The 72,089-nt window shown below is 46.1% G+C and overlaps 2 protein-coding genes across 7 annotated transcripts; both read left to right on the top strand.

The window, feature by feature from the left end:
* Window positions 1–40,945: 40,945 nt before the first annotated feature.
* On the top strand, window positions 40,946–58,007 carry LOC120049946 (phenylalanine-4-hydroxylase-like). Its single transcript, XM_038996473.1, has 13 exons — window positions 40,946–41,172; window positions 42,377–42,493; window positions 47,996–48,179; window positions 49,399–49,487; window positions 50,072–50,139; window positions 50,616–50,812; window positions 50,915–51,050; window positions 51,338–51,407; window positions 55,162–55,218; window positions 55,328–55,423; window positions 56,307–56,440; window positions 56,585–56,700; window positions 57,119–58,007. The coding sequence occupies exons 1-13, from the start codon at window positions 41,113–41,115 to the stop codon at window positions 57,160–57,162; spliced, it is 1,368 nt and encodes a 455-aa protein (XP_038852401.1). The 5' UTR covers window positions 40,946–41,112; the 3' UTR covers window positions 57,163–58,007.
* Window positions 58,008–58,255: 248 nt separating this feature from the next.
* LOC120049945 (tyrosine 3-monooxygenase-like) lies at window positions 58,256–68,980 on the top strand. Of its 6 annotated transcripts, none has more exons than XM_038996470.1 (12): window positions 58,256–58,781; window positions 58,923–59,100; window positions 59,257–59,345; window positions 59,512–59,579; window positions 59,734–59,784; window positions 59,937–60,082; window positions 60,434–60,569; window positions 60,760–60,829; window positions 60,952–61,008; window positions 61,237–61,332; window positions 61,491–61,624; window positions 68,348–68,980. In XM_038996470.1, the coding sequence occupies exons 1-12, from the start codon at window positions 58,554–58,556 to the stop codon at window positions 68,505–68,507; spliced, it is 1,413 nt and encodes a 470-aa protein (XP_038852398.1). In that variant the 5' UTR covers window positions 58,256–58,553; the 3' UTR covers window positions 68,508–68,980. The 6 variants fall into 6 exon arrangements, with proteins under 6 accessions (XP_038852398.1, XP_038852397.1, XP_038852395.1 ...); XM_038996469.1 differs by having other exon boundaries at window positions 60,434–60,617; XM_038996467.1 differs by having other exon boundaries at window positions 58,256–59,100; window positions 59,512–59,543; window positions 60,434–60,617.
* The last annotated feature ends 3,109 nt before the right edge of the window (window positions 68,981–72,089 follow it).

Here is a 72,089-nt window from a genome sequence, read left to right as displayed (position 1 = left end):
CGTCTCTATAGAGCCAGGCTTTGATTTCCTCTGTTGTCTGTTGGCTGCCGTCTCTTTGTACCAGGGAAGATGTCCAGCCATGTTGTGGACAATCAGCCCCGTGGCGCTAGCTAAGGGGCACCAGTGTAGGCTGCTGCTGGACAGGGAGGGAGGCTGGGAAGGAGGCTGGGAAGGAGGCTGGGAGGAGGTTGGGAGGGTTGGGAGGGGGCTGTGAACGGCCCATATGGGACAGGCAGGAATCATTCCTCACCTCTGACAGGAGAGATGGGGGGAAGGACGGACCAGCGGTGTGATGTCCAGTCCTGCCTCTCCGCCACCACAGGAGATGAGGTCAAACCTGACCCTAACAGTGACCCTGGCCAGGGAGTTATCCTGCACTGTGGGCTGGGGCAGGACTGCCAGGTGTCTGAGGGGAAAGCTAGGGTAGTAGGGTTTGGGTTGGGGTTCAGGGATGTGTCTGGGTCTGGGTAGGGATGGAGGACATGGCCTGGCTGGGGCTCCGTGGTGGTCCAGTCAGGTGGGCAGAGTTGGGCCTTGTGAGGGAGGGGATGGTGTAGAGGGTGGTGAGGGGCTGGTGTGTTGGGGGGTCCTGTGGGGTGCAGGAGGCCAGAGCAGACAGGGACATGGAAGAGGAGCCGTGCTAGGAGAGAGGAGAGCCACCCTCTGAGTCCAGGTCACTCAGATTCGCTGTAAAAAGAAAAAAAGATATATGGAATAATTCTCCTTCCATTTGACATGATAGGAAAGCAAGCCTTGGCAACAATTCAAAATTCAAGTCTGTTACAGTAATTATGAATTTCTAAATTTATGAAACAACTAATTGGCCCATGGGGAATGCAACAGCTTTGAATACATTTCACTTCAATTGTCTCAAAGCAGCGTAGGTACAATACCACATAGAGGACTGCTCCGGCCACTACCCAGGTCTGTGCTTCGGCTGAACTGGCTGGATGGTGGGCGGCTAAACTCTGAGAGAGAACCCTCACAGACACTAGGGATTGGAGAAACTGAGGGGTCTATGTCCTCAGGACCAGAATTGGGCTCCTGGTCTGGCCTTGGAGGGCGGAAGGCCCCCACCCATCTCTTTAACACCATCCTCTGTATGGACGTGAGGTAGGGCTGAGGCTGGAGCAGGGTTGGATCCAGTCCCCTGCTGCCCAGAGTCAGTGACAGTGGAGGATGTTGGACTTGGGCAGACTGGGAGCTCAGGGGAGGCACTGCTGGGAGAGGGGAGGACTGGCACTGGAACACAGTGAACAACAACAGCTAAGCGCCTCCCTCTGGTGGTGCTGCAGTGCTGCAGGCTCCTGTTCCTGGAGTCTGCAATAGACCGGGATAACATTATTTAACTCAAGCAGATATGACCATACTTTATCACATTCAAATATAGGTTTTATAGAGTTCAAAAAAAATTCCTCTCCTGTTTTCAATTCAATACAGATTTTGATTAGTCTAATTTACGATGATACTGTCTTGTCAGAGACAGGGGTATGCAGGGGATACAAGCTTTTAACTTTTGGCATTGGGCATTGTTCAGTACTGATAAAGAATGGTGGTGAAGACTTAACATGTGGGGTCCTCAGAGAGGGTCATCTATAAATGGTATTCATCATCTTTTACAGCTCAGAGGCGTCTCTGCCAAAACCTGCCGGTGACATTTTCTTTCCCACTTTAGTGAGGCCCGGAGCAAACACCGTTTTCCCTGCTGTGTGGGTCAGTGCTCTAACAAAGACTGAAGAAACCCCACCCTGTTGGACCAGCTGCCCAATTCCCATCTTAATATTATATATTCAGAATGCTACCCAGTACTGGAGGCAGGGCTATTTATAAAAACTTGATTCATCATGATTTGTCATTCATTTGACGTTATTCCACCCACATATCGGTTAACTGATCCAAATCCTGCATCTTGTCCTCCTGTCCTGAGAGCAGCATTAGAATATGCTGATTAAGATGCCTGTATCCCCTAGAAGACATCTGCGATACCTCTACTCTGTCACACTCCTCTTCTCCTGCACCTGAATCTGAACTTCACACTACCTGGGAACGCTCTCCTCTCCCCTCAGCCACTCTCTCTCTCTTCTCCACACTCCTCTTTTCATCCCCCTCTCAGATCCCTTCCACAAACATCTCTAGCCGACACCACCCCGCTTCCTTCTCCCCTCTCTCTATTCTTCCTCTCTGCCTCTGCACACTCCTCTTTTCTCTGTGGGGCCGGGGGGGTGTGAGACAATGCGCTCTTGTTTCCTGGAGGTCTGTGTGACAGAGAGGAGTCAGCGGTAGCAGGGGAAATACAGAGAGCTGCACTGGAGGAGAGCACATTTCTGCACTATTCTCCTCTCACAATGCCCTGCACTTCCCATCTGCTACACACACACATAAAGTGTGTGTATGTGTGTGTCTGCCTGTATATGAATGACATGTGTCAGGGGCACACAACTAAACACACCCCCTCCCGTTAATACCGCACAGCGCGTTTCCCTCAGGGACCAGGGTCAGGGACGATTGTGTTGAAGCCGACCACCATATGGTAGAATAATTGGTTTTTGGAACCCGGTTCCAGAGCAGAGAAATACCCCAATCCCCCTGGTTCCCCCTTGGCTCCTCACACTCGTCTCAAAGCCGTGTGCTGCAGTGTGGCTATGGCCCTGGCGAGAGGGGAGGACAAATGCCTTCACATCAGAGGCAGGGCCCTGAAAGGAGCGGCAGGTATGCTGGCACAGCCTTTCATTGGCTAACACCCTAGCAGAGGACCACCAGGAGGGCGGCGCTATGGACACTTCCTCCCCAGAGCCGAAAGAGAGGGATTAGGCCTTAACAAAGTGGGCCGAGGGACGGATTAAGGACTAACGAAGGCCCAGGTGGTTACCTCCACTGCTCTAACACTGAGACCTAGTTCCCTAATGAGCAACGGTGTGGGGTCAACAGCAACAATGCCCTATGATACCACAGGATAACCGGTTTCTGAAGATAAGATAAACAATACATACTTTATTAATCACTGAGGGGGAATTCTGGGATTAATAAACTATTTCTTATCTTGTATGTTGTTGTTGTACAGTATATTGTATTGTCCAAGCAGCAGGAAGACTTTTGCTGTGGCTCACCTGCACATGAATGCGTCTTCAGGCCGCTACGGGCTTGTCTTTGTTGTGTCGGTTCCTGGCGAGGAGGACGTGGCCTGGGGTTTCTGGATAGGAAACGTGGGGGTCTGAGGTCTGCAGGACAGGCCTTCATATGAACTAGGAGATGAGGACACAGAGAAGGATGTCTATCACGGACAGTGTGGTCCTGAAAGGGACAACAAAAACATAGTGTGGGACAGGGAGAGAGAGAAAGATCAGATGTATCATGTTTTTGATCAATCAAATAAAATCCCAGTTTCCATATACTGTAAATAAAGCAACATAAAGTCATTCTCCACATGCAACATGACGGAGAATCACAGCATTAATTAAATGTGATCTCCAACGTATAGAGAATTCAAATAATGCATGTCATCTTCAGTGCCCCCTTGTGTCTGAAGAACAGATCTCAGGCTACATGCATTCTCAACACAGCAGGAGAAAAATTCAACCTCTCCTTGCCTTTTTTCAAAACCTTTCTTGACCACACACCCAGCCACCCACACACACACCCAGCCACCCACACACACACACTTCTGTGAGGATGAGAAAGATTCTTTGAGCACACAGGACATGGTCCTATTGCTATTTAAACAAGGGTCGTGCTGAGATAAAAGCAGGCGGGACGGTCAATATTAAACTTGTGGAGGGGTGTGGCTGCACACGCCATGCTACCCGCTGCACGCCAGCCAAGGGAAATTACTCAGCCCACAGACTCAATGCCGGGGACTAATTCACTCCCTCTCTGGCCTTTAGAAAACAAACACCCAAAGGTAATAAAATACCCACTGAGACACACACACACACACACACACACACACACACACACACACACACACACACACACACACACACACACACACACACACACACACACACACACACACACACACACACACACACACACACACACACACATACACACACACACGGAGAGAGGACATCTATTTGTCTTGGATTTCAACTACATCTGAGACACCTAAACAAAGTTCACCTCGTCTTTCACCTTCGCCAGTTCTATCCCTTAACCCTAAACACATATGCACATAAACACACAACCACAGACGCAGGCATGACTACGCACACACACGCACACACAGCATGCCAGGGAGTGTGTGGAGATGAGCTCTCAGCGGTGAGCCCTCAGTACCCCTCAGACACAGAGAGAGAGAGAGGCTGACTGTCTGACTCACACAGGGAGGATCAGCCTTAAATCCCTCCACCATCTACACTCATTCCCTCTCCTCTGATCTGAGGGTTTACACATTTGCATTCTTGTGAAGAAAAGAGGAATAAGTGAGGTAGAAGAACAAGAGAACAAAGGTCCAGGAGCACGCCCTCCTCCTCACTCCTCTTCCTCACTCCCTCCATCTCCCCCCACTCCCGCCCACTGAAGAGCTTTATGAGGTGAGAAGGGTGTCATCCAGCCCACAACCTGTCAGAGGGCAGGTCTCAACACGCCCTTTACAGCAGGACCCTGCCATTACAACCCCACAAACTCACGACTCACCTTCTAAGTCCTGCTTGAACTACCTCTCCTAGTAAACATGGTATTTTCTTTTTTTGGGGGGGTATACCTGACCCCTAAAGCTGTAGTTGTCCTGGTCTCTTTCATCGGTAACTGGTACACACAACATTACCACTTTCACACACCTGCACAACTAGATTGGTTTTACTCAACCATGATGAGGTTCACTCAGTATTGGTATTTCAAGCAGCCTCACACTCTGACACACCCGGACGGCCCACTCTGACACACCCACTCTGACACACCCTGACGGCCCACTCTGACACACCCACTCTGACACACCCTGACGGCCCACTCTGACACACCCACTCTGACACACCCTGACGGCCCACTCTGACACACCCTGACGGCCCACTCTGACACACCCTGACGGCCCACTCTGACACATGTTGATAAAACGTTTACTGGAGACAGGAGATCAAGTGGAGACATAGGACGAGGTGGATATTTGTATAATAAGGCCGTTTAATTACATGTAAAGATATCTTAGTACATCGTGCAGCACGGCTCCCTTCTGTCTGATTCGTATGGAATCGTCAGGAAAGAGAACGCTCTAAACAGTACATTCAGATTATATAGGCAACTAGCAAAGTAGGTTGATCTTGTCGTCTGGCCTTCCGATTGGTCGATCTGGGTCGTGGGTTGTCCTGTCCGGGTCTGATGTCGACATTCCATTGGCTCTTCCCACAGTCCTTTGTCTTGTGCTCCAACCTTGAGTTGTGTGTGTCTGTAATTGTCATGGGGGAGGGGAGTTGTGTGTGTGTCGATGGTTGTCGTCTAATGAGACCAGCATATGTCCAAGAGAAAGAGGGGGTGTGTGCATGTTGTGTCAAATATAGCTAATGTTGAGAAGTTGTTAAAACAAGTTACCAATATCTAATACAATTTCTTACAAATCCCCCTCTTCACGTCTTATAGACGTGAATAAACGAGTTAAAATTTGTCAGAAGACAAATTTTGATTCCCCCTATTCACGTCTCACAAGAGACGTGACATAAAAGTAAAAAGACAAAGCTATGGGATAAAATTTGTCAGAAGACAAATTTTGATTCCCCCTCTTCACGTCTCACAAGAGACGTGACATAAAAGTATCTTAGTCCTCAAAAAGATAGACAGGTCCAGCTTCCCCATCATCAAGCAATGGGAACATTTGGGCCCTTTCCTGACTAGTGTCTATGGCGGCAGTGATAACACGGCTAGCAAGCGTCCGCGCACATGGAATGCAACAGCATCCACAAAGTACAAGAATGTCTGCAAAAACGGAAATAGATACTAGGATAGAGGAAACCAGCGTCTTATATTTACTAAAGGCATCCATCCATGAGTCCCACATAGAAGTGTCCACTCCAGAATGCTGTTTCCTCTTACCATTAAGGGCACGAAGTCCCTCTAATGCTACAGTCAGACTCCCATCCGTAGCTGTGTTATTGGGAATGAAAGTACAACACTGCTCACCAAACATTTCACAAACCCCCCCCCGTTCAGCCAATAACATATCAACCGCGATTCTATTTTGAAATGCCATCAGGGATGTGGCTGCCAATTGTCCATGGACCGCCTCGAAGCCTTGTTGAGTCCAATTGCCCAGTTTCTGGACATTAAAATGAATGTAGTAAATTCTGTCCACATTTTTTTTTTTTTTTTTTTTTACACCACCAACAGACAGAAGATTCAAACCCAGCTGTCACTTGGTCCACCAGTTTATATTCATCTGGCACCCCCTAGGGACACCAATAGCATCAATGTAAGTTGAGTCGTAAATGAGCAAGGACCAAAAAGGAGACCACTCCAATAACTACATCTGGAGTGGCCAACCACACATCAGTAACCCAAAAAACGAGAATATGTTAAACCCTCAGGTCCATCCCTCTATACAACCTGTACCAGGTGGGCTCGTCGCCACCCGGGAACTTCAAACCTTCACAATAGGGAGGACAAACATCACTTTTTATTCATTCGACAACATCAACTACAGCAAACCAGGGGTCCTCCTCTGTCAAGCCCACTCTCCTGCGGAAGCTTGTTTTCGTATCAGCCTCTCCAACTGGAGCATCAAGCAACAGCATCATACCAGAGGCCCCTTACACATCTGTAACAGACTTCTTCAAACAAGGTATGATACAGGCAACACAGAAATGAAAAACAACAACTAGTGTCAGAAATCCAGTAATCATCATTGCAGTGTACTTACCAAAACAACCACCCAGCCAGGGGAACAGTCCACTCTCCTCCACACCTGCAAGACCCTCCATCTCCACTGATAACCTCGCCAACCCACTCAGAGCTTTTGAAATGCTCCCATCCGGACTAGTATTGTTAGGAACAAACGTGCAACACTGTTCTACAATCTTTTTACATACACCTTCCTGGTTGGCCAGACTTATGTCCAGTGTTAGTCTATTGTGTCTACTGGTTTTAGAGGTAGCATCCAATTGTTCAGCCATCCCTGTAAGTGCTGTGTGGGTGTGTTTAACAAATCATCATTAATTATAGTAGATATAATTGATCCAGACATTTTGTTTAGCATCAACAATAGCTGGGCCAATGATGGGCATCAGATGCCACAGGCCATCATTCCTGTTTAATGTCTGGAATTCGTGGGGGACCCCTATTGGGACCCCAACAGGTTGGTGTGAATGTTATCTGTACCCTCGGACCAAGGAGCGTCACGTTTCTGCCGTCTCCTGGGTTGGTACCGAGTCTCTGTGTCATGTGCAACTCCCAGAAGTTGGTTAGCTATAACCTCAATAATAGGCAATGGTGGTATCAGACTGGCCAAAACACATGTGCAACGACAATTTCCTTTCAAAAATGGGGTCAACCGCCTGGCAGGTCCACACATCCACCATACATCAGCAACACCTCTAGTTAATAGTGGCATTAGTGATGCAGGTAGTAGTAGGGAGCCTCCCATAGTCTATACCTCTACCTGTACCAGTGATACAGCTGTTATATCCCCCATGTGCCTTAACTCCCCACGGTACCTTCTGGGGAGGGACTTCTGGGAACACAAGACTCAGAGTTTTACACAGAGTTGAATTAGACTTGAACTTTCCAATATGCACATCCAACCTTCCCCATTACTTAGGACAAATGGGTGAGCAGCCAGAATAGGTCTGGCATGTCCACATACGACACAGTCCTTTCTATTAAGTGTTTTGTAGGCCAACCACATATTCTCCCTTTCCTCATAACCAGTTTCCGTCCCCAAATGTTCACTATCTGAGATGTCTTTTATATTTATTATCTGTACCGGATTGGAGAGCTTAGGTGGTGGTGTGGGACTTGGTCTTGAAGTGGTGGAGGAGGCCGGCTGAACCCTGGTCCTTTGGAACTGGTGGTGGTTCTGGCAGCACTGCGATGGTAACATCCCCATCGTATCCTATTCAGACAGCTCAGGACTACAAGCAGTCCTGTAAAACCCCACCCTCTCCCAGAGAACACATCATCAGCCAGAGATCAAACAACACTTTCACTTCTATGAACGTACACAGTGTTGAGAGGTCGGGGTCAGGGATTCTTCATTAAGGAGTTGATCCCCGAGCTCTATTAGCAACGGTTCTTCTCCTTAACTCTGTGATCATTCGGCAGTGTCAGTGTGTCTCACCCTCCAAGTGCGATATGCCCCCAGGTCGAGTGATTCACCTTCTCCCTTAATTCACCTGCAATGCATAAAATCTTGGACATACAGGTTTGGTTAACAAACAGTTTCTCATTTGTTCTTTCTGATTATATATTTAACTTCTATGCCTATTTTTTAGCTAGAAATTTTTAATTTTAAATAAGTTTATTATCCAATAGGCCCCATCCTATCCTAGACCACAATGTACCCTCCCCCGTTTGATACCTGGCTCTGGCCAGGTATCAACCTTACCTACTCTAAATAATGACTTAGTACATCATATTATAGGAACGTCCCTTTTATTCGCCGCATATCCAATTCTCCCTTGGGCGTACATTCATATCTATTCTTTTCCAATTCTCTGTCAAGTGACTTATCTACTTTGAAATGTATCTGTGCTGCTTATATATGTTAAACCCTTTCTCTCCTATCTTATTTCACAGCCTACCTTGCTCATTTCCTGGTCCACCCTCTTCACTCTGCTCTCAAACCTTCAAGGTCTCAACAGTGCGGGGTAGACCCCTCTGTCTGCCCTTTTTTAATAATAGTCAATAACAACTATGTGTTCCTTTGCAATATTAACTAAGTGTCTCACTGTTTTGACTTTTTCTGAAATCATGGATTTAAAAATAACAACATGTCTTATAGTGTCAATCTCTAAAGTCCTTACATAACCTTAATAAACCTATCTCTATCTTCTAATGGCCAATACAAATGCTTACGTTATGGTCAAGAGTTATAAACTCTATTATAATCAATTTACCTCAAAACTAGTATCCCAAATGACACAAATTCATTATTCTCACTACATTTCCCCGTGAGTGATCAAGTCACCGGAAAATGCAACGAAAACAGAAAATAGGTCAAAAGGTTACACCTACATTCGTGTTCCATACCATATCCAGACATACCAAAAGAACCCTTTATCTTCTCAAAGTCCCTTACCTAAATAAAACTCAGAAAGTAAAACTCCTATTCCAATATGAGTGTATTCTTTTAAGATATCTTGTCTCTGGGAACACGGAAACCCTTATCCTAAACATTTACTGCAAAAAACAAAATTATGTCACCAGCACTCAACCAGGCTCCCCGTCGGCTGGGAGACCGTTGAGTGCTGCAATACTGCCATCTTCTGTCCATTCACTGCACAGCTCTCCACCCACTCTTATTCAACCTTCTCAATTTGAGCCATATTAGTTTCTTATTTTAACTGTTGTTTTACAAATTTTGATTTTTTTTTTTTTTTTTGATCTGTTATTACCTAGTTAGACTAGAGTGTCCGTGACATACATCCATGGGGATCCGGTTATAGTTATTCTATTAACCATGTGAAAGTGCCCAGGGACACCCCAAATATCAGTAGGAATATCACAAATAAGGGGCCAGATATCCCTAGTCTTGCCCAGGGAGGGAGAAATGTCCCTCTAACTGGGCGAGGTTTCTTTTTGCAGGGGAGGCGGAGTTTGATACCGCATCCCCTGAGTCAGGAATGTCTTAATTTAAAATCGAATTTAGCTGTTTAAATCAGCTCTGACTTCTGTCAGTGTTCTAGAAGGAATTGGAGCTGGAGTGCAATGTGTGAGGTGGTGCCAAGGTGCGCCTGATTTACCTTTGACCTGAACTGAGTGTGAAGTAACCTCCTTCACTTCGTACAGTTCAGTCCACCTGGGTTCCAGCCACTTTCTCTTGTGGACTTTTACCCCACCCAGTCACCAATTTTTACCTTCAGTGATGGCGGATCTCCCGTCAGCTCCCCCATTTGGACCTTGTGAATCTGTTTGGAGAGAGCTGCAGAAAGTTCCGTCAATTATCAGACATTACAATTTGTTATACATCAAGGGCGGGCATATGACCTCCCTCCCTTGGTGGACCAAGCATAATTCTTCCAACCATTATCTCATGAGGAGAGAGATGGGTGCCTGCACCTGGAGAGGCTCTCATGGCCAGCAACGCCAGGGGCAGGGCTTCAACCCAAATCAACTTCAAACCTGCACATACATTTGATTGGCACGTTCCACGAGACTTTTGAGATTGTGGCCTGTACACTAACCCAAACTTGTGCACAATACCCAATCTTTCCTTCACCTGTCTCAGGTGTTGGTTACTGAAATGGGACCCGTTTGTCGGATCGGATTTGCCTTGGAACTCCATACCTTGGTATGAGTTCGGTTTGCAGCCACTTAATGACCGATTTTGCATCCTCCCTTGCTGTTGGTATTGCCTCAACCCATTTAGAGAACCTGTCTACCATAACTAACAGGTACCTTTTTCCATTTGTCACATTGTCTTGCCCCATATCTGTGTAATCTATGCTGATGTCCTGAAAACAAGCATTTGGGACTGGGTATGAACCCATGGGCGTTTGATATGGTTTCTTTGGATTGTGGCTACCACAAATGCTACACTCGTCACAAAACAAATCTGTCATGTCTTTCATGTGGGGGTACCACCAGATGTGGGACACCTTCTGTAAAGTCTTCAGTTTGCTTTCGTGTGTGGGCCCATGAGCTTCTCGTATTAGTTCTGGACAGAGGTTTGCAGGGGCCACTAGTCTGCCATCATGGCATCTCCACAGTTCATCAAGTCCTTTGGTGGCCCCTTTCTGTCCCCATACTGAGTATTCATAGTGTCCTGCTGAAAACTGGAGTTCTTTTATGTGTTGCCCTGTGAGCTCAGTCCGAGCTGGTTGGATCTGAAGTATCATTTGTCTCGGGGTGTATCCACCAGCTTTCTTGGCTGCTTTGTCAGCTGCACCATTTCCCTCGCTGACTCTGTTTTTCAGTTGTTGATGTCCTTTATGGTGAAGTTGCGTCTAACCCATTGTGTTCCATCAGTATGGACTGCTCCATGAGCATACGCTGAGTCGGTGTAGATGTTTACAGTCTTTCCTTCAGCTCTTTCCAGAGCTTGTGTCAAACCTATGATTTCAGCTAACTGGGCTGATGCAGGTTGTGTGATAATGGCAGATTCCAAAGTCACATGTGATCTATCCGGGAGCTGCTGCACCACTGCGTATGCTGCTATGTTCCCTTCCTCTCCTCTATAGCAGCATCCATCTGTGTATAACCATAGGTCCGGGTTGGTGAGTGGTTCGTTCCCCAGGTCAAGTCTCAGTTTCAGTTCTTGTGCAGCTCTTTCTGCACAGGAGTGGGGTAGACCTTCTTCAGCATTGAGTGCGTCTTCCATGTTTTTGTCAGTGTTGACAAATGTGATGTGTGATTGTGTGCATTTATTCTGGATTTTCGTTTTTCTTTCAGCGCTGAACGTGAATTCTTTGCTCATCAGATATGCTGCAACTCCATGGTGGGTGTGGATTTCTAATGGATGGCACATTACCAAGTGGGCTGTTTTTCAATAGCTTTTGCCACTGCAGCTACATACCTGGAGTATATGGTTTGTCCTAGTTCAATGTGGTCCAGTTTGTAGGAGTGATACATCAACACTCTACTCTCCCCCTCTTAGTCTAGGGGCGTATCCTCGTCCCCTATTGGCCAGAAACTGGCTTTGGGCCGGGGTTATTGGGTGCAGACACTGTCGCACCATGTGCCCAGCTTGTTTACAATTATGACAGCTTCCATAAGATCCAGAGTACCTCTGGGGCTGTCCCCATGTGGGTGAATAGTTTGATTGTGGTAGTGGGTAGTAGGGTTGTAGAGGTGGTTCCGACGAAGGGTATGGCTGAAGCGGGTAGGCATACGGCAGTTGGAATGGCTGCTCCTGGGGTGGGTGTATAGATGGTCCCTGCTGGGTGAAGATGGGTAGTTGTTGTTGCTGTATCATTCGGGAAACAGTTTTTTCAATAATTTGTGAGATTTCTTGTTGGTCTTCAGCCACCATCTGTTTCTTGGGTTTCTCTCCTTTCTGGGCCTCTTTCAATTGTAGTTTCAAAAGTTGTACCTGTAGGGACTGGATTTGTGTTTCAGCCCCTCCCTTATCCTTATTGTATTGGGTGATGTGGTGATGCACATGGGAGTTGAACTGAGCCTGGGGAAGTGCCATTAACCCCACAGTGCCCCTGAGATGGGTTGGGGCCGATGGGGCTGCTGTGGTGGTAGGTGGGGCGTCATTATTGTTGGGCCTGCCCTCTTTGGTGTCAGATGGGGCTTCAGTGCCCACCCCCATCCTGTCAGGTTTCCTGTAAGGGAGTGCTCTTCTAATTTCTTCAATTGCCCAAATTCCTATTTTCAGCTCAGCCTCTGCTCTTTCCCTATGCTTTGTTCCTTCCTTCTTAAATAAGTGACTCTTATTCTTTTCAATTTCACTTTCTATCCCTTCTTTTACTGCTTCCCCTAATTCTTTCTCCATAGTGAGGAGTTGCCCTTTTGATGGGGCCGTACCAGTAAGGTAACCTTCTTGCGTCCATTTTAGCCTCACTTTTTCCCAGATCTTTTTAATGGCTTTATATTCTATTCTCCCCCCTGCTCTGTCTTCCATTCTCTGATCTAAGTATTCATTGAATTTGTGTTTGGGGACGATGGTCGTGGCCATTTTGTCGTTAAGCTATGTCTGGGTCTATTAATATCTTTGTATACTTTTAGCCCGTCACTGATCGAAACCAGCGAAGTGTCCTTGGCTCTACCACCGACCAATCTCGTGTCTGACCCGCGTGCACAAAGAATTTTATTACCGTGTATTCGATGAATTATTTTTCGTTTTCCAACAATATTTCAGCTATATCCTTTTGGAACAAATACTAATATATTCACGCGCTCCTGATATAATTGGAATGACAATTTTAGGTACTTATATTCAAAAATTATTATTGCTTTTTGCTTATTCAATTAATTAAATACTTTGGCAAAATATTTCAGAACTGTCCTTTTGGTACAATATACTAATGAATTCAAGCGCTCCTTATATAATTGGAATGACAATTATAGGATCTTTTATTCGAAAGTTGTTATTGCTTTTAACTTTTTTCGATTAATTTGAACTTTTTCGATTAATTAAATACTTTGCCAAAACATTTCAGAAATTTCCTTTTGGGACAATATACTAGTATATTCTAGCGCTTCTAAAATAATTGTCAAATTAATTCTAACCCTTAAGGATTTACCAACAGCACGAGAGGGAAAAATCAGGTCAACTATATCAGCAGAAAAATAGCTGCTTCACAGCAGCTCACACATTCTGACTCGGCAGTCACTTTAACACAGCCTCAACTTAGCATATGGCTAATTAGTAGCAATCGGTCTCGTGGAACGTTCAATCCCCCACATTGCGCCAACACAACTTACACATACAATATCACATTAGATTCACGGTAACACCTAGCTAAATAGCTATTCTAAATTATGGATTCTTCACGGTAACCCCTAGCTGATCGACTGTCAGGTATGGCCCGACTGTGTGAATCCTTATAAAGCTTATTCTTCACTGTACACCTACTCGATCAGCATACCGAGTAGTGCCAGACTATGTGAACAAGTCTTTGAATTATTATTATTATTTTTTTTTATGGGTCCTCACGGTAACACTTAGCTGATTGCCAATCTAACTATTGCCCGACTATCTGGATCTCATAATTATGGATTCTTCACGGTAACCCCTAGCTGATCGACTGTCAGGTATGGCCCGACTGTGTGAATCCTTTTAAAGCTTATTCTTCACTGTACACCTACTCGATCAGCATACCGAGTAGTGCCAGACTATGTGAACAAGTCTTTGACCTATTAATACTTAGATATCTTTACACAATGCCTTAGATTCTAAACAATTCCACATAAATTTAGCAACAATTCACACTCACCACAGTACTTCTGATCATTGAATTTAGATATTGGCTATAATACAATATACAGATTTTGATTAAACAGGCATCTGCTCACCTTTTAGTTTAGAGCTCTTTTGATCAGTTTCCTGGGTGAGTTGAATCGCGATTCTCCTTCAAAACAGGTCACCTCTCCTTCTGGAATCTTTCTCCCACGCGTCTCCTGTCTGATCAATTTTCTATGGACCGAAATCAAAGGTGTCTAATAACCATCCTCTGCTTACCAAGTTTCTGTTGATAAAACGTTTACTGGAGACAGGAGATCAAGTGGAGACATAGGACGAGGTGGATATTTGTATAATAAGGCCGTTTAATTACATGTAAAGATATCTTAGTACATCGTGCAGCACGGCTCCCTTCTGTCTGATTCGTATGGAATCGTCAGGAAAGAGAACGCTCTAAACAGTACATTCAGATTATATAGGCAACTAGCAAAGTAGGTTGATCTTGTCGTCTGGCCTTCCGATTGGTCGATCTGGGTCGTGGGTTGTCCTGTCCGGGTCTGATGTCGACATTCCATTGGCTCTTCCCACAGTCCTTTGTCTTGTGCTCCAACCTTGAGTTGTGTGTGTCTGTAATTGTCATGGGGGAGGGGAGTTGTGTGTGTGTCGATGGTTGTCGTCTAATGAGACCAGCATATGTCCAAGAGAAAGAGGGGGTGTGTGCATGTTGTGTCAAATATAGCTAATGTTGAGAAGTTGTTAAAACAAGTTACCAATATCTAATACAATTTCTTACACACACCCACTCTGACACACCCTGACGGCCCACTCTGACACACCCTGACGGCCCACTCTGACACACCCACTCTGACACACCCTGACGGCCCACTCTGACACACCCTGACGGCCCACTCTGACACACCCACTCTGACGGCCCACTCTGACACACCCTGACGGCCCACTCTGACACACCCACTCTGACGGCCCACTCTGACACACCCTGACAGCCCACTCTGACACACCCACTCTGACACACCCACTCTGACACACCCACTCTGACGGCCCACTCTGACACACCCTGACGGCCCACTCTGACACACTCTGACACACCCACTCTGACGGCCCACTCTGACGGCCCACTCTGACACACCCACTCTGACACACCCTGACGGCCCACTCTGACACACCCTGACGGCCCACCCCATTCTGGTTAATCTTCTTAGAGCAACAGAGTAGAGCCTATGACTGCACCTAGGAGTCCTCTGGGCTCCTGCAGGGCCCCAGGAAACAGCCTGACCTCCTGGCGTCAGGCAACCCACACGCCGGCCTCACACAGAACAGCCAGCCCAAAGCCAGCCCTGGCTAATGTCATTACGGGCCTGTTTGTGGTCAACAGCTCCCTGATGGGGATGTACAAGCACTGGATGATGAATGTAGGAAGTCTATTAGTCAGAGTCCCAGATGGCCTGCAGAGGAGAGGCCGGCGTGCGCTCTCGACCCCCTCCAAACACACACACGCTAACACACAAGCTCACACTCAAACACACTTAATTGCACTGCCTCTGAGTGAACCCACTGACAGGGAGACGACTCGAGGCGAAACAGAAGTGTGTTTCTATGCTGTATGTGTCTGTCTAGAGGATGAACAGAGAATTCCTCACAGAGAGCCTGGCGTATAAGAAAGCCAGGCTTAGGCTCTAACAAGGTTAAACCCATGAAAAAGAGTGACTTTTTAAATCATGGAGATTTGTGTTTCTGCGGGGTGTAATTAGCTTTGCTCTGGTAGAGGAGAAGTTTGGGGTTGGGGGAGGTTTGTGGGGGGCAGAGGGGGGATGACAGTGGAGCGCATTGTGGAGTCCAGCGGATTCAGCGGAGTAAATCTGATTATCAGCTCGTGTCAGAAGCCAGGCTCAGATGCAGCTTAGCATTCAGAGCAACTGTCTACTTTCACTGAGAGACAATGACCCTGCTTTGCTTCTCAGGCCCCTGCAGTAGTCCTAGTGGCCCCGCCAACTCTAACCCCACATCCACCATCCATGCCCGGCACAACAGGCCCACTACCCCAACACAACAACACGACAGGCCCACTACCCCAACACAACATGCCCACTACCCCAACACAGCAACACGACAGGCCCACTACCCCAACACAACATGCCCAGTACTCCAACACAACAACACGACAGGCCCCCTACCCCAACACAACAACACGACAGGCCCACTACCCCAACACAACATGCCCACTACTCCAACACAACAACACGACAGGCCCCCTACCCCAACACAACAACACGACAGGCCCACTACCCAAACACAACAACACGACAGGCCCACTACCCCAACACAACAACATGACAGGCCCACTACCCCAACACAACAACACGCCAGGTCCACTACCCCAACACAACAGGCCCACTACCCCAACACAACAACACAACAGGCCCACTACCCCAACACAACAGGTCCACTACCGCAACACAACAACATGACAGGCCCACTACCCCAACGCAACCGGCCCACCACTACCCCAACACAACAACATGACAGGCCCACTACCCCAGCACAACAGGCCCACTACCCCAACACAACAACATGACAGGTCCACTACCCCAACACAACAACATGACAGGCCCACTACCCCAACACAACAACATGACAGGCCCACTACTCCAACACAACAGCTCCACTAACCCAACACAACAACATGACAGGCCCACTACTCCAACACAACAGCTCCACTACCCCAACACAACAACATGACAGGCCCACTACTCCAACACAACAGGACCACTACCCCAACACAACAACATGACAGGCCCACTACCCCAACATGACAGGCCCACTACCCCAACACAACAACATGACAGGCCCACTACCCCAACACAACAACATGACAGGTCCACTACCCAAACACAACAACACAACATGCCCACTACCCCAACACAACAACACGACAGGCCCACTACCCCAACACAACATGCCCACTACCCCAACACAACAACACGACAGGCCCACTACCCCAACACAACATGCCCACTACCCCAACACAACAACACGACAGGCCCACTACCCCAACACAACAACACGACAGGCCCACTACCCAAACACAACAACACGACAGGCCCGCTACCCCAACACAACAACATGACAGGCCCACTACCCCAACACAACAACATGACAGGCCCACTACCCCAACAAAACAACATGACAGGCCCACTACCCCAACACAACAACACACCAGGTCCACTACCCCAACACAACAACACGACAGGCCCACTACCCCAACACAACATGCCCACTACTCCAACACAACAACACGACAGGCCCCCTACCCCAACACAACAACACGACAGGCCCACTACCCAAACACAACAACACGACAGGCCCACTACCCCAACACAACAACACGCCAGGTCCACTACCCCAACACAACAGGCCCACTACCCCAACACAACAACACGACAGGCCCACTACCCCAACACAACAGGTCCACTACCCCAACACAACAACATGACAGGCCCACTACCTCAACGCAACCGGCCCACCACTACCCCAACAAAACAACATGACAGGCCCACTACCACAACACAACAGGCCCACTACCCCAACACAACAACATGACAGGCCCACTACCCCAACACAACATGCCCACTACCCCAACACAACAACACGACAGGCCCACTACCCCAACACAACATGCCCACTACTCCAACACAACAACATGACAGGCCCCCTACCCCAACACAACAACACGACAGGCCCACTACCCCAACACAACATGCCCACTACTCCAACACAACAACACGACAGGCCCCCTACCCCAACACAACAACACGACAGGCCCACTACCCAAACACAACAACACGACAGGCCCACTACCCCAACACAACAACATGACAGGCCCACTACCCCAACACAACAACACGCCAGGTCCACTACCCCAACACAACAGGCCCACTACCCCAACACAACAACACGACAGGCCCACTACTCCAACACAACAGGACCACTACCCCAACACAACAACATGACAGGCCCACTACCCCAACATGACAGGCCCACTACCCCAACACAACAACATGACAGGCCCACTACCCCAACACAACAACATGACAGGTCCACTACCCAAACACAACAACACAACATGCCCACTACCCCAACACAACAACACGACAGGCCCACTACCCCAACACAACATGCCCACTACCCCAACACAACAACACGACAGGCCCACTACCCCAACACAACATGCCCACTACCCCAACACAACAACACAACAGGCCCACTACCCCAACACAACAACACGACAGGCCCACTACCCAAACACAACAACACGACAGGCCCGCTACCCCAACACAACAACATGACAGGCCCACTACCACAACACAACAACATGACAGGCCCACTACCCCAACAAAACAACATGACAGGCCTACTACCCCAACACAACAACACACCAGGTCCACTACCCCAACACAACAACACGACAGGCCCACTACCCCAACACAACATGCCCACTACTCCAACACAACAACACGACAGGCCCCCTACCCCAACACAACAACACGACAGGCCCACTACCCAAACACAACAACACGACAGGCCCACTACCCCAACACAACAACACGCCAGGTCCACTACCCCAACACAACAGGCCCACTACCCCAACACAACAACACGACAGGCCCACTACCCCAACACAACAACACGACAGGCCCACTACCCAAACACAACAACACGACAGGCCCGCTACCCCAACACAACAACATGACAGGCCCACTACCCCAACACAACAACATGACAGGCCCACTACCCCAACAAAACAACATGACAGGCCTACTACCCCAACACAACAACACACCAGGTCCACTACCCCAACACAACAACACGACAGGCCCACTACCCCAACACAACATGCCCACTACTCCAACACAACAACACGACAGGCCCACTACCCCAACACAACAACACGACAGGCCCACTACCCTAACACAACAGGCCCACTACCCCAACACAACAACACGACAGGCCCACTACCCCAACACAACAGGTCCACTACCCCAACACAACAACATGACAGGCCCACTACCTCAACGCAACCGGCCCACCACTACCCCAACACAACAACATGACAGGCCCACTACCCCAGCACAACAGGCCCACTACCCCAACACAACAACACGACAGGCCCACTACCCAAACACAACAGGCCCACTACCCCAACACAACAACACGACAGGCCCACTACCCAAACACAACAGGCCCACTACCTCAACACAACAACATGACAGGCCCACTACCCCAGCACAACAGGCCCACTACCCCAACACAACAACATGACAGGCCCACTACCCCAACACAACATGCCCACTACCCCAACACAACAACACGACAGGCCCACTACCCCAACACAACAACACGACAGGCCCACTACCCCAACACAACATGCCCACTACTCCAACACAACAACACGACAGGCCCCCTACCCCAACACAACAACACGACAGGCCCACTACCCAAACACAACAACACGACAGGCCCACTACCCCAACACAACAACATGACAGGCCCACTACCCCAACACAACAACACGCCAGGTCCACTACCCCAACACAACAGGCCCACTACCCCAACACAACAACACGACAGGCCCACTACCCCAACACAACAGGTCCACTACCCCAACACATTTACATTACATTTACATTTAAGTCATTTAGCAGACGCTCTTATCCAGAGCGACTTACAAATTGGTGCATTCACCTTATGATATCCAGTGGAACAACCACTTTACAATAGTGCATCTAAATCTTTTAAGGGGGGGGGGGGGGGTTAGAAGGATTACTTTATCCTATCCTAGGTATTCCTTAAAGAGGTGGGGTTTCAGGTGTCTCCGGAAGGTGGTGATTGACTCCGCTGACCTGGCGTCGTGAGGGAGTTTGTTCCACCATTGGGGTGCCAGAGCAGCGAACAGTTTTGACTGGGCTGAGCGGGAACTGTACTTCCTCAGAGGTAGGGAGGCGAGCAGGCCAGAGGTGGATGAACGCAGTGCCCTTGTTTGGGTGTAGGGCCTGATCAGAGCCTGAAGGTACGGAGGTGCCGTACCCCTCACAGCTCCGTAGGCAAGCACCATGGTCTTGTAGCGGATGCGAGCTTCAACTGGAAGCCAGTGGAGAGAGCGGAGGAGCGGGGTGACGTGAGAGAACTTGGGAAGGTTGAACACCAGACGGGCTGCGGTGTTCTGGATGAGTTGTAGGGGTTTAATGGCACAGGCAGGGAGCCCAGCCAACAGCGAGTTGCAGTAATCCAGACGGGAGATGACAAGTGCCTGGATTAGGACCTGCGCCGCTTCCTGTGTGAGGCAGGGTCGTACTCTGCGAATGTTGTAGAGCATGAACCTACAGGAACGGGTCACCGCCTTGATGTTAGTTGAGAACGACAGGGTGTTGTCCAGGATCACGCCAAGGTTCTTAGCACTCTGGGAGGAGGACACAATGGAGTTGACCCCAACACAACAACATGACAGGCCCACTACCCCAACGCAACCGGCCCACCACTACCCCAACACAACAACATGACAGGCCCACTACCCCAACACAACAGGCCCACTACCCCAACACAACAACATGACAGGTCCACTACCCCAACACAACAACATGACAGGCCCACTACCCCAACACAACAACATGACAGGCCCACTACTCCAACACAACAGCTCCACTAACCCAACACAACAACATGACAGGCCCACTACTCCAACACAACAGCTCCACTACCCCAACACAACAACATGACAGGCCCACTACTCCAACACAACAGGACCACTACCCCAACACAACAACATGACAGGCCCACTACCCCAACATGACAGGCCCACTACCCCAACACAACAACATGACAGGCCCACTACCCCAGCACAACAACATGACAGGTCCACTACCCAAACACAACAACACAACATGCCCACTACCCCAACACAACAACACGACAGGCCCACTACCCCAACACAACATGCCCACTACCCCAACACAACAACACGACAGGCCCACTACCCCAACACAACAACACGACAGGCCCACTACCCCAACACAACAACACGACAGGCCCACTACCCCAACACAACAACACGACAGGCCCACTACCCAAACACAACAACACGACAGGCCCGCTACCCCAACACAACAACATGACAGGCCCACTACACCAACACAACAACACGACAGGCCCACTACCCAAACACAACAACACGACAGGCCCGCTACCCCAACACAACAACACGCCAGGTCCACTACCCCAACACAACAACACGACAGGCCCACTACCCCAACACAACAACACGACAGGCCCACTACCCAAACACAACAACACGACAGGCCCGCTACCCCAACACAACAACATGACAGGCCCACTACCCCAACACAACAACATGACAGGCCCACTACCCCAACAAAACAACATGACAGGCCCACTACCCCAACACAACAACACACCAGGTCCACTACCCCAACACAACAACACGACAGGCCCACTACCCCAACACAACATGCCCACTACTCCAACACAACAACACGACAGGCCCCCTACCCCAACACAACAACACGACAGGCCCACTACCCAAACACAACAACACGACAGGCCCACTACCCCAACACAACAACACGCCAGGTCCACTACCCCAACACAACAGGCCCACTACCCCAACACAACAACACGACAGGTCCACTACCCCAACACAACAACATGACAGGCCCACTACCTCAACGCAACCGGCCCACCACTACCCCAACACAACAACATGACAGGCCCACTACCCCAACACAACAGGCCCACTACCCCAACACAACAACATGACAGGCCCACTACCCCAACACAACAACATGACAGGCCCACTACTCCAACACAACAGGTCCACTACCCCAACACAACAACATGACAGGCCCACTACCCCAACACAACAACATGACAGGCCCACTACTCCAACACAACAGGCCCACTACCCCAACACAACAACATGACAGGCCCACTACCCCAACATGACAGGCCCACTACCCCAACACAACAACATGACAGGCCCACTACCCCAACACAACAACATGACAGGTCCACTACCCAAACACAACAACACAACATGCCCACTACCCCAACACAACAACACGACAGGCCCACTACCCCAACACAACATGCCCACTACCCCAACACAACAACACGACAGGCCCACTACCCCAACACAACAACACGACAGGCCCACTACCCAAACACAACAACACGACAGGCCCGCTAGCCCAACACAACAACATGACAGGCCCACTACCCCAACACAACAACATGACAGGCCCACTACCCCAACACAACAACATGACAGGTCCACTACCCCAACACAACATGCCCACTACTCCAACAAAACAACACGACAGGTCCACTACCCCAACACAACATGACAGGCCCACTACCCCAACACAACAACATGACAGGCTCACTACTCCAACACAACAGGTCCACTACCCCAACACAACAACATGACAGGCCCACTACTCCAACACAACAACACGACAGGCCCACTACCCCAACACAACAACACGACAGGCCCACTACCCAAACACAACAACACGACAGGCCCGCTACCCCAACACAACAACATGACAGGCCCACTACACCAACACAACAACACGACAGGCCCACTACCCAAACACAACAACACGACAGGCCCGCTACCCCAACACAACAACACGCCAGGTCCACTACCCCAACACAACAACACGACAGGCCCACTACCCCAACACAACAACACGACAGGCCCACTACCCAAACACAACAACACGACAGGCCCGCTACCCCAACACAACAACATGACAGGCCCACTACCCCAACACAACAACATGACAGGCCCACTACCCCAACAAAACAACATGACAGGCCCACTACCCCAACACAACAACACACCAGGTCCACTACCCCAACACAACAACACGACAGGCCCACTACCCCAACACAACATGCCCACTACTCCAACACAACAACACGACAGGCCCCCTACCCCAACACAACAACACGACAGGCCCACTACCCAAACACAACAACACGACAGGCCCACTACCCCAACACAACAACACGCCAGGTCCACTACCCCAACACAACAGGCCCACTACCCCAACACAACAACACGACAGGTCCACTACCCCAACACAACAACATGACAGGCCCACTACCTCAACGCAACCGGCCCACCACTACCCCAACACAACAACATGACAGGCCCACTACCCCAACACAACAGGCCCACTACCCCAACACAACAACATGACAGGCCCACTACCCCAACACAACAACATGACAGGCCCACTACTCCAACACAACAGGTCCACTACCCCAACACAACAACATGACAGGCCCACTACCCCAACACAACAACATGACAGGCCCACTACTCCAACACAACAGGCCCACTACCCCAACACAACAACATGACAGGCCCACTACCCCAACATGACAGGCCCACTACCCCAACACAACAACATGACAGGCCCACTACCCCAACACAACAACATGACAGGTCCACTACCCAAACACAACAACACAACATGCCCACTACCCCAACACAACAACACGACAGGCCCACTACCCCAACACAACATGCCCACTACCCCAACACAACAACACGACAGGCCCACTACCCCAACACAACAACACGACAGGCCCACTACCCAAACACAACAACACGACAGGCCCGCTAGCCCAACACAACAACATGACAGGCCCACTACCCCAACACAACAACATGACAGGCCCACTACCCCAACACAACAACATGACAGGTCCACTACCCCAACACAACATGCCCACTACTCCAACAAAACAACACGACAGGTCCACTACCCCAACACAACATGACAGGCCCACTACCCCAACACAACAACATGACAGGCTCACTACTCCAACACAACAGGTCCACTACCCCAACACAACAACATGACAGGCCCACTACTCCAACACAACAGGCCCACTACCCCAACACAACAACATGACAGGCCCACTACCCCAACATGACAGGCCCACTACCCCAACACAACAACATGACAGGCCCACTACCCCAACACAACAACATGACAGGTCCACTACCCAAACACAACAACACAACATGCCCACTACCCCAACAACACGACAGGCCCACTACCCCAACACAACATGCCCACTACCCCAACACAACAACACGACAGGCCCACTACCCCAACACAACAACACGACAGGCCCACTACCCAAACACAACAACACGACAGGCCCGCTACCCCAACACAACAACATGACAGGCCCACTACCCCAACACAACAACATGACAGGCCCACTACCCCAACAAAACAACATGACAGGTCCACTACCCCAACACAACATGCCCACTACCCCAACACAACAACATGACAGGTAAACTACCCCAACACAACAACATGACAGGCCCACTACTCCAACACAACAGGTCCACTACCCCAACACAACAACATGACAGGCCCACTACTCCAACACAACAGGCCCACTACCCCAACACAACAACATGACAGGCCCACTACCCCAACATGACAGGCCCACTACCCCAACACAACAACATGACAGGCCCACTACCCCAACACAACAACATGACAGGTCCACTACCCAAACACAACAACACAACATGCCCACTACCCCAACACAACATGCCCACTACCCCAACACAACAACACGACAGGCCCACTACCCCAACACAACAACACGACAGGCCCACTACCCAAACACAACAACACGACAGGCCCGCTACCCCAACACAACAACATGACAGGCCCACTACCCCAACACAACAACATGACAGGCCCACTACCCCAACAAAACAACATGACAGGCCCACTACCCCACCACAACAACACGCCAGGTCCACTACCCCAACACAACATGCCCACTACTCCAACACAACAACACGACAGGCCCCCTACCCCAACACAACAACACGACAGGCCCACTACCCAAACACAACAACACGACAGGCCCACTACCCCAACACAACAACATGACAGGCCCACTACCCCAACACAACAACACGCCAGGTCCACTACCCCAACACAACAGGCCCGCTACCCCAACACAACAACATAACAGGCCCACTACCCCAACACAACAACATGACAGGCCCACTACCCCAACAAAACAACATGACAGGCCCACTACCCCAACACAACAACACGCCAGGTCCACTACCCCAACACAACATGCCCACTACTCCAACACAACAACACGACAGGCCCCCTACCCCAACACAACAGGCCCACTACCCCAACACAACAACATGACAGGTCCACTACCCCAACACAACAACATGACAGGCCCACTACCCCAACACAACAACATGACAGGCCCACTACTCCAACACAACAGGTCCACTACCCCAACACAACAACATGACAGGCCCACTACTCCAACACAACAGGCCCACTACCCCAACACAACAACATGACAGGCCCACTACCCCAACATGACAGGCCCACTACCCCAACACAACAACATGACAGGCCCACTACCCCAACACAACAACATGACAGGTCCACTACCCCAACACAACAACATGACAGGCCCACTACTCCAACACAACAGGCCCACTACCCCAACATAACATGACAGGCCCACTACCCCAACACAACATGACAGGCCCACTACCCCAACACAACATGACAGGCCCACTACCCCAACACAACATGACAGGCCCACTACCCCAACACAACATGACAGGCCCACTACCCCAACAAAACATGACAGGCCCACTACCCCAACACAACAACACGACAGGCCCACTACCCAAACACAACAGTACAAAGCGGGCATGGGGGGGCACAACAGTGTTTAATAGATCTGGTAGAATAGAACAATAAAGAACAATGGCCATGTCAGCTTTGACATAATGATCAGTGTTAGTCCAACGGTGTGGTCACTGGTTACACTGATTCAGCAGCACCAGGCCCTGGTATGCAGAGAGGGCAATACTACTGCAACCACTGGCAGAGCCTGAGACAACAGAACACTATACAAGACAGATCCTGGAACTGTTAAACTGACAGCTAACTCCTTCTGTAAACACTCATGTGTATAAATAACCTATTCTAGAACCAGTGCTCTTGTTTGACCACCTGTGGTTGGTTTGTGTCCCTGTGCATTCTGCAGCCTACTGTCTCAGTACTCCCCGTGTCCTGGGTGACAGTCGTGGGAGGTGGGAAGCATCGTGTCCTGGGTGACAGTAGTGGGAGATCGGAAGCATCGTGTCCTGGGTGACAGTAGTGGGAGGTCGGAAGCATCGTGCCCTGGGTGACAGTAGTGGGAGGTCGGAAGCATCGTGTCCTAGGTGACAGTAGTGGGAGGTCGGAAGCATCGTGCCCTGGGTGACAGTAGTGGGAGGTCGGAAGCATCGTGTCCTGGGTGACAGTAGTGGGAGGTGGGAAGCATCGTGTCCTGGGTGACAGTAGTGGGAGGTTGGAGGCATCGTGTCCTGGGTGACAGTAGTGGGAGGTCGGAAGCATCGTGTCCTGGGTGACAGTAGTGGGAGATCGGAAGCATCGTGTCCTGGGTGACAGTAGTGGGAGATCGGAAGCATCGTGTCCTGGGTGACAGTAGTGGGAGATCGGAAGCATCGTGTCCTGGGTGACAGTAGTGGGAGATCGGAAGCATCGTGTCCTGGGTGACAGTAGTGGGAGATCGGAAGCATCGTGTCCTGGGTGACAGTAGTGAGAGATCGGAAGCATCGTGTCCTGGGTGGCAGTAGTGGGAGATCGGAAGCATCGTGTCCTGGGTGACAGTAGTGGGAGATTGGAAGCATCGTGTCCTGGGTGACAGTAGTGGGAGATCGGAAGCATTGTGTCCTGGGTGACAGTAGTGGGAGATCGGAAGCATCGTATCCTGGGTGACAGTAGTGGGAGATCGGAAGCATCGTGTCCTGGGTGACAGTAGTGGGAGATCAGAAGCATCGTGTCCTGGGTGACAGTAGTGGGAGATCAGAAGCATCGTGTCCTGGGTGACAGTAGTGGGAGATCGGAAGCATCGTGTCCTGGGTGACAGTAGTGGGAGATCGGAAGCATTGTGTCCTGGGTGACAGTAATGGGAGATCAGAAGCATCGTGTCCTGGGTGACAGTAGTGGGAGATCGGAAGCATCGTGTCCTGGGTGACAGTAGTGGGAGATTGGAAGCATCGTGTCCTGGGTGACAGTAGTGGGAGATTGGAAGCATCGTGTCCTGGGTGACAGTAGTGGGAGATCGGAAGCATCGTGTCCTGGGTGACAGTAGTGGGAGGTCGGAAGCATCGTGTCCAGGGTGACAGTAGTGGGAGGTCGGAAGCATCGTGTCCTGGGTGACAGTAATGGGAGATCAGAAGCATCGTGTCCTGGGTGACAGTAGTGGGAGATCAGAAGCATCGTGTCCTGGGTGACAGTAGTGGGAGATCAGAAGCATCGGCGGAGTGGCAGACCACTGGTTCAACAGCCTCTCATCTGCTTGGCCTGTCCAATGGGCCTGTTTGGATTGGGACGGCCCATAAAGTTCAGTGTGGAGTTGAACTGTCACCGTCAGACAGGAGCTGTTGACTGTTACTCGTTACACCCCGATGATTTATCAGGTATTTCCAGTGCATAGAGAGGAGAGATAATGAGAGCAGGGTGATGCCGGGCTGATAAACTTGGTGAATACAGAAGTGCTGAAGGCAGTTGAAGATGTAAATGAGGCTGTAAGGACCAGCGAACGTCTTTGTCCCTCCTTTTCACTTGTTTGTTTAACCAGAGGCCAAGACAGGAAGCCAGCCCACACAACTCTGCTGTCCCCATGGCAACCCCACTGTTAATTGTGGCACAACTACTCACAGAGCTCTTTAGAGAGAAGGGGAGAGGTGGGGACAAGCATGTGTGTGTGTTTGGGAGAGTTTGTGTGTGGGTTTGCGGGTTTGTTTGCGGCTGTGTATTATGCATGCCAGTGTGTATGTGTAAATGTTTGCGGTCTTTTATGTGTAATGTAACAGTGTTTGTTCACCTTATACATATTGTGGTTGTATTACTCTACATATCTGTACATGTGCTGTGTATAGCTAGAGCTGTATTTTGACTCTCACTGTGTAGTGGTAGAGTCCTCGATCCCACAAGATGGCCTTACTGACAAAGGACAGAAAACAATGTGCCTGGGAAACAGACAGGACAACAGACATCAGCCAATAAAGTAAATTGAATTGAATTGATAGAGAGAGACAGAGAGACAGAGAGACAGAGACACAGAGACAGAGACACAGAGACAGAGAGACAGAGAGACAGAGACACAGAGACAGACAGAGAGAGAGACACAGAGACAGAGACAGAGAGAGAGAGACAGAGAGACAGAGAGACAGAGACAGAGACACAGAGACAGAGAGACAGAGAGACAGAGACAGAGACAGAGAGACAGAGACACAGAGACAGAGACAGAGACAGAGACACAGAGACAGAGACACAGAGACAGAGAGACAGAGAGACAGAGAGACAGAGAGACAGAGACACAGAGACAGAGACACAGAGACAGAGACACAGAGACAGAGAGAGAGAGCTCCATAGACATCCCTGTGAAACCCCTCCTGGTGCATCAATCGCCCCTCTGTCTCTATAATGAGCTGGTCTGTACCACTATTCCACTACTCAAGGCTCCAGCAGTGGGGCTCTACTGTAGCACAGACTGGACACTTCATCATAGTGATAGCCAATTGGAATGTCTCCATTCAAACACATCCTTGCACTATCTGTTCAGTTATCAAACTGCTTTTGGTTTGACACTTTTTGGTCCATGTGTGACTTAACAGCCCTTCTTTTACCAGCTCGGCTCCATGGGATGGACAGCACAGTGTCTGGGTGTGTCCATCAGTCTGACCCATGGGGCACTATGTTAAGCTCATCAATCACCAAGAGACGTGCACACATCACCATCAAAAACCCAGCCGCAGTCCCCAGTGGAGCTCATCCATCTCTCTTTGCAGTGGGTGGCAGCTCCCAGAGCCCCTGAGTCAGCTCAAGGCCTGGACCACTCCAGGGTGTGAGAGGGGAGATCGTCCCAGGTCTCACCCCTCATTCATGGGCCGTAACCCCGCACCAGAGTGGGTGACGGGGCACAAGGGCTTCAGAAGGAGGAGTACAATGGAACTTGCCTTGTGAGAGGACTGCTCTGACCCCCAGCCCCCCTTTGAGAGCCGTGTGGTGGACCTTCCTGACCTGTGCCAGCTTGTGCCAGTCTGCTCTCAAGATGGGAAATGAAATGCTAAATTAACCAACCGATGCTTTGATGCAGCAAGTGGCTACAGGGCAGCATCGGGTCTGCCCATCAACAAGACCTGGAGCTACAGGGCAGCATCGGGTCTGCCCATCAACAAGACCTGGAGCTACAGGGCAGCGTCGGGTCTGCCCATCAACAAGACCTGAAACTACAGGGCAGCGTCGGGTCTGCCCATCAACAAGACCTGGAGTTACAGGGCAGCATCGGGTCTGCCCATCAACAAGACCTGGAGCTACAGGGCAGCGTCGGGTCTGCCCATCAACAAGACCTGGAGCTACAGGGCAGCGTCGGGTCTGCCCATCAACAAGACCTGGAGTGACAAGTTACCTTTGTACGTATGAGCCTCTCCTGCTCTGTACAACAATGAACATCACCTCTACAGATGATTACAGACATTATGTCGGACAATATGTTTTAAATAAGTCCACTTATTAGAAAAACACACCACAATATGCTCAGCCATTAATGGCGGCCCATCTGAATAACTACCAGGAGATGGACAAGGACCAATTTCCCCATAAATTGTGAATGTCTTAGTTAGGACAGAATGACCTTGTTGTCACTAATTACACATTGAATGTGGATGTTTAGTGTTTTACCCAGACTCCTTTTGCACAGCTACCAAATATGTCCTATTTCACCAGACTGCCAGACCAGTGCTGTGATGAATAAGGACCAGAACTCATTCCCAGTCATGAACTGTGCTGCTGGGAGAGGCCCTGAGCCCTGAGCCTGCTACTAAACATGAGAGTTGAGCCAGAGGGCCAGAGGGCACACAGATGATAATTACATGTCATATTAATGGTGTAAAACTACACCCCACTAACCACTAACAAGCGTGTTCAGGGTAGTCTGGCCACAAGCATATTTTTTTATACCCTGTTTCCTCCCTGAATTAGGTCCTTTGGCTCATCTCTGCAACTCCTCAATGGGCTCAGGAGAGGCGATTGTGAAGGTGGAGTCATGCGTCCCCTGAAACACGATCGTCTGGCCGAAAACTTCTTATCACACTGCTCGCTTAACCCAGATGTCAGCCGCACCAATGTGTCGGAGGAAACACCGTTCAACTGACGACCGAAGTCAGCTTGCAGGCGCCCGGCTCTGTCATAAGGAGTCGCCAGAGCACGAAGAGACAAGGAAAGCCCCACCGGTCACACCCTCCCCTACCCTGGATGGCCCTGGGCCTATGGGACTCCAGGTCACGGCTGTTTGTGACACAGCCTGGGATCAAACCCTAAGCTGTAGTGGCGCCTCAGCACTGCGGTGCAGTGGTTTTGACCGCTGCGTCACCCAGCACCCCCTCCTAATTTACTTGTTGATGCCATTTCATCATCATTGACCCGTCATCACAAAACACATAATCCCGGTGAGGGTTGTCTAAAGTGATTGGCGTTCCCTTTTCCTTGTCTAATTCAGATGATGAGATTAGGTAGATTACCGGCAGATGGAGTTTCCACAAGTTTGTGTCTCAAGGACGGCCCACCCCCCCTCCTCTCCACCGACATCAGGCCCTTCCTGCCAGGGGGGCGCTGTTTACCGTTGCATGGCCGCAGCGTGGGCTGCCAGGCTCCTGGCCTCAGAGGGCAGGAAATGCAGACTTGCTGGTCCAGGGGCAGTGACAGGGGAAATATGTTGGGAGCTTATCAATAACGAGTAGGTGGAAAAGGGGAGATCAAATTACCAATTAAGGGCTAATCGCCAAAGTGGTGGCTGGTCTCTCTCCCTCTACCCTCGCTGTCTCCTCTCTACCCTCTTTCTCCCATCCCACTTTCCCTTGTCCTCTCAGATTTTCGTGGCCATCTGCCTGTGTTTCTCAGGGGATCCCTTTCTCTCCTGAGTACTAGACGGGATGTTTTATTAATTCACTTTCACCTGATTACACCCTCTCTGTGAGCCAGCGTACATTAATAGGCATTTCATCAACGTTTAATCAAGGCTGCAGCAAAGCGAACCGAGAACCAGGGATCAGAGCATCCTGGTCAGAGCATCCTGTTGAGGTCAGCAATAAAGGGCCAATACAGGGACATATGATTGCATTAGGGAGCACGCACACACATAACAAGCCTCATGAGAACTGATACTACAGACAGAGACGCAAAATAATATTGTAAATACACGCCGCAGCAATTGAGCAACGTTGCACACTCAATTCAGCAATGTCGCACACTCCAACAAAGGACTACCATAGCAACACAAAGGACTACCATAGAAACACAAAGGACTACCATAGAAACACAAAGGACAAGAACAACACACTAAGCGCGCACCGGAGGAACCACAGGTGTCGGAATACAATGAGAGCATTATACGACGCAAGATGGAACCGCGGACGAGGAGATCGGGTTCAGAAGACAATCATGCACACGGCAAACCTATTACGGCCACACAAAAGAGCAGGGTTAGCTCCCCAGCATGGACCGGACCAGGTTAAAATTAAAGACAAAACCAGAGAGCAGCCAGATCCAAAAGAGAAAGCCCAGGGTCAGCTATAATGAGAGCTGAATGTGATCATCCAACCGGTCCTGTTTAATGGGGTTCATCCCTGCAAGGTCTGTGTCCTGCCTCTGGTGTGTGTACACGTTTGGTTGTGGGTCAGGGGGCTGCAAGGGATCCGTGACCCCGAAATGACCTCTGGGAGTCAGAGGGGACCCCCACTGGCAGGACAGAGCTCTCTTTATACTTTAATCTGGTAGCACAGAGGATCAATATGGCTACCATCGGCGCTGGTGATTGTGTGAGCAGGAGTTAGCGTTCCAGCCATTTTCGGCTGCTCACCAGGTGGCTGGCGCACGGAAACAAAGCCAGCATCCCTCTGCCACCCCAGTCACAATGACCTCTAGGACGGTGGCACACCACCGGCTAACCTACTTAACATTCATTAGTGTCAAAGAGGTGAACAGATGCTCAGGTCTTACAGCTCTTCTCTCTCATGTTCTCACCATGGGACTCATTGAACGAAGTTTGATGCGTTTTTCATTTGGGATATGGGAGCGGTCCGGCTTCAGTCCATTCTGCTGTTGATTAAGAGGAGGGCTGGGAGGCCAGACTCACCCTGTCCTGGTGGAGTGCTGAGCAGGAGCCATGATGCCAGGTGGTGATGTTGACTGAACATCTGGACCGGGCCAGGAGCCTGGTAGGATGGTTATTCTGGTCCTGCTGTTCTCTGTCCAGTCTGTTCCCCCAGCAAGGCTCTGGCCCTCGCTCGTTCTCAATGACCCACATGTCCCCTGAACTAATCTCTCCGACCTCTTTATTAAACTGTACATTACATTCCCTCTCTGTCGCCCCACCGAGTGAGAGGACAATGTGACACCTACAGGTCAATTCATATGGCTCATACTACAAAATATGCTCTTTCTCCTTGACGTTGATATAGCTACCTCACTCTTGCAGCGACTGAATAGACATGGGGAGGAAGAGAATGAAATACCTTCCTGTGGGAGACTGAAACTGTGTTTTCATTCGTGGATTATTGCTGTTAATAATGAGCACCTTGTTAAACCAGTCTAAGTCACTGGTGCAGGCTATTCCCCAAGTACAAACAGATGAATGTAATACAATACTAACGAACGCAGAGTTCCTTTTCGTCATAACTTTGAGGCACATTTACACACAAAAACACCTTTCATGTTCTCTTATATGTCCTTCACATTTGGGTCAGGCGGACCCCGTGATCCTCCAAAGCCATGAATGAAGATTGTCCCCAACCAAACCAAACCAAACCACACAACACACAACACACAACACACACACACACACACAGAGGCCAGACCAGAAAATACAAACAGCTGGACAGAGGGCTTTTCAGCTCAAATACAGAGAATAGAAATGGATCACGTTCTGGGCTGCTATAACGCTAGAGCATACATCTCCTAGCCATAATTACATTACAAGGGATATATCAATTATATCCCCTGAATATATAAATTCCCCAAATCAGACCTCATTAGTGTGAATGTGTGTGCCTGTGTTTGTTCTAAACAGAGACCTATCAATCAAAGCTTATTATCCAGAGTGTCCATCTTCAGTTGGATGTTTTTTAACTTAGAATTTGTTTTGAGGGGACACTTTGTAAAAAAAAAAACAGTAGTGACATATTAACAAACCCCAAACCAGAGAGTAATGGTAACCGTTGTCCCTAGTAACAAGAGGCAACACCGTAACACACACTGACACACACAAGCTTTCTTTAAGGTTGTTTGATATCTTTGACAGCCTGTCTGAATTTTATGTCTAGTAGAAGCTCTTTTCAAGCTGATGAAAAGCTGAAAATGTAACACAAGTTCTTGTAAAGCTCTTTTCCTTTACAGTCCATTAACTTTGTAAAAGTTTACGTATTAGACAAAAGTATTTTCCCATATGAACTCAATAAGGAAATTAGTTGTTTCGGACAGACTAAAGCTTCATGGGTGTATCTCAGCTCCTGACCCTGCCTATACAGGTCCCTTCGTAAAGCACACTCTCCCCTTGGCTCCCTCCGTTCTGCCCAACAGGGGTCTCTGCAATGCACCTTGGGTAATCCAGATGTCACAATGCCAGTTGCTAAGACACTGCTTGGAAATGCATTGTAAAGGGAAGCACAGCCTGGGATAAGTCACTGGCAGTCTGTTTCGTGCTGTGATGTCTCAACACTTTTTTACGATAATGGGTCATTTTCTTTGATATAGCTTATATCATTATTATAGTTATATCACCCTTATATTATGCTTGTCTGCATGCCCCGAATTGAACTGCCGTATTTTCTTCTAAATGACACACCGCAACTGATCTGACGTCAGATCCATACCAAGATTGATACTCCATTGCAATCCACAGGTTAAGTGTTGAACTAATGGGGTAACACTTCATTTTGAGGGTCTGCCTGTATACTGGATGAACCATTACAACCCTATACCTGCTGTTACACCATTATTACCACTTTGTCATGTACTGTTCTGTTCCTAAACCCCTTATTATAAGAACCTGAAAGCACATAGAGATGCTAAACAACACGCCTTATGAATTGACTTAATCTAATGGTTTTTTAAAATGAGGTAATTAAGAAATAAGAAATATATGGCCAATATACCACGGCTAAGGGCAACGCGGTATATTGGCCATATATCACAAACCCCGGAGGTGCCTTATTGCTATTATAAACTGGTTACCAACGTAATAAGAGCAGCAAAAATAACTGTTTTGTCATACCCGTGGTATACGGCCTGATATACCACGGCTGTCAGTCAATCAGCCTTCAGGGCTCGAACCACCCAGTTTATAATAATGTTCATAACCTGTTTAGAATCAGATGTCAAATAAAGAGTTGCTAAGGCAATAGCATCCCCAGCACATTCACTCACAAAACATGCATATACACACATTACACGCGCAAACACACAAAGCTGACAAAGCCCAATGAAAATACCAATACAAGCACATTTGCGCTGATCTAAGGGGGAGAGACCTGCCCACTCTGTGCTGCCCATTGTTGGCAGCAGGGCTGTGAATCAAAGGGGGGCTATGACCTGGGCTGGCTCTGCCCAGCAGGACTGAGGGGAACCCTGCTACCCGGGCTCACTCCAACCCCTGGTCCCCGCTCAGCCTGGGGCACCGCACTGGGCCCCCCCTCCGGTACCAACGTTTCTTTCCTCATCTCATCAATCTGTCAGCTTAGCCCTGTGACACACTGCACAATATGGTCCCCGTATTCCTCCATTAGTGCCCTCTCTCTCAATATGGCCCCAGCATTTCTATATTAATGACCTCTCTCCCACTGGGCAAGGCCCCTGTTCTGCCTAGTAACAACCAACAATACTATCCACAGCCATGCACATCCTCCTCATAGACTGGGTCACTATTCACTAGAGTCTATATTCATCAATACACAAAGCTGTATGCAATAACACCCATAATGTTCTGGGTCAAAATGACATATTCAAAAACTATTCTGTGAGTGTCCCCATCAAGGAAACAGCTGGTGCATGCACGTGCAAAACTGGCACACTGGCACAAAGTAGGCCTATAAGAAAGAGTGGTATTCAAGAAACCCAAAATGCTGGTCAACAGGCCCTCACCTATTCAGTACAAGTTGGACACATGTGTATGGGGGTAACAATCAGGGAGAGAGGGAGATAAAAAGAGAGAAAAGAGAAGAGAGAGAGAGCGTGTCTCTCTTTGGAGAGCCATGCCACTCGATTGGACTCACTTTAGAAACAGACTATTCAATTCATTTCCAAGTAAGAAAAGGAGACTCCAAATTATACATGGAATCTCTTCAATGGTGATTCTCTTAAATAGCAAAAAGGGGGTAGGCTGGGGACTGTATAAATTTGACATATACAAGGTAGCAGGGCATAGTGATTGTTGCTTCCCCAAAAACTGTTTTTTCTTTCAGAAAACCCTTTCCTTGCTGAATAGGCACCTATTAGTGACTCCATTTTAGGCACAGGGCTCTTCAATGGCTCCTCACTGTGCGTCTTTATCATAGTCAGGCCCTGAATGCAGGCAGCCCCCCCTCCTCCACCCCGAGCCCAGCTCCTCAGACTGTATAGATAGGTGCTGGAGGTGTGGTGGTGGCTGAGGTGGAGCGAGGTGGGGGTGAAGTGGGGTGTGCTGGGGTACTCTCGCACCCTGTTTTAAGCTCCAGGTGTGGTGGGTTAAGCACAGCGCTCTGAAGCCACTAAAGAGGACTCCATTGTACAGGCGCACACTTTCTTCGCCAGCGTTCTACATGCATTAGCTGATCTCCATAATGCTACCCCCCCCCCCCCCCCCCCCCCCCCGCCTCAAAACAAGTCAGGCCTCCGGCGAATCGCTGCACACCACCTTCAAGCCCCTGTATTGTTGCTGGATTATTCTGGAGTTGGACGAAAGAAAGAGAGGAAAAGAGAGGGATGTCTGTACTTTATCTCCAGGGGAGACGGAGAGTAACGAATGAGCTTCGTTAGAGAAGTGAGTTACTACGCCGAGGGCCACACAAACACCTGCAAGAAGACAGGCACGCGCAGAGGCCAGGGCAAGGTGGTCCCGTTGTTAATCTAACTGTGCTACCGGCCCTCTTCCAAAACGCCAGTATACCCCAACCTCATGTCAATCCCTCAATGTATTGTAGCCTCCACAACAATACTGTAATATTCTACCGTACATCACAATCCCTATCCACCCTTCAGTCCTCTAAAAATACTGTCCAGGACTAGTCCATCAGAATGTCCCCTGGGCCAAGATACCAACAGTCTTTGAAAGGTTTAATAATTGTCATTGTTTGTGTATGTGTGTGTACCTGTGTGTACATGCATCTGTGTAAAAAACTGCTTTTCAAGAGGGGAGTTATAGAGTTTATGCTGATGTGTGTGTGTGTGTGTGTGTGTGTGTGTGTGTGTGTGTGTGTGTGTGTGTGTGTGTGTGTGTGTGTGTGTGTGTGTGTGTGTGGTTGAGAATACAGAGAGTGAAGTTGAGAGAGAGGGGCTGTATGATGAATATGGGGGCATTGTTCAGCCATGCTTACCTCCACGGGCAACCATCTGCTCCCTGTCAATGCGTCACCTGCTCGTCTGGGCCGTCTCCACGGAAACCGGGGGAGGGGGATTAGGAGAGGTTATGCCTTTGAAGGGAGGGGCCACAGCGACAAGCGAAGAGGAGGAGGTTGCCTGGGGAGACCAGAGGAAGGGTTACTCAGAGAATGGCGTCCTCTGGTGGAGGAAACTCTATGTCAGCGCATCACAATGTTGAATACAGGTCGAAAAGTGTTCCTGGGCGGTTCATGTGGTCAGGAAAAAACTCTTGGCCCTATAAATAACCTCTGAGCTATTCTTGTGGAATGCTAATGCCAAAATGTAAACTCGCCGAAGTTTGTGTGGAGCTCATTTTAAGGCTTTCATTGACGTCATGCAACAGCCAGGAAAGCTGACCAATGTAGTGAACATGACTGTAGTGGCTGATTAGCTGCTGTGAAGTGATGTCCTGTCTGTGTGGGCAGCACAGTGAGACTGGTATATTGTGTGACAGAGAGCAGGAGGATGTCGGTCCATCACAGGGATCTAATTAAGGCACGCAGGTACAAACGCTGTGCAGTCTGCCTATGATCACCACCATGTAAATACAGGCCTCAGAGCAGCTTGAAAGGCGTGTGTGGGAGTTCACAATGGACCTGATGAATGCATCAGCCAGCGGCTGGAGGCAGGAAGTATTGAAACCATCAATGAACACAGGAGCAAACAACACTGGGCTTTAAGTTAAACTCTATCACCCCATCAGCTTCACTGGCAAGTTACCACACATTAAGTTACATTAATAGGTTCCCTCATTAACTTGGAATGAAATAACATGCTATTTAGCAGATAATGAACAATGAACAAACCAAAGAAACTCAGTCTCCTGGCTGGGTCGTTCACCTACACAGACAGACAAACCTTGAGACAAACAAACATGGGTGACCCTTATACTTTCATGTCTCTGGTGATATCATGGAGCTCAGATTGGAGGGATATTTCTGTAAATAATACTTTGTATATAAAGGCAGAGAAAGGATGGGTGGTGATACTGAGAGGGGTATAGAACAAAGGGGCTGGGGGGAGTGAGAGAGGGGGGTCTGGCTTCACAGTGCACACACTCACTGCTGAGGAGGAGCAGCCTGCCACACATGGACGCTCACCTGGAGCCGTTCTCCTCAGACCCACAGAGAGAGAGAGGAACACAGCCCTGGGGGACAGGAGAAAGTCTGAGTGACAGGTGAAAGTGACCAAGTCGTGGGGAGGAAACAACTATTGTGTTTGGTCAAGAGGGCCGGAGAGCCGGAGCAGAGAGAGCCGGAGCAGAGAGATAGGGCCTGCTCAGCCGCCCGCGTCCCTCCTAAAGACGAGATCGTCAGCCAGCCTCCACACCCAGGGGCCTTTAATGGACAGAGGGGTCGGTTTAACGCACTCTCTTTACCGCATCAATAACCCCCCCCCCCTCACACACCCACACCTCCCCTTGGGTCACCAACTGCCAGGTTAGAGACATAACCAAACCCCTCTCCACCAGTACCCTTTTATGTTGTGGAAACAAACCCTACGGCTAAAACGTATCTCATCAGTTAGGCCAGTTCTATTTGAGGTCAGTTCTACTTGGACTGGTGACAGACAGACTTCCTCTTTCAGTCTAAATAAAATCTCCACTATTGAGATTTATATCTGCCTCTCTTCCTGTGACTCCAACAACTTTCGATGGTATCATGGTAGTTTCAAAATACAAACACTGCACTACCCCGACACTGACACTGACATTTCAGAATCAGATATTGTATGAAGTCAGAGAGACAACTGAATGGTGTCCAGAAAAACACTGCACAAGTCCACCAAACACTTCAACCAAGATTCTACAGTAAAGTAGACCACGGTCTCCCATCACATGGAGTAATTATACCTCTCTATCCACCCTTCTCCCAATGGGTCTACCTACACTGGGCCTGCGTCCTCTCTGTGCTGGCCTGGGTGAGATGTGCTGTGATCCTGGGAGAGTTGCTGTCAGGGCCACGTGTAGCAGGGAGGTGGCCGGGGGTGACTTTCCTGGGTGTAAAATTCAATTATGCAGCGGGTGAGCGTGTCTGAGCGTGTCTGTTGAGAAGCGGTGGGCGCACGGCTGCCCGTTCCCAGCGTGCGGCGAGGGGGTTAAGTGCCACAGAAAGACCTCCATTATCTGAGTGAGAACAGCCCATGTGGCTGGCCGCATGGCCCCCATTCCCCTTTCACTCTCTTTACAACAGCCCTGCTGAAAGCCTCAAAGTTGAATTCTTTATCCCCCCCTCCCCCCTTCAATCTCTCTCCCTCTCTCTCACTCAGTTCAAAAAGAGTTTTGCACAATGCCAGTGGAAGCCCAGAGTAGATTCTTCAGCACCCCTGTGGACACTGGACTGGGGCTGGGAGACAGTGCACATGTGGACCCGATTCACAGGACTGCCGTCAATCAGGCCATAAATCAACAACATCTTTCATTCTCTCATGAAGACACAATTAAGCCTCACAACTCTATAATGCCCCCCTGTCATCTGTCTTGTCCCAACCCAGCTTCCTAGTCTAGTCTCTACAATCACACAGACTCTGCAGTTATTCAGACGAACACCACAACAACATAATTGAATCCGAGGTCTGTGTTGCATAATAATAGGGCAGATAATGACTCACAAAAGGTCTAAGAAACTCACAACAGCTGGAATACATGTGGGAAACATTCAGGGAATGGGTCCTGAGACAGGCTAAATGTTCATTCCTCACTATTTTTCACATGAAGCACACAACTGACAAAATGCCCCAGAACACATTTGACCCAAGGAGTACTTAGTGAGAACAGATGCTCTGTGTGAGACAGAGAGAAGAGGACTGAGGCTCTATGGAACAGGCCGTTGTCCGCACACACTCGGCCACTTCACATGAAGAACGAGCAATTGTCTCCATCACCGTTAATGACGCAGTGAGTCCCCGATTTGATGTACAGTGTGAAGAACACATTGAGGAAGCGGACAGGCACATTAATGAGGTTTAATGACACCGTTATTACAGCATTGACTATCTGTGCAGCTATGCAATGGAATCCAACAGCAGTCATTGGCATGTAATGAGACAAGTGTGTAGTCACTGATATACAGTGAGATGACATATGTGCAGTCTGAAGAAATGAATGCTCTTATACAGAGGTCAAGTCGAGGTCAGACCCTCTACTTGCATACATTTATCATCATGTCACTATCCAGAATGACCATGAGTGTGTTCTCATTGTTAATAGCACATTGTTGAATTGTGAGGAGTAGGCCTATTCTATCAAATGCTTGTTTGTGGTCTCTTTTAACAAGGAGAGGTAGGTAGGCCTACCTTCCTTTTTGTAGAGGAGAATTCTGTGGTATATTATTGATAGGCCAACATGTCTAGGCCTATTGCCCTACTGTGTTCGTTGAACACCAGCAGAAAGGTTGGAGCTGTATGACAATTTATTTAAATAGCTGTTTTAACGTTTTAAATTAGAGTAATGTGAAATACTTACTGCTTATTCACCAGTTGACAGGTATGTTGCCCTGGCATGTGACACAAACAAATACAGTATTCCTATATGGCTTAGTCCTTTAAGACACTCGGGGTCAAATTGTTTTTATTTTGAAAAGTAATTTACAACTCTCCGTTTGTTTTTATAGAGAGGGACTTCATGTAGGCAGGCCGCTGAAGTGGCGCTGTTTTGAACATCAGCTACAACCTGTTTTAGCCGGTTGTTCGGCGCCACCTTGTGGCTTTTAGGAGCACCATCACATCACTGGATGCTGATAAGAGGGGCCAAGCAAGCAAAACCGACCCCAAAACATTCATAACACAAAATACCTAAAAAACTGCAACAAACTTTTGATCGATACAAGTTGCGTCGCTTACTGTCATAACATAGCCTTATATGAGTAGCAGCTACACGACTTTATTATTTTAGGGTCATTATAGTGGTCTAATGGCTCATTATGAGCATGCGTCACAGTATAGGAATGCATTGACCATCCTCTTCATCAATATACCTAAGTCATATTCATCTGTTACATCACAGGGAATTCCTGTGGGTGGAGGCTTGGCAGGTAGTGATGGTTATGAAACGTTGATTCTGAACATTTACTCAGCCACCTCTACCCCAGCACTAGACAATAAGAACCAGATGTGCCAATATAGCAGTTTCATAACTTCATGGCTCCATAGGGCTCTACTCGTCGCGCGACAGGGATACAAACCATAAGGGGGTGTGGTGTCACGTGGGACAACATGAATGGCTGAAGTTGAACTTGAGCTGCTCAAACAGTTTCGACCAAAGCCCACACATTCAGCATCAGTAGTTTCATACCTGCACAACGACAAGACTGGAGGATGGACACAGCATACAAAAAAATTAACGGGGACTATCCCACACCTGACAATGGCAAAGAGGTAAGCCATTTTAAACATACAATCTAGTGTAAACAATAATATTAAATGTTTAATAACATACATTTATGAACTTGTTTTTCACTAATAATATAATGGTGATGACAATTTATGTTATAATGTTGAATGAGTAATATACATTTATTAAACTTATTGACTTCTAATACTAGAATGATGATAACTGATGGTTTTAAGATTCTATTTATTTAATATAGCCATATCATTGTTATTGTGCAGTAAATTCCATGTCACGAGATAGGGAAGGGAACAGGTATATTTGGCATTGGACAAACCCCTTTTAAAACGTGCTATTGTATAAAGTCACAGTGTCATTTGGTGAAACGGCTATTAGAATGGCAGCTATGTTGTTCACTGTGGATGGAATATTCTAGTCAGCAGAATGGCAACACAGACTCGACTATTGTAAACATCTCATGGTCATTGTGAATAATGTTAAAAGGTCAGTGACTATGAATCCATGCAGGAATGCGTGTAATAAATATATGTATAGATTTTTTAATCTGATCTAGAAAAGCGGTGCACAGTTTAACATCAGCTTTTGCTTGAGAGGTAATGATAAAATGTTTAGTGTTTGTTAATTCATCACAATAATGGACTGTAGAAATTCTAAATGGATAGAATCCCAATAAACAGCGAAGTTCAAAGGAATTGTGGACGTCGAAGTATTTGTGCTGAGTAGAGATAAATAGTCGATTTGGATGAGATGGTGTCAGGAGTCATTACTACAAAGGTCAGAGGGGAAAGGTTAAAGGTGTGAAAGCTTTGCGCTTTAAGAGGTAAGTCTTTTAGAATATGCTAAATAACCTGGGTTCTATAACCACAGCCCACACACAAACACCAAACATGATTTTTCATTGCGAGTGATACTTTCATTCATAGATTAAATTAACACAATCCTAATGATATAATGCATATTTGTTCAACTGTTTGATCTACCTGGGTTCCAATCAGGTTTGTGGGTCAGATTGTGGAGGCTCAGTCATTAGGGAGTGGGCAACGTATTTGCGGTTCGGCTAATCAGAGAGCGAAAGAGTGAGAGGGCATAAAGGAAGAGAAATAGCCGTGTAGTTGAGGTAATGCCAAGGGTCACCACGCTACAGAAGGTTGCCCCCTGGAATGTGTGCAGTGTTAATGTCCAGCCCTGGGGGTCATAAGTCAAATTGCTGTGAGTCTTGTCTTGTTGCAGAGGAAAGGCTCCATGTACCTGGAGGAAGAGACCAGTGCCAAGGCGGGGGTGCTGTCCTGCTTCTTCTCCCTGAAGGAGGAGGTTGGGGCGCTGGCCAAAGCCCTCCGACTGTTTGAGGTAAACCACTCAACATAACTGTGAACATGAATGTACACAGTACAAGCAATCTTACATGTGCAGTAATGTACTGTAGTCACACACATGCAAAGTAATGTTCAATCTTTATTCTGAAATGCTCTGATGTGTTTGTCCAATGAGTCATGGGTCAAGGACAAATAAGAAGTCAAAAACCTGGAAAGCTAAAAAAAAAAGCTGTTAAAGCTGAAAGCAGTAGTAGCTGAAATAGCAGTGAAAGCTGAAAGCAGTAATAGCTGAAATAGCAGTGAAAGCTGAAAGCAGTAGTAGCTGAAATAGCAGTGAAAGCTGAAAGAAGTAATAGCTGTAAAAGCTGAAATATGTAAAAGCTGAAATATGTACAAGCTGAAATAGCTTTATTATTATTTATTTTTTATTTAACCTTTATTTAACTTTAAAAGCTAGATGCTGAAATAGTTTCTGTAGGTGAGAAAGAGAGATGGGTATGAGGCAGTACAGTACAAGCACAACAAAGTAAACGATCACGTGTTTTTATCCATTTCATACCATGCGTACCAAATATGAATAAAACAGATGGAAAAAGACTAATTCACAGTATCTTCAGAGAATCAACTCCACAGCTGTGTTCTGGACCAGGAAAACTGCTTAGTCACTCCTTCAGGAGGACAGTTATTTTTTACATTGGATTCATTTAGCAGACACTCTAATCCAGAGCATTTTACAGTAGCGAGGGAATACATTTTCATACATGTTTTCATATTGGTTTCCTGTGGGAATCGAACCCACAACCCTGACGTTGCAAGCACCATGCTCTACCAATGAGCTACACGGGACCATTTATCACTAGCAACTTTAGGGAGGTAACGATCATGCCCATAAAAATCAGAGCGACTCTAGAAGATTAGACCGAAGTTTACTAGCTGCCATTTGTCAGTCCAAGGGATCAATTTAAAGAGACAGCCATGGCTTCATACTGAGTTAGCCAGACCTTCCCTCTTTTCCCTTCTCTTCCTCCATGTAAGAATTTACAAGGTACGCAACCAAACACGCTTCATAAGACAGCATGTTTCCAGTTAGCTCCAGATGTTAGAGGTTACTGACCATCCTCCTGCATCCTGGTACTTGCCTCAGTGAAGGACCTGTGTCTGGCTGAATACAGTGCATAGGTTCCCCCAGTAGGAGTATATCATAACCTAGGGTCTGCTGTGTTTTAATGTGTACAGCTCTGTGTCCGATTGGAACAGGCTCTCTCATACATATAGACCAGTTTGTTAAATCTCTATGCAGGCTCCTGCGACAGAGGCCAAGGTAATGGAAAATAATGCTCCACCATTGGATACTACCAGTAAATGCACTGTACGGTAACTACTGCACCGCCATGAAGTATGAATAATGGACATTTCCCTGGGGCAGAATTTACATGAACATTTAACTAGCCAAATGTTAGTGGAGTTTCCAGCAGGGTGTGAAGGAGTTGGAGGACTACCCCAAGATTTTTACATGATGTATCATTAAAGTCCTAGTCTTTAGGTTGGTGCAGTATGTTCCCTCTACCTCTGGGCAAAGAGTGTTTGTCAACATTGTTTCCTTGTTATTTCAGAATCAAAATGATACCATTGCATCATTATGGATAGCTGTCTTAACACATACATGTTGAACATTGTTGTGTCATTTTAACCCAAGACCTTTCAACCAGGGTTCAAGGTTTGGTTTATTTGAAATATTTTGAGTTTGTTGACAACTCAATCAAATATTAACCCAAATGTGGCTGTTGATCTGACATCTTTGTCCAATGTGCTGGTTGCCCAACGTATTAGTAGCCAACGTTGTTAATGTAGGTGACTGAATTTAGAGTTGAGGGGATGTAAGCCCTATTCTTTAAGCTGTGTAGATTTACGGCTCTATGGTAACTGTTAGTGTGATGCCATCTTTTATCTTAGATATCTACGGGAGCAGCTGTGTACACAATCTTTCCAGGCCGCTCTTTGATCCACAACGCAGGCCGAGGTTTCTGTTTTTGAAATAGTCAGAACAGACTGGAAGACACCCATCAGGCTCCTAAATGGTCACCAGTTATGGCTACTCCGTTCATTTAACCATGTTGTGTTGTGCCACCAGCAACAGTTGACCCTGTATCAAGGTGCATTCTTTTTTTATTTTGTGTTGACTTAAGTGACTATGTACTTCGTAGCACGCAGTCAGGGCTGTTTGGCAGCACATCCATTGTTTAACCTTCGACGATGAAGTGCTATCGAAGTTTGATGTCCTAGTAGTCGAAACAGAATTGGATTGTCTTGTGCCTCACTTGTAGGGGAGAGCGGGGTAAGTTGTGTCAAAGGGTTAGTTGAGCCACCCCTTGTTTCTAAGAAACCATACACATAATTATTCATCTGACCAAATATTTAGGAAGAGGTCATCATTTCATGGAGTCTGTGAAGGAAGAAACCACATGGAAAAAGTGGTAAGTAGGTTCGGTCCACAAAACAGAAAATAAATTAGTTGAGTGTGTTATACGTTTCAAGATGCTTGTATTGAAACCAAAGTAGATGGTTTTATACATCAGTTGGAGTCTCTATAAGCTTCACATGAGGTTCTAAACCTAGCTTGAAATGTCATCCTTGTAGCTATGTTGGCTAACATAGACAAAATGTTTGCCTTGGAGTAAGTTGAGAAAATGGACATAGGATAAGTAGAGCCAATAGTTACCATTCTCCATACAAATGATTCATTTTGGTCAGTTTTATGCATAATATGCCTGCAATGGGTCATGCATATGAACTCAATAAAAATGCAATATCTTGTTACAGAGCAGACATCCTCATGTCCCGTGTATACAAATGTAAAACAATCAGGGGTCTAGCCCCCTTGAGGTTCTTGAGAGAGCAGCCGAGGGAGTGAGAGAGGGGAAGAAGTCCATTCAATCAGCACCAACGGATGGGAAAAAAATAGACTGAATGACACTGAAGAGGTACATTGACAAAAAAGAAAACTAACAGGTACCTGTGTGAAAGAGAGGCTATGAGAGAGTAGCAGAGGCACACGAGGTCTTATCTGATTGACATGGAGGCTGAGCTTGCTAAACATATCAAGAATTTCGCAGACCAGTTTCATGGGCTTAGTCGCCTCAAAAGAACTTGCCTACGAAATTGGTACATCGAAACAACATCCCTGTCCCAGACAACTGGTCAAGAAATGGAAGGGTCAGTGATTTTGTACAGAGAGATCTATATCTGAAAGTAGGCATACATTTAAATATACAATATACCACATCCCCATTCCATGAATTAAACTTTGACCTTCCATCCCCATCACCCACTGTCACAGGACACCGTCACTCAACTTACCCTGTCCCTATTCTCAACTCACCCTGTCCCTATTCTCAACTCACCCTGTCCGTATTTTCAACCTACCCTGTCCCTATTCTCAAATGACCCTGTCCGTATTCTCAACCTACCCTGTCCCTATTCTCAACTCACCCTGTCCCTATTTTCAACTCACCCTGTCCCTATTCTCAAATCACCCTGTCCCTATTTTCAACCTACCCTGTCCCTATTCTCAACTCACCCTGTCCCTATTCTCAACTCACCCTGTCCCTATTTTCAAGCTACCCTGTCCCTATTCTCAAATTACCCTGTCCCTATTCTCAACCTACCCTGTCCCTATTCTCAACTCACTCTGTCCCTATTTTCAACCTACCCTGTCCCTATTCTCAACTCACCCTGTCCCTATTTTCAACCTACCCTGTCCCTATTCTCAACTCACCCTGTCCCTATTCTCAACCTACCCTGTCCCTATTCTCAACTCACCCTGTCCCTATTCTCAACTCACCCTGTCCCTATTCTCAACCTACACTGTCCCTATTCTCAAATTACCCTGTCCCTATTCTCAACCTACCCTATCCCTATTCTCAACTCACCCTGTCCCTATTCTCAACTCACCCTGTCCCTATTCTCAACCTACACTGTCCCTATTCTCAAATTACCCTGTCCCTATTCTCAACCTACCCTATCCCTATTCTCAACTCACCCTGTCCCTATTTTCAACCTACCCTGTCCCTATTCTCAATTTACCCAGGGTAAGTTGTGCCAAGAGACCACTTTGGGGGGGGCAAGCTATGTTTTCAAAACTGTTATGAATTCTGATTATTTCCAGGGATACACACCATCCTGAAATATATGTAGACATCTTTGTTAGAAAGAATACTATATTCCCTTGATGTCGTGATGCTGAATGTAAATAACAGCTCAACTTACCCCACTCTCCCCTACAGATTAAAAATGGAGTAAAACTAAAAATCTTAATGCGTGTTTGTGGAGATCAATAAGTATCTTCCACGTGCTGTGCTCCAAATGTAAACATCAGCAGCTCCTCTGGACCTATGAGCTCTCTTTCCCCATATCCACCCCCATCTCCCTGTAAAACCCCAAAAGTCCCCACCATCAGACCCAGTTTTAGTCCAATCACTTTCCAGCATCCATACCCTCCTTTTCTATAAAAACAGGCCACGTTACCCTTAAAACCATCAACACAGCCCTCCCTCTCCCCAGGACTGACCAGACTCCACTGTACTCAGCAACATCAGTTAGCATCAGCAACCCCTGGGGGGAGGGGTGTGGAGCGTTGTTTTGTAACTAAAAGCTGTTGGATGTTGAAACAACAGCAGATCCATATGGTCTCCAAAGAGCCCCAGTCTGGAGAATGGGATCCAGATGGAGAAGGAGAGAGAGAAAGAGAGAGAAGAGTGAGGGGGAATGGGACTGTGTGCCGCCTGGCCCCGCCTCTCTACCGGGCCTATGGCAGTAAGAGATTGTTCTACTCCCTCTCCACAGCTATAAAACCAAACCAAATGTTTTAAATAATTAACCAATATAGATTTGCATGTTTCCCAGGATGTCCCAAAAAGTACAATTGATATTGAAATGCATAGATATGTATATGCACACATCGAATCTCATCTAAAATGAACTAAATCTGGAAATTATTCTCTGGTGTTAAGTGGCTATTTTAGAAAATGCAAAAAGTTGACAGAATGATTTCAAAGATGTGATGGCATTGATAAAAATGCTGCATGTTGTTGTGCAAGCCCTTTCAATGCTACCACAGCTCACATCCTGGCTCTAGTCGGTTCTATAACATACAGCCCACAGTTAATTATCTGGGTGATTGTTTAGTGGTGTACTGTTCTGTCCTAAGGGCATGGTCGACTCCACAAAGCCTGTCAAATGACCACTGTTTGGATGTGCACTTGGCGCCCTCTAGCGGTATGCTAAGTCCACATACAGTATTTCCAGTGCTGGATCGTCATGAGTTGAACCACAGGATTTTAAAGTAGTTTTTCAAAAATGTAACCTAACTTTTATTGTCAATAATACAAGAATGCTTTTAAAGTAAATATACAAAAACACACAAAAACAAAGTAACTAAAGAAATAAAGTACAAGATCCAATTCCAGGATTGAACCATCCAGCTGTCACACAGGATTTACAAAGCTACATGGCTTCTCCTCTGTCTCTGACTCAACAGGAGAAGGGCATCAACCTGATGCACATCGAGTCTCGCCCGTCGCGACTGAACAACCAGGAGTTTGAGTTCTTCATCAGCGTGGACACCAGCTACTCCAAATCCCTGGACGAGGTCATCGACGGCCTGCGCACCGAGATCAGTGGCCACGTGCACGAGCTCTCACGCAACAAACAGAAGGACACAGGTGTGTATATCAGGGTTGGGGTTAATTCCAATTCTCGGCAACGCTTTTTAATTAGGAAAAATTGGAATTGGAATACAGAATTACTTTTTGAATTGACTAGAGTTTAAATGGAATTCACCCTAATCCTGGTGTGTATGAGTGTGTGTATATAGACATATATTATCAATGAATAATCAGTCTAGATATGCATATAACATATTACAAACCATGACTGAAAGTTTTAAAAACCATGACTGATTAAAATCATGGCTATTAAATCATTATTTTAAGTGTACTTAACAATAATTATATGATGATATATTTGTGTCTAGGAGGGAGAAGGGGGAAGTAGACAAAGCCTGTGTGTGTGTGTGTGTGTGTCACATGATCTGAACTCTGGGTGGCGCTTTAGCAGGCCACCAGCCAGACTGTCTAATGATGTGATGAGCGTCGCCGCGGAGACGGATGGCCTGTCCCTCACATCCAGCCTCCTTTATTAGTTGTTTCCACAATGACATTAGTTTAGTTACTGGGCACCAACTGGCCTGGCTGCAAACAGAGGAGCCCAGTGTCACCGACTGTCACAGAACAGACTGCCTCTATCACAGACCCAGAGGAGGGAATCCCAAACAGGGTCATCGCTCATCCCGGACAGACAGACAGGGCCACCACCAAGCCCCCTCTGCCTAGCCCTATGATCTACTGGACAGGGCGACAGGTTAATGTGTCATTGGAGGATATTAGAGATATTTATGGTCTGAGATGGAGACAGGCTGTTTTGAGAGGAGTCTGGTGGGGTCCCATTGTTCCCCTAGCCTCAGGCTGGACCACACGGCCTCAATTTAGATTAATGGTCGACGTCCAGTACTTCTAACTGTCATAAATGAGCCAATGGGTGACCTCCTCTGGTGCTCTGTTCACTGTCAACATGGTTACTGTGTAGTGTTCTATCCCAATACAAACGCACCCTGCAGGCAAAACCCCCACAAAGCCATCCACATCAATATTAATTTGGGCTTCACTTGTTTTAATCAATTTACATTTTGGAATTGGACATTGAACACAAGGCAGATATACTACAGACAATTGTAAATATGACTAAATTGTAGTTTTCTACATCTCAAGAAGTTATGCACCACTGTTTCGACTGGTTTTACTCTGGTCTGTTTTGGCCATGTGTATATAGCTATTTGTCACATTCACCTGAACTGGGTAATGAGGAGATTCCCCCGTCCTACAGTTCCATGGTTCCCCAATGACATCCAGGACTTGGATCGCTTTGCCAACCAGATTCTGAGCTACGGATCTGAGCTGGATTCTGATCACCCTGTAAGGATCAACCATTCATTACTGTCTGTTTACATCCTACACACTGTGTACTGGGTGTCTGCTTTGTATTGTATGTGTGTCTGCATTGTTGGGAAGGGCCCGTAAGTTAACATTTCACTGTTAGTCCACACCTGTTGTTATACGAAGCATGTGACAACTACAATTGAATTTGATTTATGCGAGTGTGTGTACATACGTATGTACATGTGTGTATGCATGTGCACCCACACGTGTGTTTTATGAAAGACTCAAGTCGTGATGACAGTCCCCACTCTGCTATCTATTCTAATGGAAACTCTCTAGGGCCCCAAATTGATGTCATTGCTTTAATTGAGCCCCTATAATTATAGATAATTGCTCCCTTTTGCCACCGCCTTTAAAGTGAAATGTATTCCTCATGAGCAGCATACATTCTACAAAGGCCTCATTTGAATATGTGTTTCCAGCCAGGGCTCTCAGCAGAGTGGGAGAGTATGATGCTGTCAAAGAGTCCAAGTAGTCCTAGCTAAGGATTTACACACTATATACAGGGCCAGGCAGTGATCATAAATAAGATCTAACATTGATTACTTCTTTCACTACAGGGCTTCACAGACCCAGTGTACAGAACCAGGAGGAAGGAGTTTGCCGACATTGCCTACAACTACAGACAGTAACTATCCATCCAGACTAGAATACTTTTTCTCTTGGGTCCCTCTCTTTTACACAACAGCAGAGGTGAAGAGAGCTTCTAGAACCTACTAGAAGTGATCTATGTCCCTCTCCTCCAGCTTCATTTCAGTCTCCGCTTTGCCTCTTATTGAAAATGACCACAAACAAAAGGGGACAAATTACAGAGGAGGCAGTGGTGGATTTGAAGCCTCTAGCTTTGTTCGCATAATTGAGACTTCATTATTCCCAGGAACTACAAAGAGCGCCAGCCCCAATGAAAACGCCCTCACAGGAAGCTTACATTTACATAGCAGTGGGACCTTGGTAGAATAATGAAGTGAATCCACTCACTGATCCCCCCCCCCCCACCCACCCACCCATCCATCCTCCCTCACCAAATAGGGACTGTGTGTCTGTGTACAGAAGAACATATTATACACAAGTGTGTGTTAACAACAGTGTGTATCTCTGTTTCAGTGGCCAGGTCATTCCCAAGGTGGAGTACACAGCGGAGGAGAAGGCCACATGGAGCACAGTGTTCAATGAGCTGAAGACTCTGTACCCCACGCACGCCTGCCGCGAGCACAACCGTGTGTTCCCCCTGCTGGAGCAGTACTGCGGCTACAGGCAGGACAACATCCCCCAGCTGGAGGACATCTCACGCTACCTGCAGTGTAAGACAACAGATCGTGGCTAAGTGCCCCACTTCCTATGCTTCTATCAGCGTCCCACATACACTGACATGATACCCTCCCCTCCTCTCCTCTCTGTTTTAGCATGCACAGGTTTTCGGCTGCGCCCAGTGGCTGGCCTGCTCTCCTCTCGGGATTTCCTGGCTGGTCTGGCCTTCCGAGTCTTCCACTCTACACAGTACATCCGTCACCAATCCAAGCCCATGTACACACCTGAGCCGTGAGTGTCACCCTCATCATTTTAAGGAGAAAAAAACATCAAAAACATAACATTGCCATGGTATGTTTTAGGGACCGTCCGATTTCCGTCATTTTCGCCCATTTCCACACATATAGAATCGGTTGGTACTCGGTTTGCAAATTACAGCCGGGCACCCTGTTAAGTACTTTCGGCCGGCAAACGCCACTGTTGTGTCCGTGCCTTTATATAGGTGTCACATCCCACCTTGGGACCAGTTGTACATAGTTGAATATGTTCTACAGTCATTGACTTACATCTCTCCACAGGGATATCTGCCATGAACTCCTGGGCCATGTTCCTCTGTTTGCTGACCCCACCTTTGCCCAATTCTCACAGGTAAAGAACACAAGAGGACATTAACTTTCTTTAACCCCTGCTGGTATCATAACTTCAGAGAACTATCCATTGTTGGCGTGAAAAAGGTTACCACTTTAAAGATCAGCTTCAAACACAGTCATGCTAGTCATAATGTTGAGGAGGATTGAGGAGAATGCCATGCAACTGTACTGCATGTGTCAGTTTTTCTCTAATATTGGTTTTGCTCCTGTAGAACGCTTTCATCTGTGTTACAGCACAATATCCTGAAGCAGATACAGTTGAAGTCGGAAGTTTACATACACTTAGGTTGGAGTCATTAAAACTCGTTCTTCAACCACTCCACAAATTTCTTGTAAACAAACTATAGTTTTGGCAAGTCGGTTAGGACATCTACTTTGTGCATGACACAAGTAATTTTTACAACAGTTGTTTACAGATAGATTATTTCACTGGATCACAATTCCAGGGGGTTAGAAGTTTACATACACTAAAATGACTGTGGCTTTAAACAGCTTGGAAAATTCCAGAAAATGATGTCATGGCTTTAGAAGCTTCTGGTAGGCTAATTGACATAATTTGAGTCAATTGGAGGTGTACCTGTGGATGTATTTCAAGGCCTACCTTCAAACGCAGTGCCTCTTTGCTTGACATCATGGGAACATCAAAAGATACCGCCCCAAGACCCCAGAAAAAAATTGTAGACTTCCACAAGTCTGGTTCATCATTAAGAGCAAATTCCAAACGCCTGAAGGTACCACATTCATCTGTACAAACAATAGTACGCAAGTATAAACACCATAGGACCACGCAGCCGCCATACCGCTCAGGAAGGAGACGCGTTCTGTCTCCTAGAGATGAACGTACTTTAGTGCGAAAAGTGCGAATCAATCCCAGAACAACAGCAAAGGACCTTGTGAAGATGCAGGAGGAAACAGGTACAAAAGCATCTATATCCACAGTAAAACGAGTCCTATATCGACATAACCTGAAAGGCTGCTCAGCAAGGAAGAAGCCACTGCTCCAAAACCGCCATAAAAAAGCCAGACTACGGTTTGCAACTGCACATGGGGACAAAGATCATACTTTTTGGAGAAATGTCTTCTGGTCTGATGAAACAAAAATAGAACTGTTTGGCCATAATAACCATCGTTATGTTTGGAGGAAAAAGGGGGATGCTTGCAAGCCTGAAGAACACCATCCCAACCGTGAAGCACGTGGGGTGGCAGCTTCATGTTGTGGGGGTGCTTTGCTGCAGGAGGGACTGGTGCACTTCACAAAATAGATGGCATCATGAGGCAGGACAATTATGTGGATATAGTGAAGCAACATCTCAAGACATCAGTCAGGAAGTTAAAGCTTGGTCGCAAATGGGTCTCCCAAATGGACAATGACCCCAAGCATACTTCCAAAGTTGTGGCAAAATGGCTTAAGGACAACAAAGTCAAGGTATTGGAGTGGCCATCACAAAGCCCTGACCTAAATCCTATAGAGAATTTGTGGGCAAAACTGAAAAAGCGTGTGCGAGCAAGGAGGCCTACAAACCTGACTCAGTTACACCAGCTCTGTCAGTAGAAATGGGCCAAAATTCACCCAACTTGTTGTGGGAAGCTTGTGGAAGGCTACCAGAAGCATTTGACCCTTTTCTCAATAGGGGGTGCTGTTTTCACTTTGTAAAAATTTCGTTCCCAAATTAAACTGCCTCGTACTCAATTCTTGCTCGTACAATATGCATATTATTATTACTATTGGATAGAAAACACTCTCTAGTTTCTAAAACCGTTTGAATTATATCTGTGAGTAAAACAGAACTCAAGTTGGAGCAAACTTCCTGTGAGGAAGTGAGAAATCTGAAATCAGGCAGGCTGTTCTAGGGTCAGTTTATTAATTTGTATGTCTTCTATTGGTCGACATGCACTGCATACGCCTTCCCCTAGATGTCAGCAAATAGTGAGAATTGGAATGGAGTTGCTAGGCAGATCTGAGGCCATATAAAGGGTCTTGGAACGTGGGGTGCACTCTTTTCAACATTCGCCATGACGCAAGACAGACCTCAGGATGGCGTTCTGGAAAGCTCTCGTTATAGGCCTTAGATATATCCGGCTCTGATTTTATTCGATATAGGTGTTAAGAACGTCATAATGTAGTTATTTTAAACCGAGTTATATCATTTTATATCAGTATATTGCGATTTTCTGAATTTTCTTAGTGCTGCGTTATAGTGAGTTGGGCACGTCTTCGCCACATGGCTAATGTTTACTGCTAATTCCAAAGTTGAAGGCGACAATCTACAACCGAGCAACGATTCTTTTGGACAAAGGACAACTTGCCCAAGATTCTGATGAAAGCTCATCAAAAAGTAAGAACTATTTATGATGTTAATTTGTTGTTCTGTTGAAAAAATGTAAAACTCCTATTCCGCCATTAATTTCGGTGCGGTCTCGCTTTAACGCACGCTGTATGTCGTAGTAACGTTAATTTAAAAAATCTAACACAGCGGTTGCATTAAGAACTAATGTATCTTTCATTTGCTGTCCAACCTGTATTTTTTAGTCAAGTTTATGATTAGTTAATGATTAGATTAGGTGCCTCTCCCAAGATTTCTCCCGACATTTTGTTGGCAGCTTGGCTACTATTCTCATTGTATAACCACGATTTGTGCCGCTAAATATGCACATTTTCGAACAAACTCTATATGTATTGTGTAATATGATGTTATAGGACTGTCATCTGAAGAAGTTTGAGAAGGTTAGTGAAAAAATTAATATCTTTTGCTGGTTTATTCGTTATCGCTATTGTTGGCTTGAATCAATGCTGTTGTGTGGTTGGCTATTGTAGTAAGCTAATATAATGCTATATTGTGTTTTCGCTGTAAAACACTTAAAAAATCTGAAATATTGGCTGGATTCACAAGATCTTTGTCTTTCATTTGCTGTACGCTGTGTATTTTTCATAAATGTTTTATGATGAGTATTTAGGTAATTCACGTTGGTCTCTGTAGTTATTCTAGTTGCTTTGGTGAGAGTTGTGATGGTGGCTGCAATGTAAAACTATGATTTATACCTGAAATATGCACATTTTTCTAACAAAACATATGCTATACAATAAATATGTTATCAGACTGTCATCTGATGAAGTTGTTTCTTGGTTAGTGACTATATCTTTATTTGGTCGAAATTGTGATAGCTACCTATGCAGGAAAAAAATGGTGGGAAAAAAAAGTTGTGTCTTTTGCTATCGTGGTTAGCTAATAGAAATACATATTGTGTCTTCCCTGTAAAACATTTTAAAAATCAGAAATGATGGCTGGATTCACAAGATGTGTATCTTTCATCTGGTGTCTTGGACTTGTGATTTAATGATATTTAGATGCTAGTATTTACTTGTGACGCTATGCTAGGCTATGCTAGTCAGCTTTTTTACTGATGGGGGTGCTCCCGGATCCGGGATTGTGATGAAGTAGAAGTTAAACAATTTAAAGGCAATGCTACCAAATACTAATTGAGTGTATGTAAACTTCTGACCCACTGGGAATGTGATGAAAGAAATAAAAGCTGAAATAAATCAATCATTCTCTCCACTATTATTCTGACATTTCACATTCTTAAAATAAAGTGGTGATCCTAACTGACCTAAGACAGGGAATTTTTACTTGGATTAAATGTCAGGAATTGTGAAAAACTGAGTTTAAAATGTATTTGGCTAAGGTGTATGTAAACTTCCGACTTCAACTGTATGGACAATAACATGATTTATTTGACGCTATTCTGAACAGGAAATCGGTTTGGCTTCCCTGGGTGCCCCCGACGAGTACATTGAGAGGCTTGCTACTGTAAGTACCTCAGACGTCTCACAACATCAACTACAGCCGACTCCTGATACCAGAGGAAGGCAAAACAATATTGAATATGTGACGAGCCCTTGTGTCTGTCTGTCCACAGGTCTATTGGTTCACAGTGGAGTTTGGCCTCTGCAAGCAGGGCTCTGAGATCAAGGCCTATGGAGCTGGCCTTCTCTCATCATTTGGAGAGCTGCAGGTATTTACATTGCATTTACACCTTCCAGAGCGACTTACAATGAGAAATAGATGCTAGAAGCAGCCACAGTGGTCACATGTTGGGCATCTTCACAACAAGAACAATTCATTTAGCCATGTGGCTATTTTTGCGAGGGTGTCTTTCATGACCTGTTTTTATGCCCACGTGCACAGGCCTCCTTCCTGCAGTTCTAATATAGACAAATCCCTATGAGGTAGCCCAGTGGGCTGTCAGTCAGCAGCATCACATTAGTGGAAACGAAGACTGTTCTCAGGGCAGACCTGGTTGTAGCTAGATATGTTCGAGTCATGTCGGGGACAGTTTTAGCTAACCCTAATATTAACCTAATTCTCCAAACCTGCCAGGTAAGTTCTTCTAACCTGCTACGAAAAGTAACTTCTACTAGTCAAAACCGTCAGGCCTGCCCTGATACCAATCTTGGTTTCCACTAATGCGATACAGCTGTCAATCAGTTTGTTAGTGGTCCACCCAGGGCTCAGGCTAAATGTGTCACTGGGGGAAACTGGTGAGGAGTGGGTTAGTGGTTCACTGGAGAAGTAGGGGGCAGAGACCGAATTAATATCTTAAGTCACCAGTTACATCAGACATTGTCATCAGAGGATGAGCAGTTAGCTGAGTCATATCACAGCAGGACACCATTCACACTGCACTTCCTGTTTACTTCTACCGAGGTGCACAGAATGTCATTGAGGAATTGCACACTGCTAGTGGTCCGTGACCTCAAAACACCAAATGAGGACTTGTAACCTGGATTCTGCTCATTGTAGATTGATTCATGACAGTGGTGCATCTCCCATAAATGGGGATTAGAGTTGGAGTCAAACTCTGGAATAACATTTGACTGTTTTGAATTGTTTTACAGTACTGTTTGACAGACAAGCCCAAGATTCAACCATTTGACCCTGCAAAGACCAGCCTCCAGAAGTACCCAATCACTGAGTTCCAACCCATTTACTTTGTTGCAGAGAGCTTTGATGACGCCAAAGAGAGAGTCAGGTAATATTTAACATCTGCACAATATTAAACGTTTATTATGTCACATTCATTCACTGCATTTGCCTTGGAACTCTGGATCTTTATATCGTAATATATACGTTCACATTTTCAATTGAAAGTCCTATGTTATGACTCTTTATACAGGAAATTTGCCGACACCATCCCCAGGCCTTTCTCAGTGCGCTACAATGCGTACACCCAAAGCATTGAAGTCTTGGATAACACCCAGCAGCTGAGAAACCTGGCTGACAACATCAGTGGTGTGTGACATTTCTATAGAGTCCTCATAAAACTAACTTCTCATGCAAATACCAACATCAAGTACTATTAGAAATGGATTCAAATGAGATTTTCTACCAATTGTAATTTATATACACTGTATGTAATAAATGCTATTTAGCATACACTTTTATCCAAAGCGGCTTACAGTCATGCAGGCATACATTTTACATTTACATTTTATCAAACCCAGTACTCTGGCATTGCAAGCACCATGCTCTACCAACTGAGCTATAGAAGATCACACTAGGATTTATTTTTGTCTTGCCTTTTACAAATTGAAAACATAGTTTAATTAAATACAATATCTGTATGAATGCCCAACTCCGACTGGAATTTAATGTTTCTTAATATTCTACAGATTAACTACCTAATGTTATCATGTTGCTTTTATTTTAGGGGAAATTGGGATCTTGTGCAATGCCCTGCGGAAGATGGAGTAAGGAGACCACTTTGGAGACCTCCTTCAATACCGATGTGCGCAATGATAGAATCTCAATGCATTTCATCAATCTTGTAGATTTCCATTATACTCTTTGTGTTTATAATCTGTGTGCTTGTCCATGATAACATCTAATGCATTCTGCTTCATCTTTATATAAATTATTCATAAATACCTACTGCAACCCAGACACTAGTCATTTTAAGTAGAACATTTTAATTTTAGTAGTCAATATTAGAGTAGCACTCTCTCAATGAATCACACAGACATACTACTAGCCAATGAAAATGCACATCGAAAATGAGTCACTCCTTGTAAATTTGAAGTTACATAAAACAAGTATTAACTTTAAATTAATTATTCGATAAGTGAGTGAGTTTTTCGTTAGATTTTTGTTAACACTAACAAGGAGAAGTATTATTTTATCATACCTTTTTCAGTATGTTCTAGAAATCCAACACCGCCGTTACTGTATTGATAGGTTAACCGATGTCATTTTCTGTAACCAGCTGAGAGGGATTACATTGGAATAGTGCTGTTCCAGAACTATTAGCTCAGGCTTTGACGACGATCTAATTCGCACTTGAGTATTCTATCTATATTGGTTAAATCGCAAATAACAAAAATAAATCCTTGCATTATGCTATAAATAGCTAGGCCTATATAACACAATAACGAAATGCAATGTGTATGTCCAGCATGTTAGAGAATGTGTTTGATTATATCCTGAATTCTGATGAATCCAAATGATCGACTGTTTTTCCATTCTTTACTATCACATTTGTTTGTATAATATGCATGAAAATGTGTTATTAACTTGCCAAATAAATGTATGCTAAAAAGGTTCTTTCAGATCAATTATCTCAAAATTATTGTATGTTTATTATTAGGCTATAATTGGTTGTGAGAACATATTTTGTATTAGAGTCTGTCAAAGTGCGTTTCAGGGGAAAATAAATATCCTGTTGACCCGTTGCACCTGTTACAAATCAATGGAAAGAAAAATATATAGCCTAGAATAAATGTAAGTAAAACTCAATATTCATAATCTTATTTTGTAGGCTGCAAAACGTTTTATTTCGCAATATATTAGGCATATACTTGCTTTCATAAACTATGTTTTATTCCATTAAAAGGTGATTGATTGGCTGTTATGACGCATAACACCTAAAAATCATACGTGTGCATTTGCGTAACTCATTTCCATAAAGAATTGTGTGGCACTGGGATATAAACCTGTCTCCCTGCTAACAGCACAGCTTCAGACACAGCTGTGCCTCGGAGAGTCTCAGTATCCGGTAATAGGCCCATATAGACTATTCGATCAAACAAATCATAGCAACTCTGCAATATTATTTTTAAGACAGTCTACGACAAATTGACATAAGTTCAATGAAGACGGAGAGTGTGGCGCAAAACATTCCGTTCGTCGGCAGAAAGCGAAGTCTGATCGAAGATGCCCGGAAAGAGCGCGCCAGCGGTTCCTCTTCCCCTGGCCCATCGCGGGGTGGTGAAAGCTTTGTGTTTGAGGAAAAGGAAGGAACAGTGACACTGAACATTCTTTTCGCACTCAGCCACGAGAAGAATGCAGGGTTCTTTAAAACTGGCAAAGTCTTTGAGGTAAGGAAAACATGTGCATCATTAGATATGAGTTGCAGATGGAGAGCTTCAATTAAATCAGGTCTACGGCATCGAATCAATGTGATAAAATATACATGTGTTTGCTTAAATATGATATGTATGTCTTTACCATGCATTCAGACGTTTGAAGCTAAGCTTCTGCATATTGAGAGCCGACCAGGGAGGAAGTCTAAGAACAGTGGCTGTGGTGATCTGGAGTTCTTTATGAGGTGTGAAGTGCACATCTCTGACACCGACACCTTCATCAACTCACTCAAGAGAGTCGCCGACGACGTACGCACCATCCCAGAGGAAAAAGGTTATAATACAATTTGAATGAAATAATAATCACACGTTCCTAATAATAGTAACGTTTTTCTTGTTTTTATTATCGTTTAGAATACAATAACACCTATTCATTTACATTGTGTGAAATAATTACGCTCTGCCATATTTTCTTGTTTTCTTGTTTTAGTTCCCTGGTTCCCCAGAAAGATTAGAGATCTGGATAAATGCAACCTGTTGATAACGAAATATGACCCAGATATGGACCAGGATCATCCAGTTAGTGTTTATGTTTACCATAGCAATATTGCTAGGCTACCATTTATATGGCATTGATACAATACTTGTATAATTCATTGGATTGTTAGAAATAATACTCAACTATCAAAAAGGACAACAAACTAAAAATGTCATGGCTAACTAATTGTTATGATTCCTTTTTCAGGGATTCAGTGATCCAGAATACAGAAAAAGAAGGTGCTTCATCGCTGAACTTGCAGCGAATTACAGACAGTAAATTGATCTCATCATTTTCACCTTTCAAAAAAGTTATTCCCATGTAGTCAGTCGCTCTTCGGTGCCAGTACTGCATCATTGGACCAAAGGCATGCCATTGTAGAAATGCATTCGTAAAGGAATGATTGATGCATCCATCTCTGTTCCACAGGGGGGAACCATTACCCAGAGTAGAGTACACACCAGAGGAGGTGGCCACATGGTGAGAATAACAGCTGATGTATAGTATACTGGAGATGGACATCATACAATCCTAATAGACTTCTTTCATAATGATAATAGTCTACAGTCAATATACCTGTGGAGTTCGAATGACAGTGTTCTAATGACTCTGCTGCTGCTGTCATTTAACAGGAGAGAGGTGTACCGGACCCTGAGGACCATCTACCCTGACCTGGCGTGCAGACAGTTCCTGGGTGGGCTGCAGCAGCTGGAGAGGGAGTGTGGCTACGGAGAGGACAGTATCCCCCAGCTCCGGGAGGTCTCTGCCTTCCTCAAAGGTGAGGCCCAGCAGTCTATCTCTGCCTGAGGGACAGAGCAATAGCAGCACTATGCCCAGCTTCAAGGAATAGAATAAACATGGACAGAGGCAAATCCAGCATGCCCATGACTTTCCATTGAATGACTAATTCTGGTCGATGACTGTGCGCAGTGCGCACCTTATAGATTGATTATGCCTCATTATTTTAATGTAGATTGCTTACAACAGTAATAACAACATTAGGGATTGTTCTCGTACTGCAGAAACACTATAGGCAGTCACTGTTCACCATGTATGAACATCAGCATCCATGCCACTGGTGAATATGTGTCTGACAGTGGTACCTTGCTATGTGTTCTTGTTTGTCCAGAGAAGACAGGCTTCCAGCTGCGTCCGGTGGCAGGGCTACTCTCCGCCAGAGACTTCCTAGCTAGCCTGGCCTTCAGAGTGTTCCAGTGTACCCAGTACATCCGCCACGCCTCCGCACCCATGCACTCCCCGGAGCCGTACGTCAATTGGTGTTATTGGCATAGTAGAATCACTCGAAATAAACAGTGTGTGTCATAATATTCAGTTTACTAACTGATCCTAAATAATAACATATGTATGATTCATGTGTATCATGATAATCAGTCTAATCAATGGACATATTCATGTGCGTCATGTAGTCACAGCTTTTGCGCTTCCTTCTCTCAGAGATTGCTGTCACGAGTTACTCGGCCATATTCCTATGCTTGCAGACAAAGAATTTGCCCAGTTTTCCCAGGTAAAAACATTTAGACTTATAATACGGTTCATATGATGCTTGGGTGTAATAATACATCCATTATAATAATACATAAATTGTCTTATCAGTGCGCAACACTCACAATTGTTTGTCATTTGCAGGAAATTGGCCTAGCCTCACTGGGAGCATCAGACGAGGATATTGAGAGACTCTCAACTGTAAGAGCTGACCTTTGAGCTTTCATTTCAAAATAAGCAGTTACCAATCAGATGTAAAACATTAGATACTGCACTGAGGTTGGGTGTTGGACTGCAAATTACGGACCTTTGCTGCCATCTAGTGGAAAATATAAAATACAGACCAATCTGACCATTTGATTAATGTGTTGTCAGGCGTGAAACGGAGCCTTATCATTTCCTCATCACTTGTTGCCATTCCTCCGACAGTTGTACTGGTTCACGGTGGAGTTTGGACTGTGTAAGCAGAATGGAACTGTGAAGGCATACGGTGCCGGCCTCCTGTCCTCATATGGAGAACTCATTGTGAGTAGGATTTTACATTGGTACTCTGTAGAATTGTACTGATAGAAGGGACTAATTCCTAATTTATTATCTCTTGTTTTCATATAACATGCCGCTAATCATTTCTGAAGGATTCTAAAATGATAACTAATCACTTATCTCTTACTTCCATCTTTCAGTATGCTCTCTCTAACGAACCTGAGTACAAGCCATTCAACCCAGAGGAGACAGCAATCCAGCCTTACCAGGACCAGACTTTCCAACCTGTCTACTTTGTCTCAGAAAGCTTTGAGGATGCCAAGATTAAGATGAGGTACATCAATGCATACAAGTGGTGAATGTCTATATGTGAGCACTTCAGTACGCCACAGGAAATGTGTAACATGTGGCGTATACCTTGGATTTGAGTTGATCTTGTCGCTCTTGGACCGCAGTGCTGCAGGGGTTTTGGAGAGGAGCCAGTGGGAAGCTCAGGGGATCTGAGTGAGGACACAGAAGCAAATCAGACTGAAGGCAGCTGTTTAGGAGTTACTCGTAATTAGCATATTACGTTTTGTAATATATTAATGTAATCTGAATGAGCAGAGTACCGATGGACATGGGCAACTCCAGTCCTTGGGGGCCGGAGTGGTGTCACACTTTTACCCCATCCCTAGCACAAACAGCTGAGTTAACTAATTCCATTCTAAACTGAAGATCATGGTTAGTTGATTATTGGAGTCAGGTGTGTTAGCTAACACATTTATTTATTGTACCTTTATTTAACCAGGTAATCTAGTTGAGAACAAGTTCTCATTTACAACTGCGACCTGACCAAGATAAAGCAAAGCAGTGCGACACAAACAACAACACAGAGTTACACATGGAATAAACAAACATACAGTCAATAATACAATAGAGAAAGTCTATATACAGTGTGTGCAAATGAGGTAGGATAAGGGGGGTGAGGCAATAAATAGGCCATAGTGGCAAAATTATTACAGTATGGCAAATGAAACACTGGGGTGATAGATATGCAGAAGATGAGTGTGCAAGTAGCGGTACTGGGGTGCAAAGGAGCAAAATAAATAACAATATGGTGATAAGGTAGTTGGATGGGCTATTTACAGATTGGCTATGTACAGGTGCAGCGATCTGTGCGCTGCTCTGACAGCTGGTGCTTAAAGCTAGTGAGGGAGATATGAGTCTCCAGCTTCAGTGATTTTTGCAGTTTGTTCCAGTCATTGGCAGCAGAGAACTGGAAGGAAAGGCGGCTGAAGGAGGAATTGGCTTTGGGGGTGACCAGTGAAATATACCTGTGCTGCGGGTGGGTGCTGCTATGGTGACCAGTGAGCTGAGATAAGGCAAGGCTTTACCTAGCAACGACTTATAGATGACCTGGAGCCAGTGGGTTTGGCGACAGATATGAAGCGAGGGCCAGCCAACGAGAGAGCATACAGGTCGCAGTGGTGGGTAGTATATGAGGCTTTGGTGACAAAACAGATGGCACTGTGATGGACTGCATCCAATTTGCTGAGTAGAGTGTTGGAGGCTATTTTGTAAATGACATCGCCGAAGTTAAGGATCGGTAGGCTAGTCAGTTTTACTAGGGTATGTTTGGCAGCATGAGTGAAGGATGATTTGTTGCAAAATAGGAAGCCGATTCTAGATGTAATTTTGGATTGGAGATGCTTATAGTGAGTCTGGAAGGAGAGTTTACAGTGTAACATGACACCTAGATTTTTTTATTATGATAATTAGATTTCCACGGGAGCATGGACATCGATCTTAGGGGGTTTTAAACAGGTTCTCTGGCACAAAATCCATATCAGCCAATTAGACTTGTCGATTTACTTGCACGTGACAGAACACTAAATCGTAGCTGGTCCCATCCGATAACATGGCACACGTTAGCCCTATGCTAACCTCACCAGGTGGCACTGATTATATCCTGGCACAAATTATGCATCAGCCAATTACAATTGTCAACGTGGTTGGACGTGTTCCAACTCTTGTTCATGGAAGCATCCTTAACACACCTCAGTCCAACAGGATGCTCCGATCATCAAACAACCGTCACATGTATTTGACTGACTGGTCAAATTGCTCTCTGTGTTAAGTGCCAAGTCCACGTAATTGTCGCAGATTGCGGCAAGGGTTCGAATTTCACGAGTTTCCTCCCCTTTGAAATATATACTGTACATGTACTGTATTAGTGTGCTGAAAATGGACGCCAACAGCTTGAAAGGGAAGATTATTCAATAATTGAATAAGGAGATAACTCTTTCTTCAGCCTTGCAGACAAACGCACTGCTATGGCCTAATAATTATATTGCAAAGGCTATATTACATAGGCTATATTACATGGACATGAACATAAATGTAGGCCTACAGTGGGTTATATGCATATTTATAATCATCTACTTTGTCACATATGCGTTATTTGACTCGAGGAGGATGAACATTACAAAGTGTACAGTAGGATTGTAGTTAGTATCATTATCATCCTACAGATGGCAGTATTGCAGTTATTTTAAAATAAGTTTATCACACTTGGCTGTCATGATGAGTATATTCTTATGTAGGTAGGCTACACTTACATCCAGGCCTACAACGTTTTGTAGGCTACGCATTATTATAATCATCCACTTGGTCAAATGCGTTTTGAATTGAGCATCAAGGACCGGCAGTGAACAGTTTTGTCCTCAACAAAAAAGCTTGCCAGGAGGGTGACTCGAACCCACGGTGAGCTATTGATTTCAAGCTGACCGTTTTAGCAGTGTGCCACCTAGAGGCAATAATGATAGTGATAGTCTACATGCTATTTGACAAATCCATAAGGCTCTCCGTTTTTGGGTTTTTACGATGTACGATAAACGTACATGTTGTAAGGACCTCATAATTTCCCCATAAAAGCACATGGATGTGTGTGAAACAGAAACGTGGGATTTTGTCATGAATGCAAAAACATGAAAATGTCTTGTTAGTACTAGCTAGTAGTGTAGTCGAGGATGCGTCAATGCAATATTGGCTCACAACATTACAGACCAACAGAACAGCAAAGATTGTGGATATACTGACAAGATACATGGCCCTCTGCCCTAACAATGGTGGTGGTTGTCTAGAAAACGGCACGGCAGGCTGTCTAGCTTCCTCATATCCTTTTTGTGGATACATCTCATTATTGTAATCTTATTTGAATATTCGATGAGAGTTGTTGACATCAACCGCCTGTATTCAATGGAGACAGATGCTATGCTACTAGTTTCATGCCATGAATATGTATAGCTATCTCGAGACTACTCCAATATAAAGTGTTTTTTCCTCAAAGTTACCGGGATGTCACGTGTCCTACTTATATCAGTACACTCATAACAACTTAAGCATTACGGATCTTCTATTCGATCAAATAAAGCTCATGTAGCAAATAAGCTATTCATTTTTTTTGTTCACCAAATTCGATGCTCATTGACTTCCATACAAAAACTCCTTGCCTGGGTGAGTGAAACAACGAAAAAAAACGTCACCTGCTGGAAGGAGACAGATTTTCCCCGGAGTTGGGCCTCTCTTCCTGTAGGTTTAAAATATCCCTCTAGTGGCCAGGGTTGACCTATTTTAAGAAATGCCATTGGTTGGTGGATATAAGTCTAAGATCTTTGATAGACTGATGAAGAATAAGTGCCGCCTGTTGAGGTTAGCATAGGGCTAACGTGTTCCATGTTATCTGATGGGACCAGCTACATTTGTGATGGCGCCGGAGGGGATGGCTGCTGTTTTATTGGCTCTGAACCAACTGTGCTATTTTGTTAATTTTTTTCGCATTGTTTGTAACATATTTTGTACATAATGTTGCTACTACCGTCTCTTATGACCGAAAATAGCTTCTGGACATTAGAACAGCGATTACTGTCTTTAATGAGTCGGACGGGAAGGATATACTCCAAACACCCGAACAGGCCCAGTTTTCCCATCATTCGCTGGAGAAAGAAACTGAGATTTCACGTAAAGAGATCGGGGTGCCTTGTGAGGATCAGGCGATGAGTGGCTAATCTGCCTTTGCCATCAGTACTGTTAGCTAACATTCAATCGCTGGAAAATAAATGTGACGAACTGAAAGCACATATATCCTACCAATGGGACATTAAAAACTGCAATATCTTATGTTTCACCGAGTTGTGGCTGAACGACAACATTAATAACATACAGCTGGCGGGTTATACACTCTATCGGCAAGATAGAACAGCAGCCTCTGGTAAGACACGGGGAGGTGGCCTATGCATATTTGTAAACAACAGCTAGTGCACGGTATCTAAGGAAGTCTCAAGGTTTTGCTCGCCTGAGGTAGAGTATCTCATGATAAGCTGTAGACCAAACTATCTACCTAGAGAGTTTTCATCTGTATTTTTCGTAGCCGTCTACATATCACCGCAGACCGATGCTGGCACTAAAACCGCACTCAATGAGTTTTACCTCATGTCTATCAGCATGTTCAATGTGCAACCAGAGAAAAAAAAAAAAAACTCTAGACCACCTTTACTCCACATTCAGAGATAAGTACAAAGCTCTCCCTCGCCCTCCATTTGGCAAATCTGACCATAATTCTATCCTCCTGATTCCTGCTCACAAGCAAAAATTTAAGCAGGAAGCATCAGTGACTCGGTCTATAAAAAAGTGGTCAGATGAAGCAGATGCTAAACTACAGGACTGTTTTGCTAGCACAGACTGGGATATGTTCCGGAGTACACTACATCAGTCACTGGCTTCATCAATAAGTGTATCGATGACGTCATCCCCACAGTGACTGTACGTACATACCCCAACCAGAAGCCACGGTTTACAGGCAACATTCGCACTGAGCTAAAGGATAGAACTGCCACTTTCAAGGAGCGGGACTCTAACCCGGAAGCTTATAAGAAATCCCACTATGCCCGCCGACGAACCATCAAACAGGTAAAGCATCAATACAGGACTAAGATCGAAATTGTACTACACCGGCTCCGACGCTCGTCGGATGTGGTAGGGCTTACAAACTATTACAGACTACAAAGAGAAGCACAGCCGAGAGCTGCCCAGTGACACGAGACTACCAGACGGGCTAAATAACTTCTATGCTCGCTTTGAAGCAAGAAACACTGAAACATGCATGAGAGCATCAGCTGTTCCGGGCGACTGTGTGATCACGCTCCCCGCAGCCGATGTGAGTAAAACCTTTAAACAGGTCAACATTCACAAGGCCGCAGGGCCAGACGGATTTCCAGGATGTGTACTCCGAGCATGCGCTGACCAACTGGCAAGTGTCTTCACTGACATTTTCAACCTCCCCCTGTCTGAGTCTGTAATACCAACATATTCAAGCAGACCACCATAGTCCCTGTGCCCAAGAACACTAAGGTAAGCTGCCTAAATGACTACCGACCCGTAGCACTCACGTCTGTAGCCATGAAATGCTTTGAAAGGCTGGTCATGGCTCACATCAACAACATTATCCCAGAAACCTTAGACCCACTCCAATTTTCATACCGTCCCAACAGATCCACAGATGATGCAATCTCTATTGCACTCCACACTGCCCTTTCACACCTGGACAAAAGGAACACCTATGTGAGAATGCTATTCATTGACTACAGCTCAGTGTTCAACACCATAGTGCCCTCAAAGTTCATCACTAAGCTAAGGATCCTGGGAATAAACACCTCCCTCTGCAACTGGATCCTGGACTTCCTGACGGGCCGCCCCCAGGTCGTAAGGGTAGGTAACACCACATCCGCCACGCTGATCCTCAACACGGGGGCCCCTCAGGGGTGCGTGCTCAGTCCCCTCCTGTACTCCCTGTTCACTCATGGCTGCACGGCCAGGCACGACTCCCAACACCATCATTAAGTTTGCCGATGACACAACAGTGGTAAGCCTGATTACCGACAACGATGAGACGGCCTATAGGGAGGAGGTCAGAGACCTGACGTGTGGTGCAAGGACAACAACCTCTCCCTCAATGTGATCAAGACAAAGGAGATGATTGTGGACTACAGGAAAAGGAGGACCGAGCATGCCCCCATTCTCATCAACAGGGCTGTAGTGGAGCAGGTTGAGAGCTTCAAGTTCCTTGGCGTCCACATCACCAACAAACTAACATGGTCCAAGCACACCAAGACAGTCGTGAAGAGGGCATGACAAAACCTATTCCCCCTCAGGAGACTGAAAAGATTTGGCATGGGTCCTCAGATCCTCAAAAGGTTCTGCAGCTGCACCATCGAGAGCATCCTGACTGGTTGCATTACTGCCTGGTATGGCAACTGCTCGGCCTCCGACCGCAAGGCACTATAGAGGGTAGTGCGTACGGCCCAGTACATCACCGGGGCCAAGCTTCCTGCCATTCAGGACCTCTATACCAGAAAGTGTCAGAGGAAGGCCCGACAAATTGTCAAAGAGTGCAGCCACCCTAGTCATAGACTGTTCTCTCTGCTACCGCACGGCAAGCGGTACCAGCGCGCCATGTCTAGGTCCAAGAGGCTTCTAAACAGCTTCCACCCCCCCAAGCCATAAGACTCCTAAACATGTAATGAAATGCTACCCAGCCTATTTGCAATGCCCCCCCCCCCCCCCTTCTACACTGCTGCTACTCCGTTATTATCTATGCATAGTCACTTTAATAACTCTACCTACATGTACATATTACCTCAATTACCTCGACTAACCGGTGCCCCTGCACATTGTGTCTGTACCGGTACCCTCTGTATATAGCCCCGCTATTGTTACTTACTGCTGCTCTTTAATTACTTGTTATTCTTATCTCTTACTTTTTCTGGGGTATTTTCTTAAAACTGCATTGTTGGTTAAGGGCTTGTAAGTAAGCATTTCAATGTAAGAATACCTGTTGTATTCGGCGCATGTGACAAATAACATTTGATTTTGAATTTAGCTTTCTGTCACATGCAAGTAAATCACAGATTTGAATTGGCTGATATGCATTTGGTGTCAGAGAACTGTTTAAAATTAAATGTTTGCTTATTCGCAAATATGGACCCAATGTTTTAAAACCCTATTGTTCTACCTGCAGGCGGTACTCGTCGTCCATCCAACGGCCCTTCTCTGTCCGGTACGACCCATTCACTTCCAGCCTGGAGGTTCTGGACCAACCCAGTAAGATCCAGCATGCCCTAGGCCAGATGAGAGACGACCTGAAGATACTCCACAGTGCCCTGGAGAAACTGGGCTGAGGGCCTCAACACTGAGCCAGAGACTCAGGGAGTGAAACTGATACATACCTCTGGAGGGGTGGGAAGGGGAAGCCATTTTGGGTCTTTAAAGGTGCAATCTGTAATTTCTCTGTGTGGCCATGGGGCCAAATGCACAAACAATCAATGCTCAAATTGCACAAAATACAGTAGTTCCATTTAAGACAATCAGTTGAATATCCACCTCTTCAATCCTACTGGGCTAATACTTGCATTATTATTATTGTATTTTTTAGAGACTAAACTAGATTTAGCATATAAAAATGGATGGATGTGAAATGCTGTGTATATATTTAGTTAACTGAAAAACACAATTTATATTTATGTGCAAGATTCATAAATATTTCCTTGTTGGGTGCATGTATTGATATGATATGTATTGATATGTACGGTGACGTTATACATGTATTGTGAGGAGAATGTACAAAGTAATACATTTTATTTTTATTTTTTCAGTCCAATCACAAAGGGCATGAAAGAGAGAGAGACACACATGGGGGTAGGAAATGTACAGGGTGAATATGTCCGAGAATGTTTATCTTCGTAGAGAGATTACAGAGAAAAACTTTAGAATGCATGTGTAAAATAGTGATCAGAAAGAGAGCGTGGAAAAACCCCAATATGGAGGGAGATCAAGGAAAGAGATAAAAAAGTATACAAAGTCTGTGCATTTGCGTTTGAGAGAGCAAGCGAGCAAGCGACAGAGAGAGAGCGAGAGGGAACATGAACGTCAGAGGGTGGGGAGTACTACAATATAAGCCCATGTGCCACTGCCTCCCATTCCAAACCAACTGTTTCCATTTAGAAAATTCTTGGAACCCATTTGTCTTCACGTGTTATTAAGTAAAGGGAAGGAGCTAATTATGAATGATTTAAATATCATGTTTCCTCAGCTGGCTACTGTCAGAGCCAGTACTGAGGCCCAGTGGATCTAAAGCTGGACCTGGTCACACAGAACTCACAGTATAACACTACACGGTCAGTAGGGTTTCACAACTGGCATGATAAACTCTCTCCATCTCCTCTCTCTTCCTCTCTCTACCTGTGGGTTCAAGGGGTAATATATGCCATGTTTCTGTATCAGTGACAATGTGTCTGTACCAGAGTTCACCCGTATTCATTTTTAAAGCCAGAACGCAAATCGGTTCATAGATCTACACCGACTGTAAAACATCATGATGTGCACAGTTGATGTGAAAGCCTCCGACCACCTTGAGTGGGAGGCCTTCCTGTTCAATTATTCCAGTGTAAATCAAACATGGTTCACTTTACTCACAGAGAAACACAACCTCTCCAGTGGAGAAAATGGTGCACAGAGCCGAAGATTGATCTACTATACCGCTCGACTTGAGTGCAGCAGTGCACACATCCACTTGCTTAACCAAAATTCGAACACTTAATAATTTTGCATATCTCAGCTTACATCCAGCACAGCTCGGATCCAAAAATCCCCCACCAGAAAATCCCAGACCACTGGGATCCAAATCTGCTGAGGCCCCTAAACACAAAAGGGGTTGCCATGACGATACGATAACCACTACTGGTTCCAAGCAAAATTATTGTGCCTCACATACTAACCACAAATCCCCCAATGATGTACAGTATCATCCTGCCTTCAGAACTTAAGTGTTTCCTAATGTCATGGACCATCATTACCTTGGCACGCTAGCCTCCCCAGACTCAAAAGGATGGGTCATTGGGTTCACAGAGTCCTCCCTGAAGACATAGATGAAGCACAGATCATGGACTGTTTTTTGCTGCATTCATAAACAAAAAAATGCTGCTAAACCCAATGATTACTGCACAGAGACACTTGAAATTAAACGATGACCAAAATTATCCAATTTACATTTTGTGTAACCCACTGTACCGAGTGCTCTAATGATTTATCATAGTCACATTTAGTCTGTATTGTAATGCTTTGCAGCCTTTTCTCTCAACTGCCCTCATCCAGATCAACACATTTCCACTTCAGGCTGGTTTTACATCATGTAGGCCTAAGAAAATCCCCAAGAGATTAAAGGAAAGTATTTTTTTTACCTCAAAGAAAACCTCTAATCTCTTCCTTTGTTTTCTCTCCTCTAATACGGCTCATTATTAGCATTTGTTCTCTTTTTCTTGAGCCCCTGGCTTCACATGTGTGGGTTGGGGCAGAATTAGCTGAAGGCCTCATCTTGTCTGAAGTGGTGGAGGGGATTACAGAGAGAGAGGTGGAGAGTTCACACCTGTCTGATCTCTCTTTGATTCCTCTCTGCGTTCGTTATTACATTACAACTGGAGATTAAGCTGGAAGCCAAGTCGGCCTACTAACCAGGAAAGCCTTCCTGGCCTATGAGAAATAGCTCTATCATAGTTATCCTACTGTTCAACTTCAAACCAAAGATCTCCTTGTTCAAACAAAAAAATAAGAGGTTAAGGGTCATGAGAATGACCTAATGTGGATACTTTAATACTGCAAGCTTCAAGCTCAGTTTACACTTGATTTAACTTGCGAAAAATTACATGGTATGTCAAAGAAGGTAACAAAGCAGTCTCCGAAATTCAAGACCTAGGGCAGCAACAGTACTAGGTCTGGGATTAATGACAGATTCTCTTGGTTGTTCCGGGAGGGTCCTCTTCAGACAGACAACTCTCCCAAAAAAATCACGAGGCAGACACATCGAAACTAACGTTTGCAGGCAAAACCTTTGCTGTAGTTTTAGTGAAGGTAGTTGATGCAAACTAGCCACTAGCAAAAATGCCCTCATTAAAAATAACCCCTGTGATCTCCATTTTACCAGCTACTATGTGTCCAGGGGATGTTTACGATAGGGCAAGAAATGTATAAGGCAGTGACTTAAAAAAGCTGGATGTACCAACACCGCCCTTTCCTCTATGCCAAACTGACGTTGTATACATACCGTACCTCTCTGAATCAGAGGGGTTGGGTTAAATGTGGAAGACACATTTCAGTTGAATGCATTCAGTTGTACAACTGACTAGGTATCCCCCTTTCACTTTCCTGACGTGTTAAGATGGATCATTGGTACATTGTGGGAGGCAAGCCATCTGTCCAGAACAGGGATGGGTAACCAGTCATCGGGGACCTGATTGGTGTCACTTTTGCCCCAGCCCTAGCTAGCACACCTGACTCCAATAATCAACTGTGATTTTTAGTTTATAACACAATTAGTTTAATCACCTGTGTTTTCTAGGGATGGGGGAAAAGTGTGACACCTCTCCGGCACCAGAGGACTGGACTTGCCCATCCCTGATCTAGAGAGACTAGAAACAGAGGTGGGAGACCACCAGGTGGTGGTCTTGGGTCACTTTGATTCTGGGAGACACAATTGATTGAGAGACTCATGACTCACATTTCTCACAAAAATCTTGCACTTTGTAATTCTAATTCACCCTAAGAGGATATTATAGCCTTTGGAAAATGTTCAGCGGTGTGTGCAAAGAGAGGTTGCGGCGTCCTGAGCTCCGACATTGATTTCTCTGTTTCACGTAACCATTCCAGCACCACTTGTGTCCAACACTGCAAACGTACGGCACCGACCACATTGGACTTGTTCAAACAAA

Source organism: Salvelinus namaycush, chromosome 6 (genome assembly GCF_016432855.1).
Source record: "Salvelinus namaycush isolate Seneca chromosome 6, SaNama_1.0, whole genome shotgun sequence".
In the NCBI taxonomy this organism is placed as follows: domain Eukaryota; kingdom Metazoa; phylum Chordata; class Actinopteri; order Salmoniformes; family Salmonidae; genus Salvelinus; species Salvelinus namaycush.
The sequence above is the reverse complement of the archived record's forward strand: the minus strand, read 5'-3'. Positions and strand labels throughout refer to the sequence as shown.

What these genes read in the sequence shown, in the direction of transcription:
- LOC120049946 (XM_038996473.1), top strand. Translation starts at nt 41,113, where the DNA reads ATGGACACAGCATACAAAAAAATTAACGGGGACTATCCCACACCTGAC. An exon ending in AGCTGGATTCTGATCACCCT is followed by an intron (nt 49,488 to 50,071) that starts GTAAGGATCAAC and finishes CTTTCACTACAG; the next exon opens with GGCTTCACAGACCCAGTGTA. An exon ending in CATCTCACGCTACCTGCAGT is followed by an intron (nt 50,813 to 50,914) that starts GTAAGACAACAG and finishes TCTCTGTTTTAG; the next exon opens with CATGCACAGGTTTTCGGCTG.
- LOC120049945 (XM_038996466.1), top strand. Translation starts at nt 58,554, where the DNA reads ATGAAGACGGAGAGTGTGGCGCAAAACATTCCGTTCGTCGGCAGAAAG. An exon ending in CCAGAGGAGGTGGCCACATG is followed by an intron (nt 59,785 to 59,936) that starts GTGAGAATAACA and finishes GTCATTTAACAG; the next exon opens with GAGAGAGGTGTACCGGACCC. An exon ending in AGAATCACTCGAAATAAACA is followed by an intron (nt 60,618 to 60,759) that starts GTGTGTGTCATA and finishes TCCTTCTCTCAG; the next exon opens with AGATTGCTGTCACGAGTTAC.